General features: G+C 44.1%; 2 protein-coding genes across 2 annotated transcripts; both read right to left on the reverse strand.

Annotated features, from left to right (window-relative positions):
* Positions 1–510: 510 nt before the first annotated feature.
* Positions 511–24,199, reverse strand: rbsn (rabenosyn, RAB effector). The gene is made up of 13 exons (XM_084333267.1): positions 24,107–24,199; positions 21,165–21,457; positions 19,255–19,389; positions 14,769–14,869; positions 14,579–14,624; positions 13,453–13,614; positions 11,323–11,588; positions 8,980–9,050; positions 8,559–8,645; positions 7,870–7,972; positions 4,817–4,921; positions 2,992–3,246; positions 511–2,123 (listed from the first exon to the last, which is right to left on the reverse strand). The coding sequence occupies exons 2-13, from the start codon at positions 21,325–21,327 to the stop codon at positions 1,185–1,187; spliced, it is 2,433 nt and encodes an 810-aa protein (XP_084189393.1). The 5' UTR covers positions 21,328–21,457; positions 24,107–24,199; the 3' UTR covers positions 511–1,184.
* A 33,336-nt stretch (positions 24,200–57,535) lies between these two features.
* Positions 57,536–60,310, reverse strand: trh (thyrotropin-releasing hormone). The gene is made up of 3 exons (XM_084333103.1): positions 60,207–60,310; positions 59,600–59,790; positions 57,536–58,921 (listed from the first exon to the last, which is right to left on the reverse strand). The coding sequence occupies exons 2-3, from the start codon at positions 59,778–59,780 to the stop codon at positions 58,275–58,277; spliced, it is 828 nt and encodes a 275-aa protein (XP_084189229.1). The 5' UTR covers positions 59,781–59,790; positions 60,207–60,310; the 3' UTR covers positions 57,536–58,274.
* Positions 60,311–72,089: the final 11,779 nt, after the last annotated feature.

Genomic DNA, 72,089 nt, shown 5'->3' on the forward strand with positions numbered 1-72,089 from the left:
CCAAATACAACTCCAAAACGTTCCTGTAAACATGTCACGAAATACACTCCATAGTGTGAATACAAATAGTTCCGATTATATATCTGCTTAGAAAATGTGTAATTCTTTTATTTTTTTGAAATTTTCCACATGGTAAATACACACAGGTCACAACATGTTTACAGGAAAGTTTCGGAGTTGTATTTGGAGTGTATTTCGTGACTGTTGGGAACTAGGCTACACTGGCACACCTACTTCCAGTGAATGAGGCTAAGCTAGGCTAACGGTGCGGCTGTTCCCTAAAGCCTAATGCATGTACAGAGAAGAAAAGGGTTTGTATCTGCTCGTCTAACTCCAGGGTAGATGGCAAATAAGCAAATTTCCCCAAACGTTGGCGTGTTCCTTTAACCCTTGCACTGCCACACGACAGAAGGTTAGCCCTTTACTATCACACAACCGACGGCGATGCTCCATCATTAGCATCATTAGCTCCGCATTTGATGCTAATGATGGAGCATCGCCGTCGGTTGTGTGATAGTAAAGGGCTAACCTTCTGTATTGTCACAGTGAAAGGGTTAACCGGCTGTCGTGTGGCAGTGAAAGGGTTAACAGCATCACTTGGGCCAAAATGCCTCCAGAGAACCAGGTGTTACTTGTAGTGCTTGTAGTACGACGATCCAAACAAAGGAAGACGGGTCCCTTCAGAGAGACGGTGCGTCTCTGATATCGGGACTGGCGTCATTGACGGCCGACCTTCACCCGATCCTGAAGTCAGAGGGTTCATTAGTCGTCCAGAGTGAGCGACAGACGGCCTTCTAGAACCGCCTCGACAGCCCCGACAGGAAGTAGCAGGTGACGTTTTTAGAGTTAAGTCTCACGGAGTCAAGAACACCCTGGATACCGAGATTCTCCCGGAGTCCGACCACAAGGAGGAGGAGGAGGAGGGAGGAGACGACTCACATCCTCATCGTGGAGCAGGGCTTCCTCTCCTGCTCTACACCTTACGGACCTTTGACCCGACGTACTGAAATCGAATCCATTTTATTTCCATTCCATACGAAGAATGCAAAAAGGAGGAGGTGCTCATCAAGGAACTACGCAGTGTGCCAGACGACCCCCCCCCCCCTGGTCTGTTTTAACGGCCACGTCTGGCCCCATGTACGTCAAACACAAGAACGTCAGAGAGAGAGGGGGGGGTTGGGGTGTCAGTGTGTCTTCTTCTTCTGTTCCTGCAGGGTGCGCTGCAGCTCCCCCAGGTTCTCCGACAGCAGCTCCACTTCGTCGAGGCGTCCGCTGAGCTTGGCGTCGAAGATGTACGCCCGGATGTTGTCGATCTGCTGCAGCAGCAGTTCCTCCTCGATCACGTCGACGTCCGGCGGGGCCTCCTCATCCTCCTCCCCCTCGAACGGGTTGGTCGAGGCTTCCGGAGGAGAGTTGCCAGAGGCTTCTTCCGTGAAAGGGTTGCCCGCGTTGCTCTCCCCCTCGTCCCCAAACGGGTTACTAGGTGTGGCCCCGACCTGGCTCTCCTCTCCTGCTCCTTCTCCTCCTCCTCCTTCCTCGTCCTCCTCCTCAAAGGGGTTGTACTCCTTCTTCCCGTTGGCCACCTCTTGGTGCTCCTTCTGGATCTCCTCAAAGAAGGGATTGGACGAATCCTCCTCCACGGGAGTGGCCTCGTCCTCGTCGTCGAAGGGGTTGAGGGAGACGGCGCTGTTCTGTCCTTCGCCACCAGGGGGGGTCACCTGCCCTCCTAAGCTCCTCAACCGCGGGGGCGACTCCTCCTCCTGGCCCGTCAGAGCGGGGAAAGCCTTTAAAGACGGCGGGCTCCTTTCCGCTTTAGGAGTCAGTTCCTCTTCTACCTCCTCCTCCTCCTCCTCCTCCTCCTCCTCCTCCTCCTCCTGAAAGCCCCCCGGCTGTCTGAAGTCCAGAGAGCTCTCCCAGGTGAAGGAGGGCTGGCTGGCGCCCATGGCCGGAGGAGGAGCCCTGTGCTCCCTCTCCTCCCTCTCCCTCGCCTCCAGGCGCTGGAGCTCCTCCTGCTGCAGGCTCTCCTCGCGGGCCAGCTTCCGGGAGAGGGCGATGGCCAGGCCCGTCTGCTGCTGGTCGTACTCGTCCTGCAGCTGCCGCAGGTTCTCCTCCAACATGGCCACCTAGGTAGGTACCCATGTACATGTCAAAATACTTCCCAAAGGTCAGTGAATACCACGACCACAAAACCAGAGGGAGCTCCACAAATCATGTTAAACCCAGATTCGGCTCAAACAAGGGACTAAACACGTTTCGCAATTATGCCACAACAATGTGGAACGCACTACCTAAAGCTGTAAAGGAATGTGAATCCCTACCCACTTTCAAAACCACTCTCAAAGAACACCTACGGGAGACTGCAATTCGAAACTGGCCCCAGTAAATGTCCTAACGCAACCCCCTCCAATGTACAGTTCCCCCCACCCCGCCTACCCAACCCCCTCCAATGTACAGTTCCCCCCACCCCGCCTACCCAACCCCCTCCAATGTACAGTTCCCCCCACCCCGCCTACCCAACCCCCTCCAATGTACAGTTCCCCCCACCCCGCCTACCCAACCACCTCCAATGTACAGTCCCCCCCCCACATACGAAACCCCCCCCACCCCACCCACCAACAACCTCCAATGTAGTTTCCCCCCCCCCCACCTACCCCCCCCCCCCACCCCACATACCCAACCACCTCCAATGTACAGTTTCTTCCCCCTCAAATGTATATACTCTCTTTTTAGACTCCTTTTGTAAATAGTACTGTATATTTGTAGATCTGGTATGTCATAAATGTCAGTAACAGTATTGTCTACCTGTATGTCTTGTATGTCATAAATGTCTTGATGAATTGAAAATGGGGGACCCTGATGTAAACAAGATGAAAGTCTTTCTCTGGTCTGCATCCCCTTAACAAGTGTGTGTATTGAGCCGTACTGTATTGTACCCATTCTGCAATCTGTTAAATAACATTTTCAATCAATCAATCAATCAATCAATCAGACCTCGTCGTCCCGCTGGGCCGCCCGCGCCTGGCGCAGGAAGGACTGGATGTTGTGGATCTGCTGCAGCAGCGGGTCCTCCAGCTCGCTCTGGGTGTGGAAGGTGTCCGAGGACGGCAGCCAGCCGGCGGCCTTGGTCATGCGAGGGGCCCTGGGGGACCTGGGGGCCCGGGAGGAGGGGAGCTCCCCGTTGGTGCTGGCCGAGGAGACGCGGCTCTTCTCAGCCTCCTGCCTCCTCCTCACGGCCTCCTGAGCAGTCTGGAGGGGGAGGGGAGGAGAGGATACCATAATTATTAATTATATTGTTAATTAGAGTTAATTATAGAGTTAATTATATTGTTTACACTGCCTTTTTATAAAAAAAAAATATTAACCATTATGAAACTATAATAAGAACATTATTTCTTTAGGCCCGCAGTCAGTTGTTGAGTGGGACTGTCTGCGAGTCAATGAACGGCTCTATTTTATTTATTCAACGGAAATTCCCATCACTAGTGTGATTATGTGTCCCATCACTAGTGTGATCATGTGTCCCATCACTAGTGTGATTATGTGTCCCATCACTAGTGTGATCATGTGTCCCATCACTAGTGTGATTATGTGTCCCATCACTAGTGTGATTATGTGTCCCATCACTAGTGTGATCATGTGTCCCATCACTAGTGTGATTATGTGTCCCATCACTAGTGTGATCATGTGTCCCATCACTAGTGTGATTATGTGTCCCATCACTAGTGTGATCATGTGTCCCATCACTAGTGTGATTATGTGTCCCATCACTAGTGTGATTATGTGTCCCATCACTAGTGTGATTATGTGTCCCATCACTAGTGTGATTATGTGTCCCATCACTAGTGTGATTATGTGTCCCATCACTAGTGTGATTATGTGTCCCATCACTAGTGTGATCATGTGTCCCATCACTAGTGTGATTATGTGTCCCATCACTAGTGTGACTCTACGAGGAGCTAGCCAGAATGAAGAGCACGTTCAGCCAAAGACTCATCCCCCCCCCCCCCCCAGACACACCAACAAATCAGGCTCTACAACAAAGGGCTCGGACGACCGGCCCTGCTGCCAGAACTATCGCTGTCAGAACTCGGGACATGAGAACTCATATCCACGTGCACCCATTGTTTTTTTTTGTACTTCTATATTGTATTTGTATTTATATATATATATAGTGCATTATAGATACTGGACTGCATAGGACTGTGAAGCTCTGTATTCCCCCCCCCCCCCACATGTACCCCCCCCCCCCCCATGCTGCTTTGACACCTGAATTTCCCCAAGAGGATTAATAAAGGATCATCTTATCTTATTATGTGTCCCATCCAGCCCTAGTGTGATTATGTGTCCATGTGTCCCATCCCTAGTCTGATTATGTGTCCATGTGACTCCCATCCCTAGTCTGATTATGTGTCCATGTGACTCCCATCCCTAGTCTGATTATGTGTCCATGTGACTCCCATCCCTAGTGTGATCATGTGTCCATGTGTCCCATCCCTAGTGTGATCATGTGTCCATGTGACTCCCATCCCTAGTGTGATCATGTGTCCATGTGTCCCATCCCTAGTGTGATCATGTGTCCATGTGTCCCATCCCTAGTGTGATCATGTGTCCCATCCCTAGTGTGATCATGTGTCCCATCCCTAGTGTGATCATGTGTCCCATCCCTAGTGTGATCATGTGACTCCCATCCCTAGTGTGATCATGTGTCCCATCCCTAGTGTGAGCATGTGTCCCATCCCTAGTGTGAGCATGTGTCCCATCCCTAGTGTGATCATGTGTCCCATCCCTAGTGTGAGCATGTGTGGGCCGCACTCACCAGTCTCTCCTGCTGAAGCCTCTTCTCCTGCTCCTGTTTCCTCTTCTCCCTCAGCTCCTCATACTTGTCCCTAGTGGGTAGAGACATCAGACCTAACAGCTTCTCCTGTTGGGGGGGGGGGGGGGGGGGGGGGAGAGGAATATAAAACACACAAATACATAACTGAGCATGAACGCGGTTTCTTCAATCTTCTGGTTATTTAATATAACATCTCTCGATGTGGCTCGATCTACCGAATGCACCATTGGAGGTGGGCTTCCCACAGGACATTTACACCAGGCGTTGCAGGGCCAAGGCTAAGAGAATAGTCAAAGACTCTAGTCACCCAAACAGCTCAGGCAAGCGCTACCGGAGTCTCATGGCCGGCACAGAGAGACTCAGAAGGAGCTTCTATCCCCAGGCCATCAGGATGCTCAATGTGGACTCACTATGCAACACTAACCCAGCCATCTACATTAATACACAGTCATTTTTATCTAAAGTGCTTTACAATTTTGTTCCTCACATTCACACACCGATGGCAGAGGCAACCATGAAAGGTGCCAACCTGCTCATCGACACAGTCCCCGGAAGGAGCGGGAATTGAACCAGGATCCTTCCGACTACTAGGGGTTGGGTACCGTTCACATTTGAACCGGTATCTGTGAATCGATACCGGTACCCAGCGGTACCTTTTTTCTGTACTTTAGTCTCTAAAAATGTTATCTACCTACAGTACCACACTTGCGACCGTTTTGGGCTTGCCATTGCCCCGACTGCTTTGTTGTTGTTGAATCAAGTCAAATCCTAAGTAAGCGTGTATTGTGCACGTGAACGTGCGGCACACTTCATAGGTTTCGTGGTAAACTAAACGTTGACGTCATCGGACTTAAAAAATAATGTTTACCGAAATGTGGCACCGGTGGATCTCACATGAATCGGTACTCCGTAGTACCAACATGATTCGGTCAATACCCTTAAAAGTACCGGATTCGGTACCCATCCCTACCGACTACCAGACGTCCACTCTACCTCCTGAGCCACTGTCGCCCCTGTTCACCTTAACTCTTTAATTGCCAGACCCAAGATATCTCGGGTTAACTCGCCAAGCGTTGGACGCCAGAACCCGAGATATCTCGGGTTTTGGTTGTTTTTTTCTTTTATTCGCTATTTTTATTCATTATTCATCCATTGACCTCGGTGTTGCCATATGAAAGGATTTTGAGATCGCCAAAGTGCAATAACGGCCGCATCGTGCCAGATGGCAGTGTATATTTATGCATTTAGACGGAGCTGAGTAAGTTGCTTCATCCGACCTATTCGAAACGCATCTGGCACACTCGATCCATAAGTTTTGCCAAATTATGTCCGGGACCAGATGGACACCAATACTGGAAATCGTGATCAGACAATTGGAATATTCTTTTTGGAATACCACCGACCACAGATAAGGACTATCTGACATCAATTTCAGCTTGATCCAACAATGTTTTCATATCCATCCAGCTGATCAGCGTCTGTAGTGTTCAACACGAATACCGTTACTGGCAATCAAAGCATCAGAAACGACCCCCCCCTTTCATGCATTCATGATGAAACATAATACCTATTATATACATTTGATTTGGAAATAGTAGCGTGTCCAGGCAAGAAACGCCAACGCTTATAGTAGAATTCACGTTGCGCCCTATTACTCGCTTCCCAGGAATTAGCCCGGATCACTCTGAAATTATACTTATATTCACCACGGGATAACGCGTGAACGTATGCATGAAAGAATGATCTCTTTTTTGCATCTTGGACGGAAGAAAGTCAGTGTCAAATGACTATAGTATTGTCTCCATAGCTATAATATAGAATATAGATATAGCTCTACAAACAAGGTGACGCACGCCTATCTTTAAAGCGTGGCATAGCTACAATGGGACACGGCTAATCCCTGGCACTGAATGAGTTAACAACACTTTCTTTTTTTTTTATCCACTTTTTCTCCCATTTTCTATATTTTCTCCCATCCCAATTTCGTATCATCCAATTCAACCCTCCCCTGTCACAAACGCTGTTTCTTGCCTCCCACAAGCCGGCTGCAATGTGGACTAAGTCATACATAGCACAAGTCCCCTCCGGTACTTGAGGTAACAGCAGTCGCATCTTTTCACCTGCGCAGCTCGATCTCTCAGTGGCGAGGAGTAACGCGTGGGAGGCTCACGCTGCCCCCGACACTACCTGATTCTACTACGCAGGCGCACCAACCGACCTGTAGGAGTCGCTGTCCACAACGCCCGATCCCCACCCATCAGTTTCCCACCCCCTAATACGGCCAATGTGTATTAGTATGAACGACCAGCTAAACTGAAAGCAATGTGGAGCGCTGGGCTCGAACAGGCAAGCCCAGCATCTCCTTCATTCGTGGCGAGCGCCTTGCCCACTACGCCACGTAGCCGCCCTGAGTTAACAACACTTTTTAACACTACACCATATTGTATATTTATTACTCAAAGATTTGCACTACATCTCTACCTCATTTTTGCATTTTGTACTTTAGTTTTGTATATTTTGTATAGTGTTTGGTCTTTATTCTTTAAACTTTTTTTTTTTTGCTGTATGAAGCACAATAGCAGGAGGCTCATACAGAACCAAGCATTTCACTGTACTGTACATGTACCTTATTCAGGTGCATCTCAATAAATTTGAATATCAAGGAAAATGTATTTCAGTAATTCAATTCAAATAGAAAATCACATAATATCATTACACAGTGAAATATTTCAAGCCTTTATTTCTTTAAATTTAGACGATTATGGCTTACAGCCAATGAAAACCCCAAATTCAGTATCTGAGAAAATGTGAATATTACATAAGACCAATAAAGAAAATACATATATATATATATTACAGAAATGTCGGCCTACTGAAAAGTATATGCACTCCATACTTGGTCGGGGCTCCTTTAGCATGAATCAATGCGGCCTGGAGGCAACCAATATATTTACTTAATATTCTAATCTATTGAGATGCACCTATATATGGGACAAATAAAACAAAACTTGTGCCGCGGCTCTCCGGAGCCTCACCTGGACGAAGAGCGTGGCCGTGTAGCGGATCATCTTCTGCAGCTGCAGGGTCTTAGGGTGAGGCGGGGGCTCCTCCTTCATTCCAAGGGTCAGAATCCTCTTACTGTAAAGAACACACAGAACTCTCTTACTGTAAAGAACACACAGAACACTCTTACTGTAAAGAACACACAGAACTCTCTTACTGTAAAGAACACACAGAACTCTCTTACTGTAAAGAACACACAGAACACTCTTACTGTAAAGAACACACAGAACTATTTGACTGTAAAGAACACACAGAACTATCTTACTGTAAAGAACACACAGAACTATCTTACTGTAAAGAACACACAGAACACTTACTGTAAAGAACACAGAACTATTTTACTGTAAAGAACACACAGAACTCTCTTACTGTAAAGAACACACAGAACTCTCTTACTGTAAAGAACACACAGAACTCTCTTACTGTAAAGAACACACAGAACACTCTTACTGTAAAGAACACACAGAACTCTCTTACTGTAAAGAACACACAGAACTCTCTTACTGTAAAGAACACACAGAACACTCTTACTGTAAAGAACACACAGAACTCTCTTACTGTAAAGAACACACAGAACACCGTTTTTGTCTGTGATTTTTTTACCCCTCAAATATGAAAACCAAAAAAGAAAAACATTCACACTCCAACAGAGAAAGGGTACCTTAGCGCATCGATAAGTTCGTAGTATTTTTGGACCTCCATTCGCAGTCCGGCAGCAGTGTCCAGATTGTACGTGGTTTCTCCGGCACTGGGAAAGTAGAAAACAGTGAGAATAAGTAAACCACAACTTTTTAACTATACAAAAAGGAACTCTCCGGGGCGCCCTCATGGCGCACCGCATAGGGTTCGCCTCCCGCTCCCGGGCTGATTTGTCGTATGTCCTCCCCCACGTCTTCTGCCGTTCTGCCTCTCCTCTGTCGGTCTTGTATGGTCAAAAAATTAAGCTGTAAAAATGCTAAAAATAAATCTTAAGCAAGCAATTGACCCATCTCAAACCTGGCCCTCTTTTCTTGATCCTCCCATCACAACTGTTGCTTTTGAGGACATGCTTTAAAGACAAAAAAATAAGTAATGGGGCTTACTTGAGCGATTCAGCCATTCGGATGTATTCTGGAGCCTTCTGGTCCACCTTGTCCATGCACAGCCTCAGCCTCTGGCAGGAAGACGGGGCAGGGAGACACAGCGAATAAATGGTAAATGGTGCAGTTTATATAGCAGCTTTTATCTAAAGCGCTTTACAACTTATGCCTCACATTTGACCCACTCACTCACACATTCACACACCGACGGCGGTGGCGACCATGCGAGGTGCCGACCTGCTCATCAGTTGGTTAGCAGTTAAGGATCAAGTGTCTTGCTCAAGGACACTTCGACACGCGGCCAAGGAGGAGCCGGAATTTAACCGGGAACCTTCAGATTACCAGACAGCCGCTCTACCTCCTGAGCCACAGAAAGGTAAGAGCATTTGAATGTGCGTAAATGATTACATACATGAAGACATTTGACTATGAAAGAACCTAGGCCAATATGGGGACAGAAGGACAGTTCCATATAACACAGAGTGGTGCGCTGTTGTTTCAGAGAGCTACAATGGGACAGGGGGGTTGCTCGTCTAGAAGGTCAACATCCATATTATGCAAAATCCCAACTGCTTGGGTGACGACCGCGACTCCTAAGAATAGGTTGAAACTAGGGATGAGTTAGAATATTCGAATTTTCGAATAGTCGATGCCAAGCTCCACATTCGATTTTCGTGTCAGTCGATTCTTTTTTTTAATATCATTTAAAAAATAAATCTTTTTTTAAAGATTTATTTTTAATTGAAGCAAACCATTCTTATTTAATTCCTTTTTATATTTAGAGGCAGCCTAATTTTCATAGCCTAATTGATCTAAAAGATGCACATGCTACTACTGTTTCTGTTTGTTTATTAAAACCGATTGATAGGCCAATGCAACGCTGTTATTATAGGCTACGATGGTGAACGGCGTCATTTAGATTTATTGTCGGTCAGCTGAGCCGACGTTCTGAAGGATCATCTGAACTTCAGATTCTGAAGTGCCTATTTATGTGCAATACCCTTTGATTTTAATGATCCATTCTATTAAAAAGAATAACTGAATTTAACTAAAAGTTGCCATCATCCAAACAATTGGGGTTTTGTATCAAGAGATAGGATAGGTCCCTTTCAGTTCAATGTTCAATCCCCTCTGAGACCCGAATGCCACTGGTTTCAGTTGCCTGCTCAGTGCTCTTCCCCTAAGGGTAGCAGCTAGCTTACTCATCTACTGGCCAAAGTGGCAGGAGGTGGTGGTTGTAGTAGTAGTAGTAGTAGTAGTAGTAGTAGTAGTAGTAGCAATAGTAGTAGTAGTAGCAGCAGCAGTAGTAGTAGCAGTATCGGTATCAGTAGTAGTAGTAGTAATAGTAGTAGTAGTAATAGCAGCAGTAGTAGTAGAAGTATCGTATCAGTAGTAGCAGTAATAGTAGTAGCAGCAGCAGTAGTAGTAGTAGTATCAGTAGTAGTAGTAGTAGTAGTATCAGTAGTAGTAATAGTAGTAGCAGCAGCAGTAGTAGTAGTAGTATCAGTAGTAGTAGTAGTAGTAGTAGTAGCAGCAGCAGTAGTAGCAGTAATAGTAGTAGCGGTAATAGTAGTAGCAGTATCAGTATCAGTAGTAGCAGTAGTAGTAGTAGCGGTATCAGTAGTAGCAGTAATAGTAGTAGCGGTAATAGTAGTAGCAGTATCAGTATCAGTAGTAGCAGTAATAGTAGTAGCGGTAGTAGCAGTTTTATTCAGCTAGCTTATTCATATACTGGCCATAGTGGCAGGTAGATTCAGAGATTCAGAAGATGCCATTATTCTTCCAGTCCATTTAGATTTGAGAGCAGAGGAGTCTGCTCACGAACCTGCCGAGGTGTCTAGTAGTATAGTGGACGACCCAAGCAGCCAAAGGCAACAACATCCGACAGCGCTTGGCTGCTGCTAACCGCTCTCAAAGAGCACCTACGGGAGGCTGCAATTCGAAACTGGCCCCCGTAAAAATGTCCGATGCCCCCGTCCTACCCACCCAACCACTCCTAATGTACATTTCCCTCCCCCTCGTATGTATATATTTACTGTTAGGATCTCGGTTTAACAGTACTGTATATTTGCATATCTTGTACGTCACTAATGTAACAGTACTGTATATATATGTATGTCTGTCATGTATGTCATAAATGTCATGATTAGATTAGATTTTTATATCTGTATGTCATGTATGTCATAAATGTTATGATGAATTGAAAATGGGGGACCCTGATTGTAAACAAGACGAAAGTCTTTCTCTGGTCTGCATCCCCTTAACAATTGTGTGTATTGAGCTGTACTGTACTGTACCCATTCTGCAATCTGTTCATTAAAGTGTTCAACCAATCAATCAACCAACCTCGTAGAGCTTGACCAGGTCCGGCACGTGGTCCTTCTCCTCCAGCTTCTGCTGCCTCTTGCGCAGCGTGTCCATGCAGTGGCGGCAGCAGCGGATCCTGTCGTCGTCCTTCTCCTCCAACATGGAGGTGACACTGCTGAGGCTGCTGATGCTGCCCCGCCGCGAGCCCATCCCACCGCCGCCGCCCCCTGCTGGAGGGGACTGGGACTGCCCGGGGCTACCGGGGGGGACGCACAGGGCCTCCCGTGTCCCAGTCGTCAGCTTATCTACAGAACAGAGGGGGGGAGGGAGAGAGAGAGAGAGAGAGAGAGAGAGAGAGAGAGAGAGAGAGAGAGAGAGAGAGAGAGAGAGAGAGAGAGGGCTCTAATTTCACACAGTGGCAGTGAGCTCACTTGACTCCAACCTTGACCCCTCGATGATGTTTCTTTCAATTTGGTTGTTGCTTTTACACGTTGGGTGGTGCTCTTTATGAATAGGGAGGTTGTAGTGGTTACTTCCTGGTCTATAGGGAGGTGTAGTGGTTACTTCCTGGTCTATAGGGAGGTTGTAGTGGTTACTTCCTGGTCTATAGGGAGGTTGTAGTGGTTACTTCCTGGTCTATAGGGAGGTGTAGTGGTTACTTCCTGGTCTATAGGGAGGTGTAGTGGTTACTTCCTGGTCTATAGGGAGGTTGTAGTGGTTACTTCCTGGTCTATAGGGAGGTGGTGTAGTGGTTACTTCCTGGTCTATAGGGAGGTTGTAGTGGTTACTTCCTGGTCTATAGGGAGGTGTAGTGGTTACTTCCTGGTCTATAGGGAGGTGTAGTGGTTACTTCCTGGTCTATAGGGAGGTTGTAGTGGTTACTTCCTGGTCTATAGGGAGGTGTAGTGGTTACTTCCTGGTCTATAGGGAGGTGTAGTGGTTACTTCCTGGTCTATAGGGAGGTGTAGTGGTTACGTTATTGTTGTTTCCGGCCGGTCCACCTTGCTACAGGGGACAAACCTCAGAGAGACGTGGTCCAAAGTAGAACAATGGAGGACATGGATGTAAGGAAATATACTTTTTATTAAAGATTATGTTCCAGCCTGCGCTGGGTGAGTCCCTAATTATGGGAGGGTGTGTAAGTTCAAGTTCTGTTTTATTTGTCACATATAAGGTACATTACAGTGAAATGCTTGGTTCTGTATGAGCCCCCTGAGATTGTGCTTCATACGGTAAAAAATTATAAAGACCAAACACTATACAAAATATACAATATACAACGGTAAGTACATATAACACACTACTTCAACATCTACATAATAACACACTACTTCGGGGTGAATGTCTCAGTATTGTTAGATCCTGATGAAGACGGACAAATGCGTTGAAATGTTCGTCAAATGCTTAGTAAAGGTTCATTGCCTTACATGTACAGTATGTGCCAAGTCTCTCTGAAGTGTGTCCTCTATTCTGCCCCCCCTCAGAGCCCCTGGCTCTTTATGTGTTTTATTATTTGATCACATTTGGTTGATTGTGTATGGTTCTTTTTTTTTTGATCCACTTTTTCTCCCATTTTCTATATTTTCTCCCATCCCAATTTCGTATCATCCAATTCAACCCTCCCCTGTCACGAACGCCGTTTCTTGCCTCCCACAAGCCGGCTGCAATGTGGACTAAGTCATACATAGCACAAGTCCCCTCCGGTACTTGAGGTAACAGCAGTCGCATCTTTTCACCTGCGCAGCTCGATCTCTCAGTGGCGAGGAATAACGCGTGGGAGGCTCACGCTGCCCCCGACACTTCCTGATTCTACTGCGCAGGCGCACCAACCGACCTGTAGGAGTCGCTGTCCACAGCGCCCGATCCCCACCCATCAGTTTCCCACCCCCTAATACGGCCAATGTGTATTAGTATGAACAACCAGCTAAACTGAAAGCAAATGTGGAGCGCTGGGCTCGAACAGGCAAGCCCAGCGTCTCCAGATTTAGTGGCGAGTGCCTTGCCCACTACGCCACGTAGCCGCCCGATTGTGTATTGTTCTTTTTGACTGACCCAGTACACGGAGACAAATGCCTAGCGACTTTGATTCATACTGGAAATACTGAATAATGCATGACGCCAAATTATTTTAATGTATCACACCGCTACGTTTGTGTTTGTTGTACTTACATGCCAGCGGCAGCGGGACGAACTCCATGCACTTCCTGCACATGATGGAGCCGCAGAGTCGGCAGTGGTGCCGGCGGTTCCGGATGTTGAACTTGTTCCCGCAGTCGGGACAGAAGGGGACGTCCGAGTCGCTCACCCACGACACCACAGACTTCTCTATCGCTAGGAGAGGTGCATTCAGTCATTATGTGTCACGTTCACCCAGGACACCGCAGACTTCTCTATCGCTAGGAGAGGTGCATTCAGTCATTATTATGTGTCACGTTCACCCAGGACACCGCAGACTTCTCTATCGCTAGGAGAGGTGCATTCAGTCATTATGTGTCACGTTCACCCAGGACACCGCAGACTTCTCTATCGCTAGGAGAGGTGCATTCAGTCATTATGTGTCACGTTCACCCAGGACACCGCAGACTTCTCTATCGCTAGGAGAGGTGCATTCAGTCATTATGTAGGACAGTCATGTTCACCCACGACACCACAGACTTCTTTAGAAAGGTGTCTTTGGTCATTATGTAGGACAGAATAAGTCACGTTCAACCACGACACCACAGAACAGACTTAACTCTATCGCTAGGAAAGGTGTCTTCAGTCATTATGTAGGACAGATTGATTGATTGAAAATGTTATTAACAGATTGCAGAATGGGTACAATACAGTACACCTCAATACACACAATTGTTAAGGGGATGCAGACCAGAGAAAGACTTTCGTCTTGTTTACATCAGGGTCCCCCATTTTCAATTCATCATACCATATATGACATACGTGACATACATGACATACAGATAGACAGTACTGTTACATCTAGACATTTATGACATACCAGATCTACAAATATACAGTACTGTTTATGAATACAAAAATAGTCTAAAAAGAGAGTATATACATTTGAGGGGGAAGAAACTGTATATCAGAATAGGTCACGTTCACCCACGACACCACAGACTTTCTCTATCGCTAGGAGAGGTGCATTCAGTCATTATGTAGGACAGAATAAGTCACGTTCACCCACGACACCAGACTTCTCTAGAAAGGTGTCTTCGGTCATTATGTAGGACAGAATAAGTCACGTTCACACACATACAGAAGTGGAGAACTGGAATTTGAACAGATGTGGACTAACCTCTAATCTTGGCTGCGTCCGAGCTGGTCCTGTCAAAAGACGTCAGCTGAAAAGACAAGGGGTCAAGGTGAGCTGGTACTGTTTCGCTTTAAGTCCATTTCTCCACAGAAATGCATAAAAGAGAAAAATTTCACAGCAGTGGAAAGAAGGTCACAGGGTAAAATGTTGTGTCCGGATGGCCACCACACACCTTTTCCAGCCTGATGAGGAGCTTGTTGACCTCTATGACGTAGTGGTCTATCCTGGCCGCGCGGTGCTTTTTAAACAAGTCCAGATGACTTCTGGCCGCTCCTACAGACACGAGATAAATCACCACCGTCAGCAGTCGACCAATAGACACAGAGGACGTGATGTAATCATATCTTGGGCGGGGGAGCAGAGCAGCGTGGAGAGAGTGGACACATCATCGGGAGTCATGAAGAGGGCACCTCCCTTCACAGATGTTTCATTGAGCGGTTACCACAAATACGTCCTCTAGTCTACACACACTCCTAGCAACCTGACCACCCTAACAACAATACTACTTCAACATCTACTTATAAAACACTACTTCAACATCTACTTATAAAACACTACTTCAACATCTACATAATAACACAATACTACTTCAACATCTACTTATAAAACACTACTTCAACATCTACATAAAACACTACTTCAACATCTACATAATAACACAATACTACTTCAACATCTACATTATTATTATTATTATTTTTTAAACAGCACCAACATTTCCAGCATTACTAATTTCAGATTCAATCAAAGCATCTGGCTTCATGACAGGCCTACTGAACACTGAGGGCTAGATCCACAAAGAATGGATTGCAATCACCTGCGCGGTGATTGATTGAATGAAAATGTTATTAACAGATTGCAGAATGGGTACAATACAGTACGGCTCAATACACACAATTGTTAAGGGGATGCAGACCAGAGAAAGACTTTCGTCTTGTTTACATCAGGGTCCCCCATTTTCAATTCATAATGAATTGTAAGTAAGGGTGTAATTAGCACTGTGCAATCCATTCTTTGTGGATCTAGCCCTGAGTATATGTAAAACAGTGGAGTAGTACATCAAGGCCAGTCTCACCCAGCTCCTGGGGCTCTGACCATTGAGGGGCGAATTCACAAAGAATCGATTGCGCGGAGCCAATAGCACCCTTAACTGTGCGCGATTAGCGCCCGATATTTGCTCCGTCTTTGCGAGCCATTCACTAAGGATATTGCGCGGATGATATACTAGTGCAAACACGCCCATAGGTGTGCAATTTGCTCCCGATATCAGTCAGCGCAGTTTGCTCGCGGCGCAGTTTGCACCTGGCAGCGCTGTTGGCAGATATCAGGAAGGGGAAAAAATAAACCCGAAATGAGGCATAGACATAACAGTATTTTTCACCATTTGTATTTAGTTTATTTCGTAATGTATAGAGGTTTCTTAATTTGTCTTTTCATGACACATTGCATCCTTTGTTTTTGTCACTATCTTTCGTCATTGCATGTTTGTCAAGTCATCTCCAAATAAATTATTTTGAGCAGACCTGTCCATGGTGCTGAATCTTTAGACCGAAGTTAGGCACTGTGCCAGTGAAAATATATTCTCATTTAGAAATATCTTTTGAGTGAGAAAGTTGTATTTAATGTTTAGTTAAAGAGAATAGAACCCACATTATCATATACTCCAGAATAAACGTTTAATTGACCGTGTTTCCAGCGTCTACTCCTCATGGACCTGATGAAACGTTATAAATTAAAAGTTTATTCTGGAGCATACGAGTGTGCGGGTTCTAGTCTCTTTATTGTGATTATTACCTAACACAGCACCCAAAGGAGTGGTGTGCTTTGGGGGGACTATATATAACATTGCCCCACCGCTACGATCCAGGGCCCTCATTCATCAACGTTGCGTACGCACAGATATGTGCTTAACCCGTGCGTACAACCATTTCTAAGCAAAGTGTGGGATTTATCAATTTGAACGTGAACTTGACTTTGTGCGTATGTCTACGCACAGCCCAGAGCATGCGTAGCTGGCGCCCGTTGGTAGAATATATTATTACAACAAGGTAATAAGCTTCTGTGCATTAGTTTCAACACTGGCGTGTTCTGTATGAACCGTAATTCATTATAGTTCATTGTAAAATAGCAACAGTAGTGTAATTATGGTCAAAACCCTATAAATAGCATTTGGAATAATAGGTCTTTATCTCCGAATGAATGCAGCATGGTTTATATAGCATTATCGGAATATACGGGGTGTACTGACTGACTGCGCTCCACGTAGCTCAACTCGTTATTATTTTGCGCACAGACCGCAGAAACACGGGAACGTTTTGATTATATTTAAAAGGCTTTACGTTAAACGAAACAAGTGGAATTTCGAAGCTGTAAGCAGAATACAAGTCATATGAACACCCACGATATAGTGTTCTTCCCCCTTCCTACTGTATAAGAAAGAATAAAAAAACGCATTGCAACGAGAACAGAGGTTATTTGTTGAGTGTATGTGTATTACAAAACCCTTGCAATAATGTGTCTTAAATGAATTAAAAGCATACATGCTCTGGACACAGAGCATATATCGTGTGGGTGATATGACTTGTATTATGCTTACAGAATTCCACGTATTTAGTTTTACAATGTCAAAGCCTTTTAATATAAATCAAAACGTTCCCGTATTTCTGCAATCTATGCGCAAAATAATAAGGAGTTGAGGTAGATACACACTCAGGACGTATTACATGCTGGTATGCTGATTGATATCGCTGCTGTCGGGACAAAACCTCATAACTCCATTTAAAAAACATTTTTTTTTATATAAATCAACTACGTAGATCATCCTCCATATGTGTGTGTGGGTTTTACAAAGTTTAAACAATGGGAAAGCATTAAACCGATCATCTGTCTAAACCTCCTAACTCTATTCACCCTCAAATCTGTGTTAGTTTTTTTCATCTGCTGAAAAGTTGGGTTTTTGGAGTTATGAGGTTTTGTCCCGACAGCAGCGATATGATATAAGGTATAACAATTGTGTGTATTGAGCCGTACTGTATTGTACCCATTCTGCAATCTGTTAAATAAAGTTTTCATTCATTCATTCATTCATTCAAAATAGATGCCTCTAAAAATCATATTATAGCCAATCGAACACAACTAATAAAGGCATTCATATTACAGCACGGTTATAATGACACACACATGATGAATTGAAAATGGGGGACCCTGATGTAAACAAGACGAAAGTCTTTCTCTGGTCTGCATCCCCTTAACAATTGTATGTATTGAGCTGTACTGTACTATGTACCCATTCTGCAATCTGTTAATAAACTTTTCAATCAATCAATCAAACCACCAACGCCAAACAGTGGTCAACGAATGGTCTTTATTAGTATTTTGAGCTGTCCAGGCAGAATTGCAGCAATGGTCTTAGGGAGCCGTTGATATCTGACATCACCGTGTACAAGTCAGCCTTTTATTTATCCCATAACACCGGTTGTGTCTTCTTGGTTCGACAGTGCCTCAGTGAACAATCTCCCGTGAAGTTTCTCAAAGTTCCGCTCGGGTCAGTCCATTATTTCACATCCCATGGGGGGTGTTGCATGACCATATATGGATAATCATGCACGAGCATTGACGGTAGAACAAAGAGGTATTTATCAACACGGAGGAGCGTAGGACCCGTGTACGCACGGTTGATAAATCCAGTTTTTTTTGTGCGTGCACACATTCTAAATTCTGTGCTTGCGTATGAAAATAGAATACTTTCTAAGAAAAATTGATAAATGAGGGCCCAGGCATCTAAACCGGCTTTAGATGCCAAATGTGCGCTCAATCACACCGCACGTTCTGATGTGACCCAATTGTACACAGCCTCTCCAACTATGGCAGGATTACGCACAGGAGTCATAAGCCATGGAGTTGGTAGCCGCCGTCACCTATACAAAAGCACATATTTTCCCCCACACATTTGCAATGAATATATTACAGCACAAACGCTTGTGTCATCCATGTCTGCTGTTCCTAAACATGTAGGTGTTGTGCACACAGACCCAGGGGATTTGGCAACCATACATTCGTTATTATATTACTGGCGTTGCACAATACCTGGGTAGTGAAAACGTGAAACGTGAAAACGTTTGCTTCCTATTTCTGAAAACATGTTCGTTTTCGCTTGGTGGTACAATTCGAACGTGCGTGCAGTCAATAGCGCCGACGACATTGGGGAACGGGAAAGCCAACAATATTTAAATAATAAATAAGATTGCATCGGATCTCTGAATAAGAATAAAAATACGGTCCGGAATATACATAATTTTTATATACATAACATAGAAAAATGTATATCCCGGCACGTATTTTATTCTTATACTCATTTGTATTCTTATTCGTGACCGTTTCCGACTACCTAAATGTTTACGGTTTACTGCCATGATCACCTGAGACGCTGGCAATGACACCCCTTTATAAATTAATTTTAATAATTACCACCAAATCTCTCAAGACGCAAATAGCGTCGCTTTAACTGCGCGTGGCAATTAGCGCCGATCTTTGTGAATTGGGAGTGTTCTTGCGATGAGGCTCATTTGCATAGAAAGGGGCACATGTTCCACCCATATTACCTTATTTAAATGAGGTATATGTAAAACAGTGGAGTAGTACATCGAGGCCAGTCTCACCCAGCTCCTGGGGCTCCCACATGTACGGGTCCACTCCACCATAGTAGAAGGACTCATAGCTGCCAGTATCAGGTCTGTCTTCTCCGTCCCTTTTCAACAGCTTATCTTTGGCTTTCTTGGCCTTCTGAACCAAACCTACAGAGGAGGAAACACGATGACACACAGGATTAACTTCAAGAAGGGGAAGAAGAAGAAGAAAGGATGTCAAATAAAAACAGTGGATAGTGTTATTAGTGTCGCTATAAGCCATTCTCTCTTTCTGTGTGCGTGTGTGTGTGCGCGTGTCCCATTTCTGGTCTTTGGAAAGACCAGATCAGAGGAGTTTGATAGTATTTACTGAGGATGGCCAGATAATGTTGATATTTAAACTTCAAAAAGAATAATACATAGGGGGCAGCTGGGTAGCGCAGCGGACCAAGTGCCTGCCTACCACCGCAGAGACACTGGCATCGAATCCAGCTGTCAGCGATACCTCCAGCTTGGTCGGTCATCCATACTAACACAATTGGCAGTGTTAGCGGGTGGGAAGCCGGTGGGGTGTGTATCCTGGTCGTTGTAAACAGCGACTCCTACAGGTCGGTCGGGGTGCCTGCTCAGCGAGGAAGGGAACTGAAAAAGGTAGTGTGATCCTCCCACGCGTTACGCTCCCCCAGTGAGAGTCCTCGCTGTCAGGTGAAAAGAAGCGGCTGGCTGACTCCGCGTGTATCGGAGGAGACATGTGATAGTATCTATCAACCCTCCCTAGACCGGCAAGTGGGGGGGAAATGCGCGCAACAACCAGGAAGGGAATTGGCATAACGACTAAATTGGGATGGGAGAAAAAATACAGAAAAAAGGGGAAGAAAAAGTATAAAAAAAGGTTGGCTCTGCGGACCGAGTATGAAACCATTGTCATGCAAGAGGAGGAGCAGACACTGGTGGGTCACAGAGAGCTGTGAATACAGTAGAGCACACACACACACACACACACACACACACACACACACTAGAGCTGTCCCTGAAGCCTGTTTTTGGGCTTCGAACTTCGCCAGGGTTTTTCGAACGGACGTTCGAACCTTCATTTTTAATCATACAAAGAATTTGCTCCGAAATTATTTGTATGGTTCAGTACTGTCGAGTCTCGACTTTAGGCACATAGCACACATTTACGCATATGCGCATATTGTGGACTTCAGGAGGTCGGGGGCCAGGGACTACAGCCCCCTCAGCATCGACGGTGCACCGGTCGAGAGGGTGAACAGTTTTAAGTACCTCGGAGTCCACATATCCGAGGACTTGACATGGACCACACACATTGACAGTGTAGTGAAAAAGGCACTGCAACGCCTCTACTTCCTTAGGCGCCTAAGGAAGTTCAACGTGAGTCAGAAGATTCTCAAGAACTTCTACTCATGCACAATAGAGCATCCTGACTGGTAACATTACCTCCTGGTTTGGGAATAGCACCGCACAAGAACGCACAAGACCGCAGCAGACTACAGAGAGTGGCCCGTTCAGCCGAACACACAATCACTGCATACACTTGGTTTAATCTAAACATCCATTCGGAAACGTTGGATTATGAAATAAGACGGGTGAGTGTGAGTCACTCAACTCTCTCTTTTTCGCATGATTGATTAATTTCCTGATAATGTATGACGGTGACCCCTCCTCATCTCGACTAGACTGTTGTTGTCCTGTGTTCGCGCGTGACTTTCGAATTATTGTAGTTACACAACATAGTACTGTGATATTCTGATATATATCACATTCTCCAATATATATTTTTCGTGTAAAATAAATTTTTAATTTTAAAACGGAAATTGAAAAATAAAATAAAGATTTTGAAAGATTCTAATGCCAACGTAATGAACGAAGGTCCGAACGTTTGGGCTCAGCCCCAGAATACAGAGCGACTGCTCTTCACTCACTTTTGAGCTGTCCCCTGACGTGGCGGTCGTCCCCGGAGTGCTCCTCTTCGTAGTGGTCCTGGAGCTGGTAGAACGACTGCAGGTCCTTCAGGCACAGCGGGCACAGGAAGCCCTCCTTCACGTCCCCCGTGCCCTCGAAGGGGGGCGGGTAGCTGGAGGCCATGATAGCAGGGATTGGTTGGGGGGGGGGCACAGGTCTATATCGCAGGTTGGCGGTTTCGGCTTCATTCCACACGCCACTGGGTGGGCAGCCCACCCGCCGTCAGCTCCATCGCACCCGGAGGAAAGTCAGGCTATCGGGAGGAGCAGAGCAAAGCAGAGGCCAACCTTTTAGATAGCATACACTGAAGTGACATTTCAGACCGGGGAGATGTGGTGTCCTCAACAGAGCGGACATGTATAACATTGTATGTTATGTATTAACTGTTTTTAAATGGCTGTGTGGATGCTGTGATGGACACCTGAATCTCCCCTCGGGGATAAATAAAGGTTTTCAATCAGTCAAATGCAGACAGTCCTATTCGATCCCTGCTTGAATGAACCCCAGGTGCACTGGGCTTCAATATATTAGGTAGCTAGCTTGCTGGCTAATATAAAAAAAAAAATCCTCCTACTCCATTAAACTGTAGTAGGAAGGGGTCGAGCTTCTCGGTCCTGGGACCAGCCCAAAAATCCAACAGAACTCCAATGTATGCGCCTGCTTTGATGTATAGCCGGAATGTGAAACTTGAAGCAGTGACACACAGGAAGGACAACTTTTGTGGCAATTCTCTCTTGTGCATTACTGTTTTAAACCATGTGGGAACATCTCGGTACCTTTTGAATATAGACTCTTAACCCTTACATCTCACATTGTTGCCTCTTGCACAGAGCGTTGCCCATCAAATTAATCTGTGTATCATTACAACATACAGTTACACTACTTTCAACTTTGGCCCAACAATTAATTAGGACACTTTTAGTTCAGACTGATTACAAAGCCTCCTCCATAATAATATCCATAAAAAATGTACGAGTTATTGCTGCTGCTGACACTAGTTTCTTAAAACGCTTGAGTACAGGTGTGCTCAACATTTTCTTTTTCATAAAATACTATGGAGTAGGCTGGAGGTCTCTTTCATGAATGGTTGTTATTACACTGATATACACAACTGTTCAATAGTCTGAATACCGAAGAGGGAGGTTTAACCTCCGATTCAGAACTGCTAACAACAATACTAAAACACAGGCTGAACCTCATTTTGTGTGAGCACTCAACGGAGCATTGTGTGGCCCGCCCATTCAATCAGTGCCCCGTCATGTATAGTTTATGGAGCATCCACAGAATATCAAATCAAATCAAATTTATTTGTAAGGCCCGACAACACACGTTATAAGTCAAGAACAAAACAAGAACACCATAAGGTCCAACAAATTTAAAATAAATGCAAATAAATGAAAGATATGAGTGACAATATGAGTAAGTAAGTAAGTAAGTAAGTAAGTGACATCACAGATTGCAGAGTTCTCTTTCTGATTGGTGCATGTCCACAAATATTGACTGTACTGTCCTGGGGCACAGGAAGAAGAGAAATGCTTACAATGGGTAGTATATTAACCAGAGGTGTGTGGACTCAAGTCACATGACTTGGACTTGAGTCAGACTCAACTCAAGTCACACATTTGATGACTTGTTCATACTTAAATTTGACCAAATCTTGACTTGCAACTCAACTTTGACTTTGACACCAATGACTTGTGACTTCACTTGAATTTGTGCCTTTTAATATGACTTGAAAGACTTGATACTCTCCCCAGGCCCAAAATAAATGATGCCATACAAAATGATCATAGCTGTGCGAGAGTAGAGAAGAAGCTAGTTGTGTGTCTCAGTGCAGAATCATCTCAAGTTAATGTACTACTAAGTATCAATCTGTTTTACAATGTTGAAATGGCATTACATTTGTAAAGAACTTGTTTAGGACTCAAACCCCAACGTTCAGACTTGTGATGACTTGCTTGGGAGACTTGCCTGTCATGACTTGGGAGTTGAATTGAGTGTAAAGACTTGAGAGAATTGCAAAACAATGACTTGGTCCCACCTAGTATGCACAACGTTACTCTTTAAATGGAGTTCTACTGAGTAGACTATGCAGCATTGTAGACGTTCGTAGTCTAACTGCAGTTGTCAACAAACCTGTACCATTGGCCACACAGTGAGTTATTAACCATTTCTCGAATTATCCTGCACCATTGTTAGGGACACAATGTACAGTTTCTACGTCAAATGTATATACACTCTTTTCTGGACACTTGTGGTATCACAAACAGTACTGTATTTGCAAATCTGGTATGTCATAAATGTACAGATGTAGCAGTACTGTCTATCTGTATGTCGTGTGTGTCAGTTATGATGAATTGAAAATGGGGGACCCTGATGTAAACAAGACGGAAGTCTTTCTCTGGTCTGCATCCCCTTAACAATTGTATGTATTGAGCTGTACTGTACTGTACCCAATCTGCAATCTGTTAATAAAGTTTTCAATCAATCAATCAATCAATAGTCTGGTCTTTTAACATGAGCTACAGTAGCTAACGCGCATGTATGAGTGCTATTCCACTCTCCATACCATAATAAACACAGCGGATTACTTACAATAGTTAGCTGTTCTTTAGCTAACTAAGAAGGCAAAATATAGATTATTTCCCCTTTCATCTCGCTCGGTAGCTACAGTAACGTTATTGTTCCCCTACAAACACAAGGCTCATTGATTAGCTAGGCGGGCAGCATGCTAGCTGCTAGCTTCCACTCGGGACGCCTTGCTAGCTCCGGTGGACGTTTTCCAAATCCCAATCTCGTACGATAATAACAATAACATCACAGTTTATTAACATCACTTTCAACCGATCAAAACGATCCCCTGATCAACCAAATGATCCCATACAGCATCTACTATACTTACAGATGTGGGTTACTACTACAGTGCTGTTGTTGGTAGTTTGGACTGTCTTGACACTGACAGCTCGACACCACCAGCTGCAGAGCAGCAGCCACCCTGCCCTGTCATGTGACTCTGTCATGTGACCCTGTCATGAAAAACTTTATTAACAGATTGCAGAATGGGTACAATACAGTACAGCTCAATACACACAATAGACTTTTGTCTTGTTTACATCAGGGTGGGTCCCCCATTTTCAATTTTCATCATAACATAAATGACATACATGACATACAGTTTAGTTTCTACGTCAAATGTACTCTCTTTTTTAGACTCTTTTTGTATCACAAACAGTACTGTATTTGCACATCTGGACTGGTATGTCATAAATGTATAGATGTAGCAGTACTGTCTATCTGTATGTCATATATGTTATGATGAATTGAAAATGGGGGACCCTGATGTAAACAAGATGAAAGTCTTTCTCTGGCCTGCATCCCCTTAACAATTGTGTGTATTGAGCTGTACTGTACTGTACCCATTCTGCAATCGGTTAATACAATTTTCAATCAATCAATCAATACATGACATACAGGTAGACAATACTGTTGCATCTAGACATTTATGACATACCAGATCTACAAATATAGTACTGTTTATGAATCACCTATTCTATCCATCACCTCTATTCTATCAGCACCCAGATTATATAGAATAGAGAGGTTGTTGTTGTTGTTGTTGTTGTTGTTGTTTCTGCTTAATGGTGGTGGTGGTGATGGTGTGTGTGTGTGTATTTATTTATATTTACATATTTGATTTCTAAAATATGATTCCTAAACTACTGTTGAAACTGGTTTAATACTTAAACCTGTATAGGCACGTTTAGGCTATTTCTGTAAGATGTTTGGTTTCAGCATAGTGTGCTCATTGAAATTATAATTAAACACAAGATACTTGTGCCCTAATGATAAGCATAAACAATCGTGCGTCACACGATTGGCGCAGATGTCACATGACCAGAAACGTCAAGTGGCCAATCAGATTGCGCAAACCGAATGCGGAAGTGCAACTCCGTTAGGGAAAATATTCACGCAAACCAGCATGCAGATATATGGGCAGCAAGAGCCAGCAAAAGAAAACAAGCAGCAACTGCCAGCATATCACCAGGGTTATCAAGTGGGCACCCCCCCTTCACTGGCGTTTCATCAAGTTAGGCCCACGACACCTCGGGAAGGCTCACCGGTTAGTTCCAGCGTCCCAGAACCACCCCCTCCATGCTAGCTCCCACTTTTCCATGATATTCACACGCCGAACCTCCCCATGTTGTCCTATGTCAAAAATACAATTCCTAATACCAATATCACACATCAGCCCCCAGCTGACATTATTTCTCCTCAACCAAATCCCCAACTCTGCCAATAATGATAAAGTCGATCGTGCTATAAATCCTCTGCATCCTACTTTTTGCAGGATTTCTGGAGAAAGCATGGCACTTGAGACCAAACACTATATATCCATCCTATATAATTGTATATGAATTCCTCTTTGTTTACATACATTGCTTACAGCTTGCTATATTATGTTTAATTGTGTTTTCTTTTTCTTGTGGCCATCTTCGTCTATATAACTTATTGTCAATGTCAAGTATACTATTATATACTTATTGTTTGTGTCTTGTAAGCCCATATGGGCTGGGAATACACCTGTATGTAAGAAACGAAAATACAAATCAAATCAAATCAAATAAAAAATCCACTGGACAAACCCCAGCTTTCCATCCTCACTGTTCAGTTTCGGCTGCCAAGTCTGCATATGATCTAAGTGTTTTCCTTTCATACGCCTCCTCCACTGAAGGCACGGTCAATTCTATAAAGTAAACTAACCGCTGACTACGAGACCATAATACTAGGTCAGGCCTCAAGTTAGTGCTAACTATCTCTCGTGGAACACTACATTTTTCTCCCAAATCTACCTGCATCTCCCAATCAGTAATAGCTCCATGTAGGTGGCCTGACTCATGCCCGACTAAAAACCCACCTCCTCTACATTTCTCCCTCCGACAAATTGAATGGCTGCACCCTCCATCGGATTACTTCGCAAATACACCTATACTCTTCTTTCAATTCCTGCCACTAGGCTCTTCAAACCCTGGTTATGTCTCCATGTATACCGACCTTGAGAAAGACTAGTCTCACAGCCCGACATAATATGCCTCAAAGTTGCTGTTTCTGAACACGACAGGTCCCCATCTACCCACTGTAGGTTCCGTGGTGATGGTAGCACACCATACGTCAGGGGCGGATTTAGGATTGTAGGAGATCCGGGGCTTAGCCCAGATGGGCCCCCATAATTTTTTTTTTTTTTTTTTTTTTTGGCAGGCAAGGGGTGGTTTGGAGGGGGCCAGGCACGACCCCCTCCACGACAGATTTTTTTTTAATTTAATTAACCTGTACGTGCAATTTCCTGCAATATAGAGCCTTCAATCTTGACCAATAAAGCTGCTCTTTTCACTATAAAACTCAGTTAACCATAACGTAGTTATGGTTAGATTTATATATTGGGGGGGGATATATCATATTTTTCATATAATCAAAAAGTGGTGGAGCAAGATCATACCTTTGCTCCCCCAAGTTCAATAGTGGGAGAGCAGAGATGCTCCGAATGCTTTTATGGCCAGGCGTCTATGATTCACTGATACAAAGTAAAATAGTGCAGTGCAATAAAATAGTTAGTAAAATAGAATAAAATAATGCAATAGTGCATTGCAATAAAATAGTTATCGTATTTCTTCGGGAGGCCGGTAAGGAGTGCATTACAGTAGTCGAGTTGGCTTGAGATAAAGGCATGGATCTGGTTTTCAGCGTCCTTTTGATTTATAAATGGCCATACTTTAGCTATGTTTCTAAGGTGGAAGAATTAAGTTTGTCAACTTGTTGATTGTGATTTAAAGCTTAGGTCTGAGTCTACCATAACACCAAGACTTAACTCACTCAAATACAGTTAGCAGCTGGATAGACCACAGATGGAAATTAGCTTCTGCTAAATCTGGTGCAAACATATTTTCATGTAACAATGATGAATTGAAAAAAAAAAAAATTAATTTTTTTTAAAATAGATTCGGGGCTTTTCAGAATACATCCGGGGCTTGAGCCCAGGTAGCCACCCCCTAGCTCCGCCCCTGCCATACATGTGGAGACAGTGGCTCAGGAGGTTCCCGGTTCGATTCCCGCTCCTCCTGTGCAGCGTGTTGATGTGTCCTTGAGCAAGACACTTAACCCCTAATTGCTCCCGATGAGCAGGTTGGCACCTTGCATGGTTGCCTCTGCCATTGGTGTGTGAGTAAAATATGAGGAACAAATTGTAAAACGCTTTGGATAAAAGCACTATATATATATATATATATTAAAACTAGGAGAGATAGAGCCTTCGCTGCTGCTGCTGCCCCCCGGCTCTGGTGTTGGAATAGGAGGTCTGTGATGTTGGAGGGGGGGGGGGGGGGGGGGGGTGACCAATAAGGGCTTTAAAAACAAATAGGAGAACCTTAATATCCATCCTGTAGCGTACTGGAAGCCAATATGCCATGCTGGCTTCCCTGAGCTGCATTGGCTCACTTCCCCCACCCATAGCAATTCTTCCCTCTTGCTCTGCTTATATTCTCAAAAGGACAATTGAGGTCACCCTGATTTTCAATGTCGTCGAGACTTTAAACATTTCAATGCATAACATTTTTACAATATAATAATAATAAAAATTCTATATAGCACTTCACACATGGACCGCATGCAGTCCAGAGTGCCCCACAGCAATTAGTATGAAATGAACAGAGTGCCCCCTCTGGGGTACCTCCAACAGTTCACCCTGAAACAGTCACAAGTGGAAATCCTTGCCAATAGGCATAAAGGGCAATAAGTAAGTATGAATAGAATTATCAATAAATTTAACCCATCATCTTTATTAAATGTTCTTTATTTAAAATGTTAGTGACGGGGAAGGTGGGAAGACGAGGGGAGAACAGACTGGGAGCTAAAATACATGACTGAATGAAATGGATAAGATAAGAAACTTACCCAATTAAAAACACAAAACACAATAAATTAAAAACACAACTGCCCACACCCCAGTTCCAGAAGCCCTAACTCCCCCTGCCGTCTTGGCCTCCCGTCAGCAGACTTGTGGAAGACCTGGACAGCTTGGCCAGGCTGCTCTGCAACAGATTTCCCAGCCAGGAGCGAGATGCCGGACCGGCCCCGGTCTCATCCACAGAGTGAGACCTCTGCCTCTGGGCCGCCGCCGCCGCCGCCTGGGATGGCTTTTCAAAGGCGAGGGGGGATGTGGACCCAAAGTCCTGTCTGGGACCCGCCAGGTGTTCTGGGTTAGGCGGTCTGTGGAGGATACTGCGTCTGCTGCGCAAAGGTCCGTTCGCACGGGGTGAGAGACTAGGGCTGAGGATGGTCCACGGGGAGCCCAGGTTCCCCTCGCCGTTTAAAAAGGCCAAGTAGCGGGTTTCAGCTGGAGACAAATTTCTAGGTTGGTGAGGGACGTCCGACACGTCACCAACGAGGCCGTCTTCGCTGGTCTGGTGACGTGGTGCCTTCCTCCTCACTGCACGCGTCTGCTCCGCTTCCTCCTCACTCCTCAGTGCAGGTTTGTTCTCTGCAGGTCTTCTCCCCTGCCTGCCCTCTGGGCCTACCCCCGGTTCCTCTACAGCGGGGGACCCTGCAATTTGAGGCAGCGTGCCCCTCCTGCATCGGGCTCGGCCACCTGGATGGATGGAGAGGAAGCTGTGGAGGGCGGAATCCAAGCCGGAGGCATTTGGGTGTGGCTCCAGTGTAGAGTCCCGCCTGGCTGGAAGGCGGACACTCTCCCTCTGCCTGTGTCTCAGCTCCGCCTTCGCTCTCGTTCTGTTCTCCTGCAGCGGGACAAGATGTTCAGAGTTAAATGATGTACAATAGTAACAAGAGAGAAATCCATGGCCTTCTCTCCACGCTGTGGTTTGTTCTGGTTCAGGCTACATCTGCCTTTAGATATAATATACGACTTCAGTCTCACCTGAGCAGCCGTGTCAAACTTCTTGCAGAACGAGTAGAAGACGGAGCAGCACTCCTCTAGCGTGAAGACGGCCGGGTCTTCACAAAAGAATTCTGCCACGACACGGCTCAGAGAGTCCAGCTCCAGGAGAAAGGCCTCCATTTCAGCCAGCTTGGCCTCCGCCCTCTGCAGAACCATAATATAGAACAGTTCAGCCAACTTGGAACCATAACACAACAGTTCATCCAGCCTGGAACTACAGTAGAACAGTTCATCCCCCGGGCGGCCGGGTAGCGCAGCGGACTAAGCGTCTGTCTACCACCAGAGACCGTGGGATCGAATCCAGCTGTGGTGCTTCCGGGTTGGCCGACCGTCCATACTAACACAATTGGCAGTGTTAGAGGGTGGGTCCTGGTCGTTGTAAACAGCGACTCCTACAGTTCGGTTGGGGCGCCTGCACAGCAAGGGAAGGATCTGGGAGAGGTAGTGTGACCTTCCACACGTTACACTCTCCCAGTGAGAGTCCGCGCTGCCAGATGAAAAGAAGCGGTGGGCTGGGTACACATGTGTCGGAGGAAGCATGCGATAGTCTCCGCCCTCCCGGACCGACGGTGGGGGGTAGAGTGCGCAACCACCAGGAAGGGAGTTGGGAATTGGCATAACGACTAACATTGGGATGAGAGAAAAAATGAGGAAAAAGATAAATTAAAATAAACTGGGAACACTGGTCACTGGGAGATGCCTCACCGTGAGAAACGTCTCCATCTGGTGTTGCAGGTCAGGCAGGCCTCCGACACGCTGTCTCACCTCAGCGATCTTCTGGACTTCTCTTTGGAAGTCAGTCTTCATCCCTTTCCCAACCCTGTCAGAATAAAACACATTTATTCCCAAAACAAGACAAACTTGTAGATTTCATTTATTTGACTCAACTGAAATGAGAACAGCAGCTACTGGGAACAGAGATAGTCTCATGATGAGACAGAGGACTGACGAGACAGAGAGGAGTGACGAGACAGAGGACTGATGAGACAGAGGAGTGACGAGACAGAGGAGTGATGAGACAGAGGACTGATGAGACAGAGGACTGATGAGACAGACAGATGAGACAGAGGACAGATGAGACAGAGGACAGATGAGACAGAGGAGTGATGAGACAGAGGACAGATGAGACAGAGGACTGATGAGAGAGGACTGATGAGAGAGGACTGATGAGAGAGGACTGATGAGACAGAGGACTGATGAGACAGAGGACTGAGGACTGATGAGACAGAGGACTGATGAGACAGAGGACTGATGAGACAGAGGACTGATGAGACAGAGGACTGATGAGACAGAGGACTGATGAGACAGAGGACTGATGAGACAGAGGACTGATGAGACAGAGGACTGATGAGACAAAGGACTGATGAGACAAAGGACTGATGAGACAAAGGACTGATGAGACCCACTTTGATGCCGACCCAATGTGTCCAAGCTGGCTGGAAAACGTCAGAAGCTCAACACCGATGTCCTGAGCTTGCTGCGAGTGGAAAATAAAGAGGAGGGAGAAGAGATCGATGATGAGTAAGTAAGTAAGTAAGTATTTATAAAGCACCTTTCATACATGTCATGTAGCTCAAAGTGCTGTACACAATTATAGGCATATATAACGATAAAAGCAATAAAGTCATAGTGATCAGTTAAGATCAATGTTTAAAAAAAAAATAATAATAATAATAGTAACGTAAAAATGAAAATAACGTAAAAACAGTCATTTGCTTACCAGTTTGGGAGAACAGGTCCGCACAAACATTTCCGCTCAGTGGCAACCGGAAGTGCACTAAACCAATGCACTTGTATTGTAGGTAGCAATGTTTAGCTCTTATAACGCTAGTGTAGTTACGTTTTTATCAGTGGTCATAGTTGGGTCCATAGTGCTTTACCAAGTCCCATGGATCCATCAGTGGCCGTGTATTGTGGTAGAAAGAAAGAAAAAGAAAAATTTATAAAGAAAACAGTCTAAAGTTTGAAAGTTTGGGAGGTCCGCAAAAACACGCCTTCAGCTCAGAAGCTGAGGCGTGTCAAAAACGTTTGAAAAACTGGAGGCGTGTCTCCTATTGTACCCATTCCTTCATCTAAAAAGTTTGAAAGTTTGGGAGGTCCGCAAAAACACGCCTTCAGCTCAGAAGCTGAGGCGTGTCAAAAACTTTTGAAAAACTGGAGGCGTGTCTCCTATTGTACCCATTCCTTCATCTAAAAAGTTTGAAAGTTTGGGAGGTCCGCAAAAACACGCCTTCAGCTCAGAAGCTGAGGCGTGTCAAAAACTTTTGAAAAACTGGAGGCGTGTCTCCTATGTACCCGTTCCTTCATCGAAAAAGTTGGGTCCACAAGGCTTATCCTAGCCTCATGGATCCATCAGGTTTTTCCAAGCCATAACTATTTGTAAGCTAGACTGTATAGGTACGTTTTTAATTTTCCTTTAAAAATGTGTATAGAGCTGGCGTTTCTGATGCGTGTTGGTAGTGTGTTCCATAGTTTTGGGGCATAGTTGGCAAAAGCCATACTTCCTATCCTTTTTTGGTTTCTGGGCATGTCTAGTAAACCTGTAGTGGATGACCGTAGCGTTCTTGAGGGCAGATAACTAACTAGGGAATTTGCTATGTATTTTGGGCCTTGCTCATTAAGAGCTTTATATGTTAGGAAAAGGACTTTAAAATCAATTCTATGAGTTATTGGAAGCCAGTGCAGAGTGGCCAGGACTGGAGTGATATGTTCTCTTCTCCTTGTATGAGTTAGTAATCGAGCTGCAGAGTTTTGGATAAGCTGAAGCTTCCCAATGGTTGCTTTGGGAAGACCAGTGAACAGTGCATTACAATAGTCAAGCCGACTTGATACAAAAGCATGAATAAGTTTCTCTGCATCCTTTTTATTTACGAAAGGTCTTACTTTCGCTATGTTTCTTAGGTGGAAGAATGACGTTTTCATGGCCTTATTTATATGAGACTTAAAGGTCAGGTCTGAGTCCAAGATGACACCTAGGCTTGTAACCTCAGTCTTTACATAGGATGACAGACTCCCCAGGTTTTTACAGAGCACTTCCCTTTTCACTTTTGGGCCGATCAATAGGATTTCGGTCTTGCTTTCGTTTAATTTTAGGAAGTTATTGTTCATCCACTTGTTTATTGCTAACAGACAATTTGTAATGGACTGTATGGCTGTAGTGTTATTTGGTTCTGCGGAGATATATAGTTGTGTATCATCAGCATAACTATGGAAGCATACATTGTGGTCTCGAATGATGTCCCCGAGGGGCAGCATATATAGTGAGAAGAGTAATGGACCAAGGCAGCTTCCTTGTGAGACTCCAAAATTGCTGTCATGTTCCTCGGATACATTGTCTCCAAGCTTAACATAGAACCTTCTCCCCTTAATGTATGTTATGAGCCAATTTAGTACATGATCGGAAAAGCCAACCAGTCTTTCTAGACGACTGATCAAGATATTATGGTCAATCGTATCGAACACTGCACTAAGGTCCAATAGGACAAGAATTGAGACTTTGCCAGCATCGGAGTTTAGCCTGAGGTCGCTAACTATTTTGGTAAGGGCAGTTTCAGTGCTGTGATTTGTTCTGAAACCTGATTGTAGTTCCTCCATGATGTTATTATCTTTGAGAAAGGAGTTTATTTGTACTGAGACTATCTTTTCTAATATCTTGCTGATAAATGGAAGGTTCGATATTGGCCTATAGCTTTTTAGTTCGTTTACATCTAAGTTTGTTTTCTTTAGTAGTGGTTTTACTACAGCCGTTTTAAATGCATCTGGAAAAGTGCCTGTTTGAAGAGACATATTTATGATTTCAAGGACATGATTTGAGACACTATCAAACACCCGCTTGAGAAATGCTGTTGGTATAGGATCGAGGCAGGAGGTGGCGGAATTACACTCAGAGACAATCTTACAGAGGTCAGGTAATGTAATACATGTGAATTCCCCCATAGTTATCTCAGGTGGGGTTTCACTCATAGCCAGATCTATATCAGCGGTAATGCTTGCTCTAATCAATGATATTTTTTCATTAAAGAAAACTGCGAACTCTTCACATTTTGTGGCTGATTGCTGCGGTATATGGGGGGGTGGTATGTTAATCAGCCGGTCAATGGTGGAAAAAAGTACCCTGGAGTTACCCATATTTTCTGAGATCATTTTGGAAAAATATTCCTTTCTCGCAAGTTGTATTGCCTTATTGTATGCGCCCATGGCGTCTTTGTATAAATTAAAGTGAGCTGTGAGTTTGAGTTTCCTCCATTTTCGCTCGGCTATCCTACATTTTCTCTTGTTATCTTTAACATTGGTTTTATTTAGCCATGGAGAGATTCTATCAGTTTTTACCTTTTTAACCTTTAGAGGGGCAACAGTATCTAACACAGTTGACAAGGTGCTGTGGAAGTTTTGCACTTGCTGATTTAAAGAGGATTCACTGCATTGGTCATATGATTTCATCATACTAGAGAATTTTGCTTCAGCTCTAGCGTCCAGAAGCCTTCTGTGAACTAGGAATTCGCTTCTGGTCTTATGTAATATTAGGCTTGTACCATAGAACACACAATAATGGTCAGAAATTGGAATTTGTTTTACTGATATATTCTCAATGTTTAGCCCTGTTGTTATTAGTAGGTCCAGAGTGTTGCCATGTTGGTGGGTGGCCTCGTGAACATGTTGCATCAGTCCAAAACTGTCCAGTAGGTTCAGAAACTCACAACCCCTGGGGTCATCCTTTTTGTTGATATGAATGTTTAGATCTCCATTTAGAATGATTCTATCATACCTGGTAATGCAGATCGATATGAGTTCTGAAAATTCCTGTATGAAGAGTGGCGAGTACCTTGGTGGTCGATACAATGTCACACATATTACTGGCATTTCTGTTTTCAATACAATAGCAAGGTATTCAAATGATAAAAATGTTCCCAGGTCAATATCATTGCACACAAATTGAGTGGAGATGATTGCTGCTATTCCGCCTCCCCTCCCACTCTGTCTGTTTGATTGATAGAATTTAAAATTGGAAGGGCAGGTCTCAATCAGTGTTGCTACACCAGTGATATTGTCTAACCATGTCTCTACTAAAAACATACAATGTACACCATGTTTTACTATGAGTTCATTTATCAGAAATTATTTTTGTTTCAGCGCTCTAACGTTGAACAGTGCTAGTTTTAGCTGTACGGGTTCTGTAGTGGGGTGTGAGATAGTCTGTGGTTGAACACTGATATTGATAAGGTTAGATTTACATATGGGACGTGATAATGAGTAATTGATTAGTCTTTTGGTGATCAGAATCGGGATGACACTCGACGTGTTTTTTTGTAGTTTAGGCTGCTTCTGTATATAGTCTACAGAGCTAGATATGGTTGGTTGTCAGGCCAGTGATGCTATACTTTGTATGACGTTATGTATTAGCACATTTACCCCTGATATGTTTGGATGGATGCCATCGGGTCTGTAATGGTCTTTCCTGGACCAGAGCAGATCAAAGTTATTTATATAGCAAAGTCCTATAGTAGTACAGTGGGTCTGTAGCCATTTGTGCAACCAGAACAGACTGCTAAATCGCTCAGATCCACGACCTATGGATGGAATGGGGCCAGACACAATGCATATTTTACCCAGGCTTTCAATAGTGAGTATTAGTGATTCAAAGTCAGATTGGAGTTTAACGGATTGTCTAGCCATTACGTCATTTGCTCCGATATGAATGATAACGGTGTGGGCGGACGGATATCTCTCGATGATTTCGGGAGTACACTCAAGTAAGTCAGTAACTTTTAAACCGGAAAAACAATACGTAATGCCGTGTGGTATTTGCAAAAACCTGGTGATGGAATCTCCGATGAGTAGGATCTCTGGCTGTTCCTGGATGCATTCCCCGTCGTAGATGGCCAGGTTTCTATGGTGAAAAGCCGCAGGAGTAGCGTCTGCATTGCTGGCGGAGTTAGACGGTTGGTCGGGCAGCAGCGCCGTGTGGAGGGGCTCGTTCACAACGGCATTTCCATCGATGACACTCGCCGTTTGAATGATCATACTGGTATGGGCTGCAGAGCACCGCAGACGAGGGCGTTTAAACTTTGGGGAGTTGGACCCATCGCGTGAGTCTGGGGAGCTTGGCGATGCGAGAGCAAACAGGGCAGAGCGCTTTCTGCTCTGGGTTGTAGATATATTTCCATGGTTGAGTTGTGAGCTGGAGAGGGCCGCCGTCCTGGCAGCTTCGCTTGGAGCCTGGCTAGTAGCTAGGCTAGTAGCTAGCAACGGATAGTCTTTGAGCAAAGCTACATTACTAGCAGCAGGAGACGGAAGCGAGGGAGAGCCTAGGAGGCTGGAATTATTACAAAGAGGATTGAATCGGTTTGATAGTTGAGGTGAATCAAAGGGATCATATAGAGGAAGGGAGAGCTTCCGTCGGCCCCTCACCACTGTCGCCCAGGAGGGACTACTGGTGTAGCCTGCGTCCGCTTTTTCCATGCTAGCCAGCTTGGACATTAGCTCCGTTTGACGCTTGAGAAGATCCATTACTAGTATCTCGATGGTCTTCAGTTCCGTTCGCATTTCTGTGACATCTGATGTTGGAGCCATTTCCTCGGGGGAGTTTAGCACTGTGAGTACTGTAGCGTGTAGCTGTAGCTATGGCAACAACAAGCGCCGATAGCTTTAGGTCACGTCCAGTAAAAAGTCACATAAAACCAATAAATCCAACAGTATAAACGATAAGAGCAAAAGTCACAGTGATCAGTTAAGATCACTGGTTTAAAAAATGGTAGAAAGAAAGAAAACAGTATAAAGTTTGAAAGTTTGGGAGGTCCGCAAAAACACGTCCGTTCAGTAGTAAGTAACCGGAGTGTAGTGGATCCAACCAACTAACACACAGGAATGCAGGAGGAAGAAGAGACAGATGAAGAGAACGGAGGAAGAAGAGACAGGTGAGATGAAGAAGACGGATGAAGACAAGGAAGGGAGAAGAGACGGACGAAGACAGAATCAGGGTTTTCAGGTTTCATTTCACTTCATGGTTCAGTCTGAAAGTTATTCCACTGTGCCGTTTAAAAAGACCAGTCACGCGTCAGTCAGACTAGCCTAGTAACTAACCACATGGTGTCAGTCAGATTATACAACGGCATGCACATTTCTCGATTCCGATTGGCTGAAACAGTCAAGTTACACGTGGGCATTTGTAATAACCCCACGCTCTTGGTCCCAGGACCCGCCCACAACCGAATTACTATCACTCTGCCGTGCGAGTTTTTAGAAATGCAAGCAAGATGGCAGACAGTAAACATTACAAAAAGATATAGTTATAGGGTCATAAAGACTAAATGAAAAACGATTCCGTCACGGCGAATGTCTTAGTTGCTTAAACAATGTTGGATGATGCAATTGAGTCATTGTGGAACAAAATAAAAATCGCGCGAATTGATTGAATTGCAAAAAAAAAAAAAAAAACTTTCTATAGAAGCAGCCTTGTTTCCAACTGGTTAAGTTTAGGCCCTCTTTCGAAGTTGGTTAAGGTTAGAGTTAGTCTTTGGAGCAGGGCGATAGACCACCAGCCCTGATTCCAAACTCTAACCAACTTCGAAAGAGGGCCTAAACTTAAACCAGTTGGAGCAATCAATCAATTCAATAACCCACGCTCACTTAAAACAGTTTAACACTGAAATCGAAACATTGTGTTTATATATATATATATATATATATATATATATAAAAAAAAAATGTTTACAGCCTTAAATAATGTTGGCACACAAAGACCGAACTGACTAAAAAATATAGGCTACATTTTTCAAAGTATTAACTTAGTGCAAACAAACAATATGCTCAGCCAGCACTAGACTTTCCTTTCTTTAACACATTGGACGCCAAAAACGAGTTACTCGTTATTGCCCGCCCTGCGTTGTGCGCCAGAAACGAGTGAAACTCGTTTTTGGGATCAATATTAAATTTTCTCACCATGGCATTCATAATTCATCCAGCCTCCCTCCGGGACTGCAGCTGGACCCAGTCTGATATTGCAACGGCTCAATACCGCCGCCTGGTGGATGTCGGGCGAGTTACACTCCAAGCCAAACCGGAAGTAGCGCTCGGTGCATCGAGGAAATAATTGGCAGTAATATCTTGTAACGTGGGTCTAGATACACACTCAAGTGCATGGGATCGCTTTCGAAACGCAATAATCAATATGATTTTGGCGTTTATTGCATCATACAAACGGGAAATGGATCTAGCAGATCGACGTCAAATAATTGGAACATTTTTCCTACAGTCTCATCGGCGAACGGTAAGAGGAATATAACGTTATTTTCAGCCCGATTGTTTATTCATTTCACGGCAATCCATCTGATCAACATATCAACCCATACTAAATAAAGCAGTTACTGACTATCAAGGAATTATAAACGACCCCCCCCCCCCCCTTTCCTTCACGCATGAAGCATAATGTATACCGATCATATACATTTGAATTTTTTAATATTTAGTAAAATTTAGTATAGGAAAGAAACGCCAATCGATAATCTATGCGTCATGGCAGATAACTCGCGTTTTAGGAATTACTGCAGAAAACCTTAACATACTTATATTCGACGGTATTAACACAACAATGTATGAATGAAAAAATATAACGTTCCCACATCCGGAACGATAGATACCCGATGTTGAATGGGCCATAGTAATGTCGATATAGCTATAATATTTAAAAGGTTATAGCCCTGCAAAGAAGGTAAACATCTCCATAGGGTTGCAGCACTGGCAGACTGGGCATAAGGATGGGCATACTGCGTGGCAGACAATGTGTTAATATAAACAAAAAAACAACAACAATGTTTAAATTCCCTGATTGTCAGTTCTTAACACATCATTGTACCCAGTCTGACACCGTTGAAAGCCTATGGAGATGTTTACCTTCTTTGCAGGGCTATAACTTTTAAAATTGTATTGCTATATTGACATTACTATGGCCCATTCAACATCGATTATCTATCATTCAGGATGTGGGAACGTTATATTTTTTAATTCATACATTGTGTTAATACCGTCTAGAATATAAGTATGTTTAAGCTTTTTTGCTGTAATTCCAAAAACGAGTTATAGGCCCTGGCGCATATGATAGATTATCGATTGCCGTTTCTTTCCTATACACGCTATATTAAATTCAAATGTATATGATCGGTATACATTATGCTTAATCATGCGTGAAGGAAAGGGGGGGGGGTCGTTTATAATTCCTTGATAGTCCGTAACGGCTTTATTTAGTATGGGTTGATATATTGATCAGATGGTTTGCAGTGAAATCAGTAACATTACTGTCGCCTTACCGTTCGCGGATGAGACTGGAGGAAAAAGATCCCATTTTGGATCTCCTAGATCCATTTCCGGTTTGTATGGGGCAATAAACGCCGAAAAGCGATCCAAATGCACTATAGTGTTTGTCTAGATCAACGTAACAAGATGAGTACCGGAGGGCTTTTCCACCCAGGTGGCGGTATTGAGGCGTTGCAATCTCATACAGGGTCCCGCTGCAGTCGAGGTTGGCTGGATGAATTATGAATGCCATGGCGAAAAAATGAAATATTGATCCCAAAAACGGCATAAGTCGTTCTTGGCGTTAAACGCATGGCGGGCAAAAAGCGGCTTAACTCTGTTCTTGGCGACCAATGTGTTAATGGAAAGATTAGTTTTCAGCTTGAAATTAAAGTGCAGTATTTGAAATACAATGAAAGGAATATGGCTGGATTTCTTATCAAAGGGAAGTGTCACCGTTTAAAATAAATAAATAAACAAATTAGAAGGCCATCAATATAAATTGCAGCATACATCAAACTAACACACTATACAGTTTCAAAACAACACTGCTCTGTTCATTCTATTTTTAAAATACGTACATTATCAGTCTACATTTATTTAGACTAACATTATTTAAATATTGAGTGCAACTGTGGTGGATTAATGTAATTCGGTGAGTTGGAACTATCTATAGGTTGGGGGACCGCACGGACATTTTAGCGTCACAGACCTTCTCGCGTTACCGGAGTTGATAATATGCAGTGGAAAAGCAGCAATAGTCCCGATTGGAGTTAGTAAACAGTTGTATGTTAGCCTTCTTGGATGTTGAATAAACGCCTATCATTGTCTTTAAACACCCCGCCTCTCACTCTAATTTTTTCCTCTGCTAGCTAGTAGCTACAATAAAATTTCATTGGCTGTATTAGCTGGCGGGCTACCATAGTCAAAACGTGCGTCGTGTTGTACAAACTGCTAACGTTATGGCAAGATGTGTGTAGGCCTATGTAATGTTAATGGATATGTTTTTAAAGTCGTAATGAAGATTGATTTATATTGCACTTGCCATTTACACCTTTTTTCCCCACATCCCCTGAACCGTACAATACACAGACGCCCCGAACCGTGGAGGTCGTGCTGAACGGTGTACGGTTCGAATGCGTATCGTGTGTCCTCCTCCTCCTCCTCCTCCTCCTCCTCCTCACCTTGGCCACATAGTGCATGAGGTTCATTCCAGGCCTGTTGGCCTTATAGTCGGCCAGTTTCAGAAGAGACACCATCCTGAAGGATACAGCATTACCAGCATAGCCACCCTAAACAACACATAGTTGGTCTTTATATAACAACAACAACACTACTAACAATAATAGGAACTGTAGGAGAAATACCAACATTGTTCATATAATTCCCCGCTTCCAACACCAGACGAATGACATCGTGGAGGTCATCACAATGCAAGAGTTCTGAGAGAGAGAGAGAGAGAGAGAGCATCACAATCCAAGAGTTCAGAGAGAGAGAGAGCATCACAATCCAAGAGTTCTGAGAGAGAGAGAGAGAGAGAATCACAATCCAAGAGTTCTGAGAGAGAGAGCATCCAATGCAAGAGTTCTGAGAGAGAGAGCATCACAATCCAACAGTTCTGAGAGAGAGAGAGAGCATCACAATCAAACAGTTCTGAGAGACAGAGAGGAAGATATTCAAGAGGTTTATTTGTCACATACATACCAGGGCATACAGTGAAATGCAGGTGGCCATGCCCGCTTTGATTGTGCAAACAGGTAATAAAATAGGCATGGATTAAGGCACTGGGTCCCATGTACACACTACTAAACAATATACAGTTTTTACTCTATATCCCTATGCTATACTTGCTATTTCTAAACTATACAGGAACCACATCAGTTCTTTCCTTAAAGTGTCCTTTCCATTGTGTTTAAAGTGACCGTTTGTGTGAGCGAATGCAGAATGTGTGTGTGGAGAGGTGTGAGAGAGAGAGAGAGAGAGAGAGACCTGGAGGTCATCACAATCCAACAGTTCTGAGAGACAGAGGGGAAGAGAGACAGACACACAGACTGAGACTGAGAGAGCAAAGTAGATCCGAGTGATATTACATCATTACCCGTGTGTGTGCGCGTGTGTGTGTGTGTTACCTTTAGCTGCGTTGATCAGGATAACAATAGAGTTCTTCATTTCCTCCATGAGAGGAAAGAACTCCTCCCTCAGGATCATGGTCTTGAGCCGCTCCTCGTAGCTGAGGACGTTACACAGAGGAGAGGACGTCATACAGGAATATGTTCTTAACCCTTTCACTACCACACTACAGAAGATAAGCCTTTACTATCACACTACAGACGGTAGTGTGGTAGTGAAAGGGTTAACCTGCTGTTTTGTGGCAGTGAAAGGGTCAACCTTCTGTGTTGTCAATGAAAGGGTTAACCATTTAGTAGTGGGGCAGTGAAAGGGTTAATGTCATTTAACAAATAGACTTGTAATCCATTACTCAATATATTAACATATTCCCTCTCAAGTTTGCCAATGTTCCTGGAGATGCTGGTTCACGGTACTTGCTTTAGGGCCTTTTAGCGCTTGGATAGAGCTGAGAAACGGGCCACAGCGTGTTCTGCAGCTCAAGATGTGGATGTAGGGTCTGAGCTTACAAGTGAAAGTCCTCCGAAAGAAACTTCGATCCAGGACAAGCCTACCAGCTTTTGCCGGCCCTGTACTTCCAGTCTTGTGCATAATTTGCAAGAAAATGCACAAGTATGTGTGTTGTAGATTCCCCATTATTTTCTATGCTTTGTACTATTATTATTTCCAGTCAGGCACTTCTTTGGACAGCCTAGGGGTATTACTATTTCTAGTCGGGCATCTCTCTGGACAGCCCAAGGGTCCTTAGTCTGGTAATTAAATGCAGCGGCCATCTTGCCGCCCATGTGTTTCCACTGCGGTCACATGAGTGTGTTCGTGAAGAAGTAAGTCATCAATAGCCTCCAATGTAATGTCTATGGTTGTATGATAGATAAATGTCATATGTAGCCGCTAAGTGACTTATCTATATGACTATGGCTTGGGTTTGCTACTTGGTGCTATGTTTGTTCCAAGCTGCTAATTGAGCTAATGCACTGAGCTAATGCTATGCTAATGTGAATATGCTATATAGCATTGTTTCAGTTATGTGTATCTTCTAGATGCCAGCATGTTATGACTACCAAGTATGTATTCTGCTAATTCCCTGTATATTCTGTTTATCTGTTGCAGAATACCACTCACTCAATTACTCGCTGTTCATCCAGCCTTACAACCTGGATGAAAACCACTCTGAAACATTCTGAGAGATCACTCTCATTCACCAACATATCCTAATTAAAATACAAAGGACTGTTCCGTGTCCGCTCTCTGACCGGAGTGTGCCGTTTTGGATAAAGTGGCTCCAAACAACATTCCAAAACATTACCGTAAATCCTCTAATAGTGGAGGGTACTCGAATAAAGGACGGGCCTCTTATATAAGCCGGGGGTTCGATACATGCAGACAAATACAGGCCGGCTTCCAATACAAGGTCACACAAAAAAAAAGTATATTTTTTCATTTTTCGTGCCGTGATATAGAATGAGATAAACTCTTGCCAATGCAAATTAAGTGCTGCCTCTCTCTACACTGACTACATTAATGTTTCCCCTCGCGTTAGCTAACGTTGTCATAGCCAGATCTGTGGTGTCAGCTGGATGACGTTGGCTTTATTTGCAAACGTTGGTTAACGTTCGCCATCTATATGGCGTTGGCAGGCGGGGCTGGAGTTGTCCAGTCGACATTACAGATCATGATGGCTATGATAGCGTTAGCTAAAGCTACTGCATGTCATCAAATCGATTCGACTGAGGTATAGTCGAGAAGGTACCACACGCTAAATCGTCCCCCACAACCTATAGACAGTTCCAACTTCAGTGTGTGAATTACGTTAATCCACCACAGTTTCACCCTGACAAAGCAAATACTCATGTGATCTGTATATGTTTATGTCTAAATAAAATCAATCACAATTGGCCAGTGTGTGAAATTAAGGCCTGCCTCTTATATAAGCCTCTCTCTAATAAAGGCCTGGTGCTCTTTGCAGCTGAGGTAAATACAAGACCGTCCTATATTTGAGGATTTACGGTATATCTTCAATAATGTGACTGTGAAAAACGCAAGAGGGACCACCTATCACTGGCAGAAACCTTGGTCTGCAGGTATGAAAAATAAGGCTAGCTACACTAATATGAAAAATACACTATTTGATGCTGTGCTGAGAGACAGTGGACACCTACGGGTGGCTGCAATTAGAAACTGGCCCCGGTAAAAATGCAATGGGTGGCATGTCGAGGATGTGGAGTTAACGGTGACCTGGATGACTACAAATCCGGCCCCTGATAAGTGTGTTGCCGGTAGTCCACTGCGGTTGCAAACAAGGCAAATGTGAGACAGGAAGATGTTCCTGTGTGTCTGCAAAACTGCTATGTACAGATCTTTGTCAATGCCAAAACCAGGGGCGTATCTAGACCCAGCACTCTACTGGGGCACAGGGTGGCACAGAAGTATATGAAGCGGGCGCGTGCAGCGCGTCCGCGGACTTTCTTTTTGCCGGTTTTGGCAATTTTTTGGGCGAAAATGGGTGGATTTTGTAACTATTTTTCTTTACTTTATTTCGGTTTTAGGGTTAGGTTAGGGTTATGTTATTTAATTATTTTGGGGAGCCAGCCCCCCAAACTCCTGAAATGCATAGAAATCTATGAAATAAATAAAACAATGACATTTATATTAAAAAGAGCTATCCCCCCAAACCCCTAAAATACATAGAAATCTATGCATTTTGGAACAGTTACTATAGTCAAGAAAGCATTTAGTCATACTTAAGTTTAAAGTGCTTTACTTGCATTGAACATTTCATTGAACATTGAACATTGAGACATCATTAGAAAGCACAATGTATGTTTCCATAGTTACGCAGATGACACACAATTGTACATCTCCGCTGAACCAAATGATCACACAGCTATAAACTCCCATTTCCGCCTGTCTCTTAGCAATAAATAAATGGATGACTAACAACTTCCTAAAATTAAATGAGGGCAAAACTGAAATCCTACTCGGTCCTATAACAAAAAGAGAAATGTTGCAGAGCAATATGGGGCAACTTACTCCTTGGATCAAACCCGAAGTTACACGTAAGTAACCTACACTGGCTTCCGGTAACATTTAGAATTGAATTCAAGGTCCTCCTCCTTATATACAAAGAATAAACATTGCGATCATCTACTACTGGTCTATTGAAGGTTCCAAGCCACAGTCTAAAGAAAATCGGGCATGCAGCCTTTGCCAACTATGCACCAAAGTTATGGAACACACTACCTATGGACATTAGGGAAGCTAGAGCTCTTATTTTCAGAAATAAGCTAAAAACGTACCTCTTCACCATAGCCTTCTAATACACCCCGCTGTTGATTGTACTGTAGCTCTATTTGACTCTGGCCATTCTATTGCATAATTTTACTATCTATTCTACTATTCTATTGCACTGTATTATTGGTGTGCAAACCAGTCAACTTACAAAAAAGAGCCTGTTGGAGGATTTCAACAAGATCAATGCGACAACAGTGCAAAATATTTCACTATAATATTTCAAAGCGAAGTAAAAATTATAATAATTATTTGATCATGTTAAAAAAGGGAAAATTAAAAACTGGGGTTGGGATGTTTGTACCTGCATTCCATTTAGTTTCTAAATGGAAAATAAAAAAAGGTTAATGAGTAACTTGTATTTTTCTTTTTTTACATTATTCCAAATTAAGAGGATGGTGTAGTGTTTTGATTAACTATCTTGCTCAAAAGTGTGAGTCTATTTTTCTCATTATACTATCCACTGAACTGTTTTATGTGTACAACCTCAATCTTTAGAAAATTGTACCATATTTTATATTGAAGGTTGGGAATCACAAAGTAAAGCGTTTTTGATACAAATTTGGTGCATATCATGGAATAATCTCACATTAAAGTATACTAATGCACCAATATTTGACTCAGATGTTTAGGTACATGTGTAAATGTCAATTTCAGAGAGATTTTGTCTTCCCAACACATTTCTTTATTTTAATTTTAGTTTCATACATATACATTTATGGCCCCCGACAAAAGCCGGCAAGATATCTTGCGGAGAACTTTTAACCCAATGTCCATGATGGTATCGTCTATGGAGAAATGCATTCAGAATGTAGTTCCCAGACGTGGGAATGAAAATCTTTTTCTAGACACTTTTCTGGAGAAGACAATAAGCGAATTTACCAAAATGTTGGCGTGTTCCTTTAATAGTATTCCCAGATGGAGATAGGTGACTCACCCCGGCATCCTCACCAGCTGCAGCATGAGCCGGTCGGCATCCGGCAAGAGAGAGAGGTCCCCATGAAAGGACAGCAGCCGCTTCACCTGTACAACCACAACACTGTTACAACCACCACACTGTTACAACCACCACACTGTTACAACCACCTGTACAACCACAACACTGCAGTGGAGGTTATTGCATGACAACTAGTGAGGCAGTACTTTACTAGTATTTTACAAATATATATATATATATACATTATTAATATACATATATTTTCTTTATTAGAAATGTTTCTGTGAACAATGCCAGTGAATTAGAACAAAAACAATGCCAGTGAATTATTTTTCTCTTCAAAAATGTCCAAGTGACATCTGAGCTCTCTGACCCGACTGCAGTAATGGCCAGCTGTCAATCACTTACTGCAAAAATAGTTGCACGGGTTGGGCTTAAGAATATAATTATCCAATCACAATAGGCTATTTGAGTTTAAAAAAGCCAGGTAGTGAGACGGAGCGCACTTGATTGATGTGCTCACGTCGTACCACGTTGTGTTGACAGCCTTGAAATCCAATCAGAGATTGGCGCCAGCTAATGAGACGGCTAGGGCGGAAGCGTCAACACGACTCTGTACAGGAATCGGAGGTAGTATAAGGAGTTTGGGGGAGGATTCGCGAAACATGCGTTTACCTGTGGCCAGGGAGAACCGGGAGTTGCATTGAAACCTACCAAGCAACCCCAGATAGACCCCCACGACCAAGGTTATCGGACTACCAGGTCAGACGGGCCGACTTAGTCTCGCTCTGAGTGGGCTGGCTGGGGAAGACGAATGGAGACATTTTTCATCAGAAAATATCAAAGGATGGATTTAATTTACAATTGATCAGATGGGAGGGAGTCTATTTACAAGGGACACTATTTCACTCAGTAGATAGTAAATTATAACACTACCTTTAGGCATACTGCACCTTATGTGGCACTGAATAATGTGAATATTTCTTCAGCTAGTCAGATAGTAAATTATATTGACAATATTATTGACCAAATTGTTTACACTGCCTGTGTTGTTTTTACTACCTGTACACTGTGTTGTTTTTACTACCTGTACCCCCCCCCCCCCCCATGCTGCTATGATGCCTGAATTTCCCCAAGGGGATCAATAAAGGAATATCTTATCTTATGTCAATGGTGAGTGATTTTTTTTTTTTTATATTTAGTAGCTGTGTGGGGCGGGCCTGTGTTGATTATGAATTAATTGGCCCGCTGTGGCCTTGCGTGTGTAACGCACACACACACGCATCGTCTTTCCTCAGTCGCCGATGCGATTGAGTCTCTGTGCGGCGCACGTGAGTGTGTGTTGGCGACGCGCGCCGTAGTTATTGATATTGAGTTGGAGCCTGTGTTGATTATGAATTAATTGGCTGTGGGTCCGCTGTGGCCTGGCCTGGCGCCGAGTGATGTGCATGTGAATGTCCTAACCCAACCCCCTCCAATGTACAGTAAATGACCTAACCCAAGAATACACAAGACCCTCTTCTACCAAGTATGGTTTCGTCGATATTCCAATGTACAGTTTTGCTTGTACAGTTGTACAGTTTCCCCCACCCCACCTAATTTCCTATAATTTCCTTTGTTGCGAGGGACCAGATTGGGAGACAGTAAGATATTGGTGAAATAAAAATTCCATGTAGATATGTGTTTGAAACAGTGAGGGTGAGAAATGGTCTGATGATCTGGCTGTAAACAAATAAGTTTTTGATTAGCCTTCTTGACTAAGCTATTGATGTGATGTTTGTAAGTGAGGCGTGTGTGTCAAGAGTTACTCCAAGGTATTTTACTAGTGCCTGTTGTCTTTAACTGTAGCGTCTGTCTGCTGTCTTCATAACCAAACTGTGTGTCTGTACTTCTTCATTAAATTTTTTTTTTATCCCTCCCGTCCTCCCCAATATTTTTTACTCAGCCACCACTGACACACATTGGGGGATGTTTTAAAAATATTATTTAACATACAATATAATAATTTGTGCTTCACCAAAAAATTTGGTCAGCAGCCGCCACTGCAACACTGTTACAACCACCTGTACAACCACAACACTGTTAACGTTAATATGTAACAGGTAGACAGTAGTAGGTAACTTACAGCTTGTTTAATGTTCTATAAAGTAACAGATACCTCCGTGTCCTCCGGCAGCAGTTTAAACAGCTCCTTCAGTTTTCCAGCTTCAAAGCCCAGCCAGTTCCCTTGTTGAATGTCCTCCATCATGTCACTCACTGGCCTGTAGTTGAAGACACAAGTCATCATCACAGACATCTTGGTTGGCAAACTACATGATTGTAATTCATAAGTCATAACGTTAGACATGATCAACGTGCAGTCTTTTGGTTAGTCAGTTAGTCGCTGTTTTGATGATCAACAATGGTTCTGGTAGTCAATTTACATTTAGTCATTTAGCAGACGCTTTTATCCAAAGCGACTTACAAGTTTAGTACGACAAGTCAGCAGGAAGGGTACAACTCTATCAGTATCAATGGGTCTCATTCCCGAACGGATTTACGACCAAACATTTCCTCTTAGGCAGATTTCTGCCCATTTAAGACATATTAGGGCTGGTAGCGCGATTCCCCAAATTTTCCTGAGATTGGATTTGACCGTGGCTGAGAGCAGATTTAAGAGTGCTGAGGAGCACACTTATGATTGATTGACTAATTGAAAATTGTATTAACTTGACAAGCCTGTTCTCATAGTGATTCCTTCATGTCAACGCTACAGGCCTCCTTGGAATTAATTACTTAATCATAATTAAAATAAATATGACAATATTTGTACGATAAGAAATTACGCATTTTATGTCGGAAAAATAAATAATATGGATTCATCCGATCACAGGGCAGCTGGATTAACCATATCTGAACCAGCTATTTTGGACAAATGTATAATTACTTTAATTACTCAGATATTCAAACACAATTATTGTGAAATGATTGAAAATAATTATTTAATGCCTTCTGTGGAATTTGTATTTCTTACATATCCGTTTTAATGATTAATTATACATTTGAAAGAATGCAGGTCAACATGCAATATATCCCATTGATTGTATACAATGGGACAGACCTTTGTTTGATAGCTATAAACCTGCATTCCTGCATTCCTTCGTATATAACATCTATCAATTAAACCGATATTGAAATACACTATATAGCCTATACACCAACACTGAAATGACAGTGGCTAAATAACTTAACGCTAATCGCGTGGCAATAGACTGCATTAATAAGTCTTGTGTGCGCCAGTATAGCCTACGCGCGTAATGAATGAACGCAGTATAGGCTTATTAGCCCATTAATGACTTGTTTCATTAGGAAATTGTACTATACAGTATATGCTCTGCCCTACGTACAGTATAAGTACAGACTGTACTTAATGACCTGAATGGGGACGCGCGTTCATGTTTCAGACTGGTGCCATTCCCCAACACAGATATCACAGGTGCGAACGTTTGAGCCACTTAAGACATATTACCAGCATGTTGAGGACTCAAGTGAACTCGTCATTGATTCTGTCTCAGTCGGTTCCAAGATAAGTCTTCCAAAAAGAACTCTTTGTAAAATATTGGGGAATGAGACCCAATGTTCATCAAAGTGTTCAGACTTGAGTGCTATAGTGTCGACTGTTAGTATATTAGGAAGTGTGTCTGACAGTAAAGTTACGTTTTTTTTTCTCTTCATTTCAGATATTGATTGAAAAAGTGAGTCTTCAATCGACGGCGAAAGATTGTGTTTTGGCAGTCCCAATTGTGGTGGGAAGTTCGTTCCAGCATTATGGGGCAAGGACCGAGAATAGGCGGCTTCTCTTTGACAACCCTCCCGGAGCTCGGATAGAGTGGGTCTGAGGATGCAGAGCATAGCGGTCTTGAGGGTGTGTAGTTAGAGACCATTGACCAGAGGTAGGTGGGAGTCATTCCCTTCGCCGCACGGTATGCCAGGTCGAGGGCCTTGAAGCGGATTCGTGCAGCAATGGGGAGCCAGTGCAGGTCCCTAAGAAGTGGGGTGACATGGGCCGACTTCGGTAGGTTTGAGATCAGGCGGGCGGCTGCTTTCTGAATGAGTTCAAGAGTCTTGGTGGCAGTGGTCGGAAAGCCAGCAAGCAGTGCATTGCAGTAGTCAAGGCGGGAGATGACTTCTTTTGTCAGGAAGGGGCGGATCCTTCTGACGTTGCTCAGGAGGAATCTGCAGGTTCTGGTTGTAGCTGCGATGTGAGCAGAGAAGTTCAGCCGGTCCAGGTTCTCCGCAGTCGGGGACGAAGCCGTGGCTACATTCTCCACTGTGATGGAAAGGTCGGTCAGGGGGGAGGATTTGGCCGGCAGGTAAAGTAACTCAGTTTTAGCTTAGGTTTAGTTTGAGGTGGGTCGTTATCCAGGCAGAGATGTCGGACAGACAGGCCGAGATCCGCTCAGAGACATGGATAACTAACCTTCTTACCGCCTACTATCATGCACTATTCCACTAGATAATCTTCCTTGCCTATATTACTACCTACTATACTAATACGTCTCTACTACTATGCACTCAACACTGCAGCACCCAAGTTTCAACAGTTTGATGAACACTGTTACTCATCTGCCAGAGTTGTACCCTTCCTGCTGACCCGTCATACAGAACCTTCCTGCTGACCCGTCGTACAGAACCTGTAAGTCGATTTGGATAAAGGAGTCAGCTAAATGTAAAAGTAACGACTAGGCGCTGCCAAACTATTTGCATTGAAATAATTTAAACAATATTTCATATTCAGAGTTAATTATATTGTCTACACAATTTCTTTTTCTCATACTTTTATATTCAGATTAAATGTTATTTCCTATATTTAGTCTTACTATTACCCTGCCCATACCTGTACCTCCCCCATGCTGCTATGATGCCATCATTTCCCCAAAAGGATCAATAAAGGAATCTTATTTTACACATGTGTGATTATTACAAACCCCCTTGCATTCTGTCAAATCAACTAATTGTACTTTACAAAACTAAATGTAATGTATTCTGCCTTGGAAAAGTCCTGTGATGAATTGAAAACGGGGACCTTGATGTAAACTAAAGTCTTTCTCTGGTCTGCATCCCCTTAACAATTGTGTATTGAGCCGTGTACTGTTCTGCAATCTGTTAAAGTTTTCAATCAATTGAGGCCGTCGTTGTCCATGTGAAGTCTTTAGATCAAAGGTCAACACATAAAGCAAACATGCAGAGCTCTTCTCTACGGAGACCCACGTACAGATCATTTGGTAGTCAAAGTCAGCGCTGGCTGGACTGAAGGGACATACGCTTGATGAGGTTTAGATACACAGCGTGCGTCTCTAGCACAGACATCCGCTAGAAATAACACCGTTCTAATGACGTGTGCAAACTAAACGTCCGACCTAACAGACAGGTGAGGACCCACCAGAGACCTAACAGGCACGTGAGGACCCACCAGAGACCTAACAGGCACGTGAGGACCCACCAGAGACCCAACAGGCACGTGAGGACCCACCAGAGACCTAACAGGCACGTGAGGACCCACCAGAGACCTAACAGGCACGTGAGGACCCACCAGAGACACATGGAGACCTAACAGACATGCGAGGACCCACAAGAGACACATGGAGACCTAACAGACACCAGAGACACACAGGGACCCACACCAGAGACACATAGGGGACCCACACCAGAGACACATAGGGGACCCACACCAGAGACACATAGGGGACCCACACCAGAGACATGCAAGGACTCAAGACAGGCTCAACCATTTCATTACCTCTTGAAGTGTTTCAAGAAGATCCCGATATTCATGCTCTTCTGGGAGGAGAGTATTGAGACCTGAAGAGAAAGACTCATCAACACATCTTCATGCCCATCATTGACACCGTCTTCTAGAAATAAAGGGTTAGTTTGTTCACGACTTCTCCGAGTAGAGAAAAACAGCCGAGGAGGCGACAGCAAACCTGACACGTTCCGGAAGGTTCCGTCTCTTACCATATTAGGTGTTAGGATTAATAGCAATATTTCTGTATTTTTCTCCCATCCCCCAATTTAGTCATTATGCCAATTCCCTTCCTGGTTATTGCGAAAATGTCCCCACCGTCGACCTGGGGAGGGTGACTAACACATGCCTCCTCCGATACATGTGAAGTCGCCAGCCGCTTCTTTTCACCCGTCAGGGAGGAGTTTCACTGGGGGAACGTAACGCATGCAGAGGTTCACGCCATTTCCCCCAGATCCCCTCCCTGCTGAACAGGCGGCCCGACCCGACCAGTAGGAGTCGCTGTTTGCAACAACCAGGACACACCACCATTTTAGAGTTTACTGCAGAGTGGAGGGACTGGGAGACCCATGTTACTGACCAGACACTCTGTATCAGTGATGGCCGTTTACTGCAGAGTGGAGGGACTGGGAGACCCATGTTACGGATCAGACACTCTGTATCAGTGATGGCTGTTTACTGCAGAGCGGAGGGACTGGGAGACCCATGTTACTGACCAGACACACTATATCAGTGATGACTGTTTACTGCAGAGTGGAGGGACTGGGAGACCCATGTTACTGACCAGACACACTATATCAGTGATGACTGTTTACTGCAGAGTGGAGGGACTGGGAGACCCATGTTAGTGACCAGACACTCCATCAGTGATGGCCGTCAGAATGCATTATTTTATATAACAAAAACATAGCGCTTACAGCACCAGTGTCCTGTGAGGTGGACACTCACCTGCGCCTCCTGGGCAGAGCCGGCCCGGTTACTCAGGTTCCTGGAGCTCCGGTTCCTCTGCAGGCCCGGCTGGTGCTGATGATGGTCCTCGTGATGGAACAGCTCCTCCATGGACTCAAAGTCCAGCTCCAAGTTCTTCTTCAGCAGCCGAGGTGTGAAGACATTCTGTTTCCCCGGAACACTCTGGCAGCAGGGGATCCAGTTGAAGCTCTTCATGTGCCGAAGTGGGCCTACACATTGAGAAGGAGGGGGGGGAGGAGGGGGAGGGGGGGGAGGAGGAGGAGGAGGAGGGGGAGGAGGAGGAGGGGGAGGGGGTACACCGATGGGGGGAGGAGGAGGGGGAGGGGAAGGTCCGGCAGCCTTTATAAGCAACACGCCCTCCATCAGCATCGACACGCTTCAGATCTGAGGAGACATTAAAAATAAAGACTATACAATGGCTGCATTTATATAGAACAGCTTTTACTCAAAGCGCTTTACAACTGATGCCTCACATTCACACACAGACGGCGAAAACCATGCAAGGTGCCAACCTGCTCATCAGGAGCAATTAGGGGTTATTAAGTGCCTTTGCTCAAGGATACGGAATCGAACCAGGAACCTTCCGATTACCACAAACCGCTCTACCTCCTGAGCCACTATCGCCCCTAAAAGTACAACCAAAAGTATATTAAAAGTTCAACCAAGAGTATACAATGTCCATCGTCGTTTCAACAATCATTCTGCACGTTCAAATTAAGAATACATTCTTATTTACCGTACAATGACAGCCTGGTGAGAAGACAAAAGGACCTGGTGAGGGGACAAAAGGTCCTGGTGAGAGGAGGACCTGGTGAGGAAAAGAGGACCTGGTGAGAGGACAAAACAAGACTACAAACATCTGGTCAGACTACTGCTTGGCCTTACTCCTAAAACTCACCTCACCCCTGTCCATTTTGACAACCTAGGATGGCTTAGAGTAGACGACAGAGTACAGCAACTTGCAATGGGCCTGGTCTACAAGATACACTACACCACTAAGGTACCCATGTACATGAATACTTCCCAAAGGTCAGTAAATTCCACGACCACAACACCAGAGGGAGTTCCACAAATCATGCTTGTCAATTATGTGTTTTTTGGTATCAGTGCTGCCCAAACTTGAAAAATGGCTTGAAACATCAACAGAGGACGCTGGACAACTCTACTCAATTTCCAGATTTAATGGCTGTTCATTGTTTCCACACATCATTGAAATCATGTTGGTTGAAAGTAGCATCATTGAAATCATGTTTGTTGAAAGTAGCATCATTGAAATCATTTTGGTTGAAAGGTTAAAAACCTTTAAAGAAAGACAGAAAATTAGCCACTCCACAAATAACAATTGTGTGCCAATAAAATATATATTCCTTCAATTGTAGTCTTTTCATTAAACATTTTATATTTTACTTTTAATTTAAACAGACCAAATCAATTGTGTTTGAATTTCACTTAACCAAATTAATTTACCAAACAATTGTTATTTGATCACACTGGAACAAATTTAACCCAAATACACAAAATAACTTGCCAATTGGCATCACCTAACTATTTAGTTACACAGTACATTCAAACAATAATTGGAATGATTCCCACAAAATTGTCAACAACCCAGCCTTTTGGTATAAATTATAGTCATTTAAATTGACAATTACCCAAACCACAAAACATACCAATGGCGTCTCTGAGGTGACTCCTTCACTGAACCCTCATCTAAAGCATTCTCCTCCCGCTGAACTAATCCTTCCACTGCAAAGAATATTTTTCTCTGCCTATTCCACCCCAAGATGGCATTCACACCTGAATTTCATTGCTGCCAATTACCCCCCTGCTGCTGCCAATTACCCCCCTGCTGCTGCCAATTACCCCCCTGCAGCAATCAACTCTCCCAGGGTTGGTGGCCATCTTGTGAAATCCTACACCTTAAAATGTACTAGAAAAAATAATTCTCAAATTGAAAATATAAAACAAAACATAAGTGTAGACATTGTCTTAACAATGTTCAACAGAGATTCGGCTCAAACAAGGGACTAAACACGTTTAGCAATTATGCCACAACAATGCGGAACGCCCTACCCACAGCTGTAAAGGAATGTGAATCACTACCCACCTTCAAAACCGCTCTCAAAGAGCACCTACGGGAGGCTGCAATTCGAAACGGGCCCCGGTAAAAGTATTGGAAGTGTATCAAATAAGAAGGGGTCAGACCAAGGAGGGTTTTGCAAATGAGTGTACAGTAAGCCAATGCATTTATCATAAGAGTGTGTAACAATGGCCAATTTACAGATGTGTACAAGTCACAATGATGTGTTGAAAAGGGAGCCTTTGTAGCAAACCTAATTGCAGAGTCAGAGTGATACAAAACATTAAACCGGAGGACAATCTTGTAAATGACATCGCCATAGTCAAAACGATGAGATAATGGACATTTGGACTAGAGAGCGTTTAGCAGAGTGAGTAAAACAGGAGCGATTCCTGCACAAGAACTTTAACATCAAGTCAGAAAACACAGTTTAGACGTCCGTTTGTGACATCTGATAGTTTACTTGTCATAAAGTCCAGACTGTCTAGAAGCAATCACACAAAACACCCGACTGCACAGAACAGCTGATTAGGACGAGCTGCAAACGGCCGGAGAACTCAGTGTAGAACATCACCAACAGTATCTATCAGCGTCTCAACAAACCTCGGTTAGAGAACTTCAGTTCAGGCTACTCGCCCCCTCGAGATGCTCAGTGAAGTGATCCCAGAGTAGTCTGTAGATCTGCAGTGCTGAAGAACCATCACCTGTCGCACCTCAGTGAAGTGATCCCAGTAGAGTAGTCTGTAGATCTGCAGTGCTGGAGTGAAGTGATCCCAGTAGAGTAGTCTGTAGATCTGCAGTGCTGGAGAACCATGAACCATCACCTGCCGCACCTGTCTCACATCAGCAATAGGATCCAGCTGCAGCGCCGGAGAATCCTCTCACTGGGCAAGCCTGTGGCAGCCACGAACGAACCTACTTTCTATAGAAGCAGCTCGGAGGTGCGCTGTTTTAAATGAGAGTGTGTTATTGGATTGATTGATTGATTGATTGAACATTTTATTAATGTCCGCCTTGTTTCGAACTGGTTATGCTTAGGCCCCCTTTCGAAGTCGCCCTCTTTTGAAGTCGGTTATGCTTAGAGTTTGGAATCAGGGCTGGTGGTCTATCGCCCTGCTCTAAAGATAAACTCTAAGCATAACCGACTTCAAAAGAGGGCCTAAGCATAACCAGTTCGAAACAAGGCGGACATTAATAAAATGTTCAATCAATCAATCCAATAACACACGCTCACTTAAAACAGCGCACCTCCGAGCTGCTTCTATAAAAAGTAGGTTTGTGCGCAGTGGCGGACTGGGACCATAATTCCTACCGGGAATTTTACTCAGGCAGTTCAATTTCAATGTCCATCTGATTCAAAACTTGCGTAATAACACCTCTGATTGCGCCCCGCTTTCGTCTCATTCTTTCAATTTTAGTCCGATGTTCGTCTTCACCCATTCTAGAGCTATCCAAAATGTTCATATCTCCCGGGTTTCGGCAGTTGATCTCATCATGATTTAAATTAATAGGCTTGTTTGAGATTTTGGCGGCTGGGTTGGCGCTGGGTTGTGAATAACAAGTTAACTCATTCCTGCCTGCTTGCCTGAACTTATATATGCGCAAACATGTATACCGACCTGGCCTGCTTCGGAGTTCAGTGGCCTGATTGCAGGCACAAACAAATACAAATTTAAAAATAAAAAAAGCATTTGCCAGTCTGCCAGGGCAGCCAGGCCATGCCAGTCTGCCAGGCCACCGGGAAAACGCCCGGTGCTCCCGATGGCCAGTCCGCTAGTGTTCGTGCGGCTGCCACAGGCTTGCCCCTTGAGAGGATTCTCCGGTGCCGCAGCTGGACCCTACTCCACATCAGAGATGATTGGACGTCCACGCGCACCTGAGGTTGGTTAGAGGCAAGGAATTTGCTTTGGACGTTACTGGTGCGATTGATTGATTGATTGATTGAAAACTTTATTAATAGATTGCAGAATGGGTACAATACAGTACAGCTCAATACACACAATTGTTTAGGGGATGCAGACCGGGTGCAATTAGCACCGTGCAATCCATTCTTTGTGGATCTAGCCCAGAGTCTACCAACCCGCGCCCACATATGAATGAATGAATGAAAACTTTATTGAACAGATTGCAGAATGGGTACAATACAGTACGGCTCATACACACAATTGTTAAGGGGAGCAGACCAGAAAAAGACGTTTGTCTTGTTTACATCAGGGTCCCCCATTTTCAATTCATATTGACATTTATGACATACACAACATACATGACATTTATGGCATAGGGACATACAGGTATTTAGTACTGATACATTTGTGACATAAACGGTATTCAAATATACAGTACTGTTACCCATAGATCCTGACAGAGTATATACATATGATGGGGAGGGGACTGTATAGGAGGGGGTGGGTGGGTGGGAGAGAAATATACATACGGTGGGGAGGAGACTGTACATTTGGAGGGGGTGGGTGGGTGGGAGAGAAATATACATACGGCGGGAAGAGAATATACATGCGGTGGGGAGGAGACTGTCTCTTAGGAGGGGGTGGGGGGTTTTGACCTTTGCGGTGGCCAGTTTCGAATTGCAGCCTCCCGTAGGTGCTCTTTAAGAGCGCTTTTGAATGTGGGTATGGATTCACATTCCTTTACAGCTTTAGGCAGGGCGTTCCACATTGATGTGGCATAATTGCAAAACGTGTTTAGTCCCTTGTTTGAGCCGAATCTGGGTTTAACATGATTTGTTGAGCTTCCTCTGGTGTTGTGGTCGTGGTATATTCACTGACCTTTGGGAAGTATTTTGACATGTACATGGGTACCATAGTCGTATAGTGTATCTTGTAGACCAGGCCCATTGCAAGTTGCTGTACTCTGTCGTCTACTCTAAGCCATCCTATAGGTTGTCAAAGTGGGCAGGGGTGAGGTGGGTTCTGGGGGTAAGGTCAAGCAGTAGTCTGACCAGTTTGTTTTGTGATGTTTGTAATTTTGTTTTTAGCGCCTTTGAGGTGCTTTGGTACCATGAGGTGCAAGCATAGTCGTAGTACCCTTGAATGAGTGCTCCTGCCAGACTCTTCAGGGTATTCTTGTTTACCAGAGAGGAGATCCGGTACAAGAATCTAGTTCGTTGGTTGACTTTTTTTTATTACATTGGATGCCATAATATTCACCAATTTGTAATGAAACCCCCATGACATTCCGCATTTCATAAATAGCAGAACGGGAATGAAGGTATAAAACGGCAATTCCCATATAGCTGTGGACACTGCACTTTATCATAACTGAAATACAGTATCCCTTAAATTCCGTCTTCAAAAGAAGAAACGTTACAAATGTCATTGGACATTGTCCTCACTCAGCATGTCGATGTGTCCTTGAGCAAGACACTTGAGACTTGACCCCTAATTGCTCCTGCTGAGCAGCACGCGGCACCTCCGCCATCGGTGTGTGAATGTGCAGAGCGAATGGGTAAAATGTGAGGAACGAATTGTAAAGCACTTTTTATTTATTTTTTAAGAGCTCTGTGTTCCCAATCTAATTCGTGTACATACTTGGTGAACTATTTGCATATGAATCATTATTATGTGGTGCCGTGGTCAAATGCTCCGTGGGCGGTGATGGAACGAGGCCAATTAAGTCGGAGAAAGTATCTGCACGTGTCCGCCCTCTATTGACTGCGTTAATCAGTAGGAATGGGGGATATAGGGGGGGGGGCTTTCTAATTGCCGTATGGTTCCTCCTTGCATTGTGTGGTTAGACGGAATGGCAGCTTGTAGTTGGATGAGCTCACTGAATCATCTGTTTTCACATTAAGCAGCCTATATAGCCATCATCATTCTCTCCAACTCGTGCACACAATTAATCTTTACCAATGCATTTTTATTGTACAACATAATTATGGGTGATAAGCTTTAAGGCAAAAGTACACAATTTACAACAGTGTATGTTAATAATAACTACATAATCCATGCAATAACATTTGCGTAGAAAAATAATCAATGACACACTTTTATTTCGCTGTGGTATTAAATTATATTTGACATACAAATAGAAAATAAAAAATAAAACGAATTGGGAATATTTTCTCCGTCTCTTTAACTATGAAGGTAACCAGCTATAAGAATGTGGATTTCACACGGCCCAGTTTGAGGTTCACTGACGGCGCATGGTTCATCCTCATAGAGGCGACATCGCCAAATGCCATTAGTATCGTAAATTATGTCAAATGTTTTTCCATCCTTGGTCTCAGGTGACGCCACGGCATGTTTATGAGCGTTTAAAAAAAATCATACATTTAATAATATAATCCATTAATCCAAATGAGTGTCTCTCTGCTTTAGTGCGTAATTACGCATCACGCGCGCTCTCCAAGAAAAGAAAAGGCAGTATAGTAGATAGACGTTTAGCAAATGCTTGAACATGAACGGAACCTTTTTCATCACACATTCAGAAGGTGTCAATAGTTAGGGTTCGTTTCGAAAGAGGTCTGCCAAAGAAAAAAAATACTGGTCTGTGGCACAAAGGGGCATAGTTATGTCAGTTGATTAACTTTTTAAGGGATTCGTTATGGCCATTAATTTACAATTTTTTATTTTATTTTTTTACATTACAGCAGTTGATACACACACACACACACCAGACCTTCTCTCCATCATCACTCCTGCTCCACTACATCCTCCTCCGACACCAGTCTCTTCCCCGGGTGTTGCCTCTTCTCCTCCGCGCGGCTCTTGACGCTGTCTAATAGCTGGAGCAGCATGCTTGTCTTTGTGCAGTCGGCAGGGTCCCGTTCAGCACACGGACTGTTTGTACCGAAATCCAAAAACCGTTTCCCGGGATGTTGACGCTTTTCCAACTCCTGGTGGAGGAGGTCTCCATCATCATCATCATCATCATCATCATCACCACCAGCCTCGTCCTCCTCCTCGGCGTCCCGCCTGCCGGGGTGCTGGCGCTTACTGTGCGGCATCAGTGTCACGAGGAGGCGCTTGCCAGGGTGCTGTCGTTTCGAAAGTTCACTCAGGTTCTCAGCAAGTTCTTCCAGCATCGAACGTTTTCCCGGATGCTGCCTTTTCTGGAACTCTACGAACGAGTTCATCACCTCGTCCTCCTCCTCGCGTTTGCCCGGGTGCTGTCTCTTCTTCTCCTCGACAACATCAGCGTAGTCTAGTTCGTCCTCCTCCTCTTCCTCTCTCCTCCCCGGATGCTGCCGCTTCTCCAAGTCTGCGTCGTCGGACTCGTATCTCTTCCCGGGATGCTGTCTCTTTGTCATCCACTCTGGCTGAGGAGGGGAGACTCCCACTGTGTAGGATTGAACAGAATATAATAAATAATAATAAACTGGACTTTTGAAGATAATACTTAATAAACTAGAAGTTCGTGTAAATGGCGACAGCACTCCATTCACTCGCGCGTGCGTAAATTACGCACACCAACAAAAAAATGCAAGTTGGTCATTTAATATTAAGTACCAGTTTCAAATGATAGAACAACCTATTGTACTATCTAAACACTGTTTATTTGCATGTATCTGGCTTGAAATGGTCTGAATACATGAGCACGCCGATTTGTAACCCCCCCCATTCCATATAAACTATAATAATAACTTAAAACAAATAACGATCAAAGGGCATAGGATAAATGCAAGTTATACGATTCACATTGTGGGAATTAACCATGCATGTCATAGTAATTATATACTCACGAGTCACGAAAAAGATAGCACATTTCTTTATTTTATTTGCTAAAAATGCGAGACTGATGCTCATCTCATCTCACGCTGCACTCTGGATAGGGAGGGCATTAATCCTGGGGGGTCCAAAATACCCATCAAGCTGTTTATTTTGTAATACCTTTCCAATAAAAACATTCATATCCCATAGGTGCTTCTGGTTTCAATGGAAAGAGAGCGTGATTGTATAATAATCTTGCGCGTAAGCACACAGCGCGCACTCTCTCCAAACGACCTGTTTTACGCACCGTTGGCGCCCCCCTCCTCTATCTTCTTGAGGATGGACCGCAGGAGGAGACCCTCTGCTCGGTGGAGGAGCAGGTCGTCTATAGTCTCACTGTCCGCCGGGAGGGCTTGTCCGCCGCACGCCGTCAGGTTGCAGACCGTTAGAGAAGCCAGGAGGAGCAGACACGGTGACCTCATGGTCATTCAGAGGGACCTGCAGTTAAAGAGAGCTATAGGGGTTATAGCCAAGTGGCAAACATTATACATAATATGCATTTTAGCATTTTGTACATCATTGTTTGTATTTTGTACTTTAGGTTGTACCTTGGTTTTGTATATTCTGTATAGTGTTTGGTCTTTATTCTTTTTACTTTTTTTTACTGTATTAAGAACATTCTCAGGAGGCTCAAGCATTTCACTGTAATGTACATTATATGTGACAAATAAAACAAAACTTGAAACAAAACGAATTGCAACGAATATGAAGTTGTCAAGTGGAATGCAATGAAGAGGTGTGTGGTGCCGCTGGTGCGTATAAAGCCATGCAGTATAACTTGCCCCCATAGTGATGTGTGAACCGCGGGTTTACCGACACAGAAGCTTTCAATATGAAGTCATTGCAAAACTTACCGACGAATTCTTCAAATCCACTTCTATTCTCGGGACTGTGTTGAGCATGCAGCAGCAGCGCCACCGGCAGCAATAATATATACTATTATTTAGGTGAATTGTTGTTCTCTGCTTCCTTCTCACAGCTGGTCGGTGACCCGTAGAGGCCAAGTCTGGAGGTATATGAGCAGAGAGTTTGCGTCTCAGTATTTATACTCACGGACGGTCTCTCCCTCGTCACACCGACCAACGCTGCTGTGATGATGTCTCAGGATTCCTCGTCTCCATTGATGTCACTATAGCAGCGTGCGCAGCTGGCCGACTGCAGGGCGCGTTCCCAGGGGAGCTGTCTGTCAAGCGTGAGTGAGTGAGTTCGAGAGATAAAGAGGATAGATGCTGCCTGCATGATGACGACTGCATTCATAAAATGTGAAGGATTTCAGAGTTGTGCTATAGTGCGTAATTTAATTTCCAACTATATAGCAGGAGTGCTATATGCTCATGTTGTTGTTTTTTGAATAATGTATACATGTTTTTTTTTTTTTTTTTTTTACAGCAATCATGTCAATAATGAAATGAGCTCTAACTGGATTCTGTCTTTTCAGTTTGACGCTGATAGGCTACTGCACGTTTGTGTGTGTTTGATTGATTGATTGAATTGATTGATTGATTTAATTGATTGATTGAGTGATTGATTGATTGAAAACTTTATTAACAGATTGCAGAATGGGTACAATACAGTACAGCTCAATACACACAATTGTTAAGGGGATGCAGACCAGAGAAAGACTTTCGTCTTGTTTACATCAGGGTCCCCCATTTTCAATTCATCATGTGTGTAATAGTCTCCTATAGACGCCAATGAGGGAGGCAGGGAAGGAACTAATTATTATGGGGGACCCTGACAGGGCCGGACTGGGGAAATAATTCATACCTGGAGATATAGCGCGAAATATAGCCCCAATCAGGCCACTTTTTAAGCGGGGGGTCTGGGGGTCCCCCACCAGGAATTTTTTTGTTACAAAGACTTAATTTCCTGCATTCTGGTGAATGTTAGTGCATGTGAATCACAAACTAATGAGCCAACAATTGCTTAGTACAATGTACTGTTATGGCCCTCAAATAAAACTGTTGTGGCACTAGCAATGCTACTCTCTCCACCTTCAAAAAGAAAAAAGCAAGAGCACAACATATTTTTCTATTTACTATTATAATACAGTTAACCACTCTCTCCTGTAAGGGCCTGTCTTTTTCTTTGTTTTATCCCTCTCTCCTCCACCCTTTCTCTTTCTTCCACTGTCCATCTTGACATCAACGTTAATTGACTTTCGCTCTACTGTATCTCTCCCGAGTCCCTCACTACCTGGCTCATTGCCTGGCTGTTATTCTGCATCTGAGTGCCGTCTGCCATTTCATTCGCCGCCACCGCTGTCAATCAGTTGTATCGCCTGGTCCCGCCTCCACCAATCACAAGCGGCAGCACGGCTCCATTGTGTGTGTGTGTGTCCGCGTGAGGGAGAGAGTCAGATAGTTCTCCAACTCTGTCGCAGACAGTGTTGTGCTAGTTACTGAAAAACAGTAACTCAGTTACTTTACTAGTTACTTCATTTCAAAGTAACTTCGTTACTTTACTAGTTACTTACACCCAAAAGTAATGAGTTACTGTGAAAAGTAACTATTTAGTTATTTAAAAAAAAAGAAAAAAAAATATTGCTCCCGAGTCCCATGCCCCAGATACTCAAAATCGGTTGATCAACTTGACAGTTTCCATTCTCATCACTGAACTCTGCTAAGCAATGTGGTCTAGATACAAACACAAATCTGACACAAACAAATGTTGTCCCGAGTCGATATAATAAGAAGTGCGCCGGTTGAAGGAACAGCAACTTGCAATGGGCCTGGTCTACAAGATACACTATACGACCGGGGTACCCATGTACATGTCAAAATACTTCCCAAAGGTCAGTGAATACCACAACCACTACACCAGAGGAAGCTCAACAAATCATGTAAAACCCAGATTCGGCTCAAACAAGGGACTAAACACGTTTCGCAATTATGCCACAACAATGTGGAACGCCCTACCCAAAGCTGTAAAGGAATGTGAATCACTACCCACATTCAAAACCGCTCTTAAAGAGCACCTACGGGAGGCTGCAATTCGAAACTGGCCACCGTAAATGCCCAAAACCCCCACCACCTCCTAATAGACAGTCTCCTCCCCACCGCATATGTATATATTCCCTCCCCGCCGTATGTATATTTATCTCCCACCCACCCACCCCCTCCTAATGTACAGTCCCCTCCCCATCATATATACTCTGTCAGGATCTAGGGGTAACAGTACTGTATATTTGAATACCGTTTATGTCACAAATGTATCAGTACTAAATACCTATATGTCCCTATGCCATAAATGTCATGTATGTTGTGTATGTCATAAATGTCTATATGAATTGAAAATGGGGGACCCTGATGGAAACAAGACAAACGTCTTTCTCAGGTCTGCATCCCCTTAACAATTGTATGTATTGAGCCGTACTGTATTGTACCCATTCTGCAATCTGTTAAATAAAGTTTTCATTCATTCATTCAGCCTTGATGTCGCCGGAGCGTTTCATTAACCATCTTGCAACGTTGTTTAAGATATCAATCAAAGCATTGCAACGTTAGAATAGTTAGGATATCAATTGTGCATGAAAGGACTATATTTATATTGTTTGATTAGTATTATGAGATTCCCTGGCAGATTTCGTACAGTCAAAATCCGTTGATCAACTTGAGTTTCAGTGAACACATTGCACTCACCCAAGTCTGCGGTGGTCAAGATGTAACGTTAGTCCAGCTGACTCCAGCAGCCCATCAAACATGTTCTTTATCTCGTTTCCATGTTGTATATTAATTATCTCTCCAAGTAGTTGCTAAATGGTTTGTTAGTTCATTACTGCGTTCTTTTTATGTAGATTCATAGCGAGCGTCCTCCTGTTGTTTACTATAGAGAGCGTCTATTTCTTTCCGTAGCCGCATTTCTGGTTTCCGCATTTCTGATTGGCCAGTGGCCACTGACTGACGCTCTCTGGTCAGAGAACGTCAGAGAACGTCAGTCAGTGGCCAATCAGAAATGCGAAAACCAGAAATGAGGCTACGGAAAGAAATAGATGGCTCTCTACAGTAAACAAAACAAACGCAGGCGAAATAAGGACGCTCGCTATGAATCTACATAAAAAGAACGCAGTAACGAACTAACAAACCATTTAGTAACGGTAACAGCGTTACTGAATTTAAAAAGTAATGCGTTAGAGTACTAGTTACGGCAAAAAGTAACTTCGTTACTGTAACGCGTTACTTTGTAACACGTTAGTCCCAACACTGGTCGCAGACAGTGAAATCCTGGTTGTTCCCCACCCACCTAGGTTATCTAACTATCGCGCCGCCGCCACAACTAGAAACAATGGCCTTTTTCTTTTTTTTTTTTTTTTTTATATTATTATTTTTTTTTAAATCTGTGCAGGCCAGGCCACCGGGAAAACTCCCGGTGCTCCCGATGGCCAGTCCGGACCTGGACCATGATGTAAACAAGACGAAAAAAAAAAAAAAAAATCTACGAAAGTCTTTCTCTGGTCTGCATCCCCTTAACATTGTGTGTATTGAGCTGTACTGTATTGTATTGTACCCATTCTGCAGTCTGTTAATACAATTTTCAATCAATCAATCAATTCAGGGAATAACACTTCCGGTATATTTTGAGCTCAGGGGAGCGCGAGGGGATGCAATTAATTAATGTTGATTAGAGCCTGGATGTATAAGTGGTTGTAGCTATACGGCTTTAATCAACATTCATTCATTTTATCCCCCCCCCCCCCCCCCCCCATGCACAAGCTCCGTATAACGCGAAAGTGCAGTGGTCTAAGCACACAGGTCCAAAATAGATGACCTTGGATGGGAGCTCATAAAGGACAGTTTTGATTGATTGATTGAAAATTGTATTAACAGATTGCAGAATGGGAATACAGTATGGCTCAATACACAGACCAGAGACCAGAGAAAGACTTTCGTCTTGTTTACATCAGGGTCCCCCATTTTCAATTCATTGTAACATTTATGACATACATGACATACAGGTAGACAGTACTGTTACATCTAGACATTTATGACATACCAGATACAAATATACAGTACTGTTTATGAGTACAAAAATAGTCTAAAAAGAGGGTATATACATTTGAGGGGGAAGAAACTGTACATTGGAGTCCTCCACCAGTCCGCCCAGAGCGCATAATAAGACCCCCTTCTTCATCTCCTAAAAGCCCCTTCGAACTCCCCCTGTGCAGCCAGAGTCTCCGTCAATGGAGATAGCGGGCGAATTGGAATAGACCGTGTAATTGTATAATTGCCTGCTTGCAATTTGCTGTCACGTCCAATACTTCAAACGAGTTAGAGTCAAATCAAGCTTACAGTTAAAAAATATTATAAATAGGCTACTATGTGGGAGGAGCATTAGGTATGCATTAGTGTGGTCTCTATTATTCAACTTTGGTGCATTGCCCAATACATGGATCACCCCCAAACCAATGGCTGTTTATCTTGTATTGCCCCGTTCACTCACAAATTAGGCCCACTGGGGGAAAAAATGGAAAATAGTAAATGGTGCATGTATATAGTTATTTTATCCAAAGCGCTTTACAATATTTGTTTCTCACATTTTACCCATTCACTCACACATTCACACACTGACGGCAGAGGCGACAGCATGCAAGGTGCGGTGCCGTCCTGCTCATCGGGAGCAGTTAGGGGTTAAGTGTCTTGCTTCGACACACTGCCCGAGAGGAGCGGGAATCGAACCAGGAACCTTCCGACTATACCAGACGACCGCTCTATACCTCCCATGAGCCACTGTCGCATCACATCCTATGTGATGTCTTAACCCTTTCACTACCACACTATACCAAACAGTTAACCCTTTCACTGCGACACGACAAAGGGTTAACCGTCTGCAGTGTGGTAGTGAAAGGGTTAACCCTTTGGTAGTGTGGTTGTGAAAGGGTTAACATGCTCTATATAGCTGGCCTCTCAAGCCCTTCTCTATATAGGCAAACTGTACAGGTTATGTAACGCTACGGAAATGTCTCGTTAACCAAGAGATATTCTGCCAAATTAGTGTCAGACTTCTCTGTGAAACTCTGAGTGCATAAAACGAAGTGGACGAATTCCCCATGAGCCAAAAGAACATTAGCCAGGTGTTACTCAGTATGTCCAATGCCAGGTGTTACTCAGTACGTCCAGTTATACATCCAAAGCCATGGGGGGCAATTAACACCAGAGCAAGCATGCCTGACCTCTCTCGGCCGCAAACTGCCCTGTCTCAGCCGTGTCATTCTCCATCCTAATTGCAATATGTAAAAAATATACCCTATGCCTATGGACCAATTAATGACAAGGGGAAAAGGGGAGGAGCTTGTTGGTTTCTAGCAGTTCCGACTGTGTGATGCCTTTCAATTAGTTGAAGTCGTGCGGCTCGACTAAATTAGTTCAATGGATCTGTGACTCGTTATTTTTGTACTTCTACTTTATGTTATACCTCTGTTGCCTTAGTGTATTCTATTTCATTTCATGCCATTTTCTTTTTTAATACATGCCATTGCTGCTGTAACAACCAAAGGAACCAAAGGAACCAAAACCTGAGAATTTCACTCTCCTGTGTAGGAAGACGTGACAATAAAGAATCTTAATCTCATCTGCACACTCTGGAGTATATAGGAGGATATTTATCGCATCAAGCTGTTTTTTGTAATACCTTTCCAATAAAAAAACATGTATCACTTCATATCCAAGGAATAACCCCCCAAATCCTGATTGTGACATTCACCAAATTTCTTTTCAAGGTGAACAGTCTTGATATCAATACTCTCTGATTATGATTATGATTATAAGAATGATTATGGTATTATTTTAATGCAAGCAGTTAAGGAGAACATAAAAACTCCAGGCTCAGGATTTTCCCTTTTTTCTCCTCCATTGAAAGAATTCACATCATGTTAACCCTTTCACTACCACACTACAGAAGGTTCTATTTCGTAATGGATCTCGCTCAGCACCTGTCTGCATTATACTTCACTTCGTGCACGTGCACTGAATAAAACATTCCACATGTACCTTTATATCCCAACATTCGTCTGGCCACACCCCCATCCGCTTACCTTCATAAGCAGGGGTGTGGTCACCTACTCGCCTCCTTCTTCGCTTTCACCACAAGGAAGTGCCTTCGGTAGATCCCCACTTGACGAGGTTGTTAGTAGAAGAAAGTTGGAAAACAAGAGATACGTTGACATCATATCTTTATTTTATCTCTCACTATTTTCGAGAAAATACGGCGATATTGTCTTCGTTACTGGAGTGTCTGGTTTTAAGTTTTAAGCTCGGCTTAAAACGGTGGTCGGAGGATCTTGGCCTGATGCCCATGATGACTAATCTAGTGGCCCGCGCTAGGTTCTGGTGATCCCAGGATTCTAGAGCGGATGCTTCTCTGTCCCGTGTAGGCCCCATCTTTCATATACAAATGAAAGTTTACCCTAACGAGGAAATGTGGGCATAAGATCTTCTTTATCGGAAGTTCCATGCTCAAAGGGCCCCGTGTGTGTCTGGATCACCGTTGAAACTGTGTTCTGACATCTCTTTTTCTTTTCCCTGTTAGGGAAGGGATTGGGACAGCGGCCTGTCTGAAGTGTAGCTTGTTATGTCATTGTATACAGTTCAGGTGTTGGCTGGTTAGCTTGCGTGCTAGTTATGGACTACTGCCAGTCAGCTGTTAGCCGCGCAGCTGTTAGCTGCGGCGTTAGCTCGCTGTGTTTACCAGGCTGGTATACGTTAGCTTGTTGCTATCAGCCGATCGGCTGTTAGCTTAATGCTACACTGTTGAACGTTCTGAGACTATAACATGCTTTAAACACTCTGACTACGACGTCATCTTTGACAGAGAATGTTAGTCGAACCTACCGGGAGCCCGGCCGGCGAGGACTGCGTCAACAAGGAGAACCCTAGCGGCGGGGTGGAGCAGCGATGCTGCCCGTGTCGTCAACACAGGAATGCTGTGTTTACTATCGGTGCCCTGTTAGCCAGACTGCAGTTCGCTTGGTCTGCGCTCACGGTAGGAAAGGTCCCGACCAGACCTTAAAACGCATCTTCTTCCTTCCCTTCTAATGTTTTGTAATAACGATGTTTTCCAAAACAGGTGTTGCTGCAATACATTTAGGATACGACGCGAGTTGTGTGTGAATTGTCTTGTCACTGGTATTAGCTTCTCCATGCAAATCGGGTTTTTTGTTACATATGTAAAAATGATCTGGTTTGTTGTGTTGAGAAACATCATGTGTGTTCATGTACCGTGTACTCACAACTAAGGGGGTAATTAACCTATAAAGCTATGCTTAGTGACATATGAGTGAAGAATGAATTCTTTTCTCAGCCTGTAATGACAATGAACAGTGTGTTCACATATTAACAGGTTTACCTGTTCAACTGGCCGTATCAAGGGTAAGGTAGGAGGGGTGTTCCCCCCCGGTTCCCTGGGGACTTCCCCACCCTCCTCTCAGACATGTTGTTTACAATATATTGTGTCACTGTGTTGTGGGATACGATGTAACCCTTAGCTTAGTTGCTGGGGTTGTGCTAAAACCGCTTGAGAAACTATATTTTCCTAAAGAAAAGATTGTTTGGTCACTTTTCGTGTGTGCTTAGCAAGGCCTGTGGCCGATACTAATCGAGAATTGTGTATTCTCTCATTATGAAAAACGGCGTTCCTCTGTAGAGTGTATTTGCCATTTTTTGTGGTGATAAAGGGTTGTGTGTGTCTTGTGATCTACAACTGGGTTAGGTTGGCCACAGAAGCACATGTGTAAGTCTGGTACCGGGGCTCTCTATTCTGTGTTTTTTCCTTAGTAAAAATCAGATAGCAGGTTAGCACATGAGCTGTGTGAAGCTGTTAGACACCTCATGTAGCTGACTGTGACTGTGTCATGCTCTTTTTTGTCATTACATCGTATCATGGGTGTGGGGTCGTAAAGGGGTGAACTGGTAATCCTTTCCTCCCCTTTTGATGGGCAGGGGTTACAACCTCCTGTCCTTCAAGGTTCCTGTCACGTTGCTGTTTGGCACGTTACAGGGTAAGAGGGGGGGGGGGGGGTTTCCTGGTCCCACGCCCTGGAAGATTGGGCGTGTGCACCGCAGAAATTCCCCCGCCATAGAGTACGTCACTGTGCGCGTCTCTGTTGGTAAGACTTCCGTGAGCTGTTCATGTCCATATGATGGATCTGTTTCAGGGAGTGGTCAGGGCTCCTCCTCACGAAGCTCCTACTCGGGCCTTCTGTTAGTTAGGACTCTCCTTCCATGTGAGGGAGCCTCCTCAGAGTGCAGAGCCTCCTCCTCAGATTGTCAAGGTGAGTAGAACTTCAAAAAGGAGTCCTGCTCTATTGTGTGTGTATTCGATTCAATTCGATTATTGAGTGTGTATTGGTTCAGTGCCTCCTCCTCGGAGAGCCCTAACCCAAATTTTTACATGGCTCAATGTTGCAATATATTCTTTTCAATCTATACAGCTCGCGTGGGAAGTCTCTCTGGGGATTTCCGTCTCCTCCCTATGGGAGGGTGGTGGGATGTAAAAATGTAAAAATGTTTTACCCTCAGCGGCGTCACGAGGGATTCATGTCGGTCTGTGTTCTTTCTTTTTTGAATAAAAAGAGGAAGGTACATGAAGCACGACGGCTCCGTGTCGTTCTCCCAGGCGACTTGGAGGAACAATGTTTGGTGTCTTGCTAGACTATCCATTGATGTGTTTCGCTCTCGACGCATACATAGTGCTGGCTCAGGTGTGTTTCTGTGACAGAATCACACAGGGGCTAAGTGCGCCTTGGTTGCTTGTTAAAACAGCGTTTTTATAGGGCAACTGGGATGGAGTTTTGTCTCTTCCGAGCGCCAGTTTACTAGGTTGTCTCGATGAATTCTCGTTCATATCTGGGGGATGTTAACGGAATAGATCTGAACATAGGTAGAGGGGTCTCACGCCCTTGGGGTGGGCCACTGAGCACGGCCTAAATGGGGACCGTCTGGGTGGCGCCCTCTTTTCATGTTTTAGATCGACACGCATACCTACCCCCTCTCCTGGAGTGGGCATGTCGGCGTGGTTAGGACACGGGACTGGTCTGGTCACGCTGGTCCAGGTCAGTTAACCCGTTGTCCGCTGGGGATGCAGATCTGCTGTTCTGGTACCCTGAGGGACTTGTGCTTTTTTCGGGGGGAAAAATGCCAGGTCGGTCCGGGTGTCACAGGGTTAGGCGCTATGGAGACCCTTTGTTGGGTACAGTGTTAATTTTGGCAGCTATTTTCATTTTAGTTTTAGTCTTAGTCATGTGTCAAGTGCTCCTTTTTCGTTTTCATCATATTTAGTCATCTTCATTTATTTTTCGTTTAGTCAGTTTTAGTCTGAGCATTTTAGTCTTAGTAAGTTTTTGTCTCAATTTTGTCTTTTTGTTTTAGTCTAGATTTAGTTGACGAAAACGGATGACATTTTTGTCTATTTTTAGTTAATGTACTAAATTTTTTTATATTATATAAATGATAAAACTTTTTTTTTCTTCTTTTTTTACAGCTACTGTTTTATATATACTGTACTGTTTTTTAGTAATAACTAGAAAGTAATGGTATTTATTCAACAACAGGTGGTTGTATTAGTATTAGTATCATTAAATGACAACTATGCTCAACTATGCTTCACCCACGGAAAGGTTGTTGGCACATTGGTTCCACACGGACGTTACACGTTGTTGCGCACTTCCTATCCAGTCGGCTCCTGTGGTTCAGTTAGCTCCTAGCAGAGGCACTGTTGTGATTTTTAATGCAAAATAAATATTCAACATTCTCCTTTGAGACTCCGCCTCAGACTCTTATCATTTGGCACTAAAAGCTAAACATTGTCACCGGTATGGCTGTCTGCATTATGTCATTAATTGTGTGCAGTTAGCCACATTACCGTGAGCTAGCTTAGCCACTAGCTAACGCGATCTAGATGGACATACAAACAATGTAACGTTACTGGTGACAAAGTTATTTACCTTGGAATACTCCTTTGCCAACTTGCTGTACTTTGCTTGCAGGTCTGCAGCTGGATTATGAATAGTCCCAACTTTAGCCAAGGTAACGTTAAGCTAAAACGAGCTTTTCAAATAGCTCCAACTAATGCTAATAACACAGAGCTCCCGTCAGCCGTCACACTGTTCTGTGGGATGATGGCATTAAGAAAAGTTATAATTAGTTTGTCTCGTCTTGTTTTAGTCAACAATATCAACATACATGAAGAGAAATTTCGTCCTGGTTTTTATAAATTACATTTTTGTGTCGTCAGTTGTGGTCAACGATATTTAATAAACTATTTAGTCTCGTTAGCGTCACATGGTATTCAATAACGTGACGTCACATCTCGTTGTCGTCATGAAAAAAACCTTCGTTGACGAACATCTTTCGTCATCAATTTAGTCAACAAAATTAACACTGGTTGGGTACATGTTGTACTCTGCACTATCGTAATGGCTTACGGCCATGCCAACCTGTACACGCCCGATCTCGTTCGATCTCGGACGCTACGCAGGTTCGGTCCTGGTTAGTACTTGGTTGGGAGACCGCCTGGGAATACCAAGTGCAGTTTGCTTAGGGCTGGTTCTCTTTTCTTCGCTCCTCTCTCACGCATGGCGAAGAGGGGGCTGTTGGGGTGGTCTTGGACCTCCTCTGGTAACCCTGTGCTTCCTGTGCCGCCGGGCCCGGTCCGAAGTAAAGTTTCGTTGATACCGTAGGCCTGGGATAACCCTTTTTTGAAAACTGAAACACTTGTACTGCGGTATAGCCAGTGTATGCCCGCAGGTGTGTTTTGGAGTTTTTTCTTGAGGGGTTATAGGAACAACCACCGCATCTGGTAACGACAGGGTGGTTGGTTCCCTGGTGTGTTGGGGCAGAGTCAACTCCCGGGTTACCCGGTTGAGTGTGCCCCTGCACGTTCATGATGTCTGCCAATCATGTCAGCCTTCTCTGCCTCGACCCCTCTGGGTGTTTTTTTTTTAATGGAGGCTTTGTCATGCAACAACGCCAGCATACGGCCCTTCCGCCGGGGGGGCTGTTTTCAGCTGACTCCTTTGGCGCCTGTCTCGTCCGCAGTGCTCCAGGCTCAGGTTACAGCCTGTTGCCTGGTTTCCCCGGTGCGCTGCCTGCTTCCGTTGGTTAACCTTTTTTGTGTGCTTACGGCCATGCTGACTGCCTGTTCTGCAGGGTCAGTGTGCCAGGCGGTGTGCTATTGGGGGGAAAGGGCCCGCTCTTGGAGGGGCCTTATCCGAATACGCTGGCGATGTGGGGGGCGGTGTCACTAAGTGACCACCTGGTAGGGTCTTGATGCCTGGCGTCATTGACCTCTCCGGGCCCCAGTTTTCCAGGGGATCCAGTCCCTTCAGTGGGTCTGGGTCTTCCTTCGCGCTCCGCTGCTACGGCCTTGCCACGGGGTTGGGTTTGCTCTTGACCCCGTGATTTCTGGGGGCAGTAACGAGGTTGTTCCTTCCGTTCGCTCCCGGGTGGCATGCGGGTTGTGCGTGTGTGTAGTCGTGGGGTCAAGCCACGGTCTGCTCACCCTGTGCGTTGGGTTGCTTGAGTGCCTCTTCGCACGGTCGGATCCGTCGCCCTCCCGTGAACCTCCAATAGGGGGGGTATCCTCCATTAGGGAGGGTCGGGGGGGCTCGGTCCTCCCCGGTCTGATGGTTGTGGGGGGCCTCAGCGGGGTGTATTTGTCGGGCTATGGCTCCCGCTCATCCCCTGTCATGCAGACAGGTGCTGAGCGAGATCCATTACGAAATAGAACGTTAGGTTATGGCTATA

The sequence above is a fragment of the Notolepis coatsorum genome (assembly GCF_963971535.1).
Source record: "Notolepis coatsorum genome assembly, chromosome: 17".
Taxonomy (NCBI): Eukaryota; Metazoa; Chordata; class Actinopteri; order Aulopiformes; family Paralepididae; genus Notolepis; species Notolepis coatsorum.

Bases quoted from the DNA above. Each gene is read 5' to 3' on its own strand.
- rbsn (XM_084333267.1), bottom strand. From the start codon at position 21,327: ATGGCCTCCAGCTACCCGCCCCCCTTCGAGGGCACGGGGGACGTGAAG. The intron at 13,615-14,578 runs GTTAGTCCACAT...CACCTCTCCTAG, and splicing joins GGACGCAGCCAAGATTAGAG to CGATAGAGAAGTCTGTGGTG. The intron at 9,051-11,322 runs GTTGGTTGATTG...TCTTCCTGCCAG, and splicing joins ACCTGGTCAAGCTCTACGAG to AGGCTGAGGCTGTGCATGGA.
- trh (XM_084333103.1), bottom strand. From the start codon at position 59,780: ATGACCATGAGGTCACCGTGTCTGCTCCTCCTGGCTTCTCTAACGGTC. The intron at 58,922-59,599 runs GTGCGTAAAACA...AATCCTACACAG, and splicing joins AGAGGAGGGGGGCGCCAACG to TGGGAGTCTCCCCTCCTCAG.